The 72,089-nt window shown below is 32.7% G+C and overlaps 1 protein-coding gene and 1 pseudogene across 1 annotated transcript; both read left to right on the top strand.

Moving 5' to 3' along the window:
- Positions 1–45,206: 45,206 nt before the first annotated feature.
- Positions 45,207–47,278, top strand: LOC120171774 (annotated as a pseudogene).
- Positions 47,279–50,019: 2,741 nt separating this feature from the next.
- Positions 50,020–50,769, top strand: LOC120171922. The gene has a single exon (XM_039179528.1). It carries the CDS (start codon positions 50,020–50,022, stop codon positions 50,767–50,769), a length of 750 nt encoding a protein of 249 aa, XP_039035459.1.
- Positions 50,770–72,089: the final 21,320 nt, after the last annotated feature.

The following is a 72,089-nucleotide window of genomic DNA, read 5'->3' as shown; positions in this document are numbered from 1 at the left end:
AGTTCTGTATTACTGAGCTTTCCCGAAGCTCACTCTATTACTCACCATTGCAGGTTAAAAGAATTGTACCAGTACAACTATCGTCATCAGTATGGGAGTTCTTCTGGCGTTGCTTGCAGAGTATGGTACATGTGATTAGGGGACATGTAATTGTATTTTGTTTTATATATTAGTTTGAAAATTTGTTTTATTTCTGCATACTGGGAAATTGTTTTATAAGTTACAAGTTTTAATAAAAGTTTTAAAATTGTCTCTATTTTTATAGTGGGTCACTCTGGTGGCCCTAATGTGACACCTCAGATCGGATCGGGTTATCCGTATCGGTCTAGGGGTTACATTTAGTGGTATCAGAGCTATGATTTGAGTCAAACTTTTTCAAGATAGACTGACCGGTCGAATGTCAAAATATGTCTGATCAGTACATGCCCCTAGACTGTAATCATACCTCTCTGAGCCGGAACTCCAGGGCTGAGTCCCTATCTGTAACGAGTAAACCAAAGTTTCTATCCGTTAACGCTATACTTGTACAAAAAGGAATACCAGTAACATCTGTCTAAATGTTGTGAAGTACCTTACGAGCCATGTGAGAGTTATTTATCTCTGGGTAAACAAAATTATGACTCGACTCCGGAAATGAAATTAGGATATGCGACTGCTTTATGAGCCTATTCTCATGACCAAGACTGAATTGATTCTTCAAGGAAATTTTTGTTCGGATTCTATTATTGAAATGAGGAAAAGTTTTGATAAGAATATATGATTAATTAAGGATTAGTAAAGGATTTGTATTTCTATAGGAGCTACATGAAAGATATGAAAGAACAGATGGAAGTTTAATTTCTGCATTTCTGTGACATGAATGAATTTCGAGGATGAAATTCTCTTAAGGAGGGGAGAATTGTAACCCCCCAATTTAGGGGCTAAATTTTAGAAATTTTAAAGTATTGGATTTAATTGGTAATTTGGAAGAAAATTGAGGATTAAATTATAAGATTTCAAAGTTGGCATACTGTTTTAAGAAATACAGGAAATTCAATGACTAAACTCATGATTTGACCATTTTCTTTAGGAGATAATATAACCCCCCATTTTCCCGAGTATTTCTGCAGAAAAATGTTCATATTTCCTCTCTCGGTCAACAACTTTCAACTCCGATCTACTCGTCGTCCGACCTCCGATTGATGAACCGAGACCACCATCGTGTTCGTTGTCGACCGAGGAACAAAAACCCTCAAACCTTTCGTCGTCATTCGTCGTTAATTTCATTCGGAAGTATCGTCGGTAATAACTCGATTTCAGTTGGTTTTTCGTCGATTCACGACGATCCGGTCATTCGTTTACGACACCTCATGCACCATCGTGTTCTTTGCATCATTCCGAGTCCACTGGTGTTCTCCATTTCTCCGTCGTCATCGGCGTGTGGAGGGGTGAGACCGTTAAAGTTTCCGACGTTTCGGAATCGAGCTCTCTGTCATTCAAAATTGTGAATCGGGCTTTGTAAGTGCCTCAAATTCGCTTAAAATAATTTTTAGGAATTTTTATGGGAATTTATTGACACCGTAGCACTGTTGACGCACCGCACGTGCCACCCCCTGAGAGTGGGCATCGTCTGGGTGATAATTTTTTAATTAATTTCTGTTTGGGTGCTATTTGTATAAAACTCGGGTGTTAGTTTAGTAAATATTTGTAGAATATGGCGAATTTGGTATTATGTTAGGGTGATATTTGTGTAAAATGGTCGACCGTTGACCGTTGGCCGGTGTTTACCACAGTTGGCCAAAACTTTGACCTGGCATTAAACGACCTTTGACTTCGACCGAATATACCTATCCTGACGTTTCTCGACGTTCCAAATCTGATTCCGCAGTCCGTTTTTCGAAATTAGAACCCGAAGGCCTCGAAATTTCCAGTCAAACCCGTTGACTTTGATTTTGACCAAAAATTCCAAATTTTCGAAAAGTCATATTTTATGCTTTCGACATTATGAATCCGAAACTGAAGTCCGTTTCGCCAAATTCGAACCCGGTAAGCTATTTTTCATTGATTTATCATATGATTCGATCCGTTTTTCATAATTAAGCTTCGTTTTTGATGTAATTTCTGTTGATATGGATCCGAGGAAATATTGGAAGATGATTTCAAGATCGAGGATGTTCAAATGGAATTTAATGGTCGATCAGTATTGCACAGAATTTGAGGTAATACTTTACTACCTCTTTATGCTTTATGGAACATATGAATATTGGTAAATGCATGAATAAGATAATGTTGGTCTCATTTGGGTAGTTAATGAATTTCTATACTCAATCTGAATACAGTAGAAATTTTGTAACTGATTTTGGTTCAGAGAACTTTTATAAGAAATTGAGGGATTGATAGAATTAAATTACAAGTTACGTGCTTAGTGATAAAGAAATCAACCTAAATCTGTAACTTATATTTTATTTCATCAAAGGTTAAATGTTAAACGTACTTGGATGAAAAATTATGAGAATACTCCGGTAGGGTAAAATTACAAAAATACCCTTATGTTATAAAAAGACAAGATTTGAATATAGAAGTTGAATAAGAGGGTTTTACAGACATATTGATCTGATAAAAATATTGATGTGCATAAGAATTGTTAGTTTTACTTGGTCATTATGGATAACCGATTTTTAATCCTATTAGGGTTTCTGAAGGATACTAGAAGTCTGTTAAGGGAATCATTTCAAGATCAGAGAGTGATCAAGAAAGTAATTAATCATAGGATCTATACATTATATTATTTTCGTTAAGACCTTATATCGAAATTATCTGGTTAAGAAATTATGAAAATGCCCTTGAGAGGTAAAATAGTCCGAGTTGACCCTGATTGAGAAAGTACTTTGAGGATTTGTACTTAACTTGATTAAGTACGAATTTGATTGTTAAGATCCTAACTTAGTGCTAAAAATTCTTGATATTCCGTTGGTAAAAATCTGAGAAGGCACTTGACCCGAAAACATCCGAGTTACGAGTTAATACCTGTAGAACAATTTATCGGGGTGCTCTTTTATCCGAATTGTTCGAAGGGACTAAAATAGATGATAAATTGGAATTAAATAATAAGACAGGATGGAAGGAAATGATTGAAATACATCAAATCTGTAGAATGACCAGAATACCACTGTAATAGAAATGACCTAAGAATACCACCAAGCTCAGGAATGATTAGATATCCTCGAGCTCTGAAATTAATGAAATAAAACTGAACACCAAAATTACCAAAATAACCTTTTGGCCTAAACTAAGTAAATGTCTTGGATTAATTAAGGAATCCAAATAAGCATAGGTATTGGACTACCTTTAAAAGTAATGGAACACAATTTGAGTGAGTAGATCAACCCTTAAGCGATGTCAATACCTGAATGGCATAGATATTACTGGAATACGTGTTTGTCTTCTCAAGTTTGGTTTGATGATAAATTTTGGAAGTATTCAGCTCAGCTCAACCCTAGATCACATTCAGTACTAAGAATTGGACGTTTGTTCGACAAATCAACCACGAAGACCAAATTGAACGGAACGGAAGTACAACATGTATCTGAAATTCAGTAACATTTGAATTACTCTGGAAAATCCTGAAGTAACTAGAACGAACTTGAATGCTAAATGAACTAAGTAACCTCAAGGACTAAGGATCAAGTAAGTGATTTGGATGAGTCTGGAAACGTTAATGAACAGACATGATGTAATGTTCTTATGGGTCATGAACTACAAATCAAACACGCTAGCATTTCATGATATTGTGAAATCGTGAAAATGAAATAAAGACATTGAAAGATCTATTCAGCGATGATTTCGAAGATGATCTCTGGACAAGAATTTTCGGTATTAAAGAATAAATACCCTGGAAGGGTAATGGATTGAACAGTAGATGCGTATCAGTTATGGGAGCTGTTCAGCTCGAGTTGTTCGATATTCCGATAGATGGACACAAATCGTAAATGTTCTGAATCTTCGTTTCTTCCTTATCAGCTCAAGTTATATTCTGTTCCGTTAGTTATTGAACTATTCCTCTAGTGATTCTAAATTCTGACATTCTATCGGTAAACTAAAGATCCTTGTTTCTCTGCACAATAAGATTATCCAGTATCTCTGAATAATATCTAATAAATATTCTGATCCTCTAGTAAGTTCCACATGTACTACATGACGGTTTTATATGTTTCAAATGAATTTAATGAAAGTATTGATTTATTGGTTTATGAACCATGGCACATGGTATCTGATCTCCGATTACGATTCTCGTCGAAAAGTATGAATTGTACATGATTTATGGAATAATGGAATTTATTGGTTTATGAATTATGGTTACCTGAAATGTGTTATCTGGTTTCCTGTTTTCACTAGAAAATATGAATTGTTCCTGATTTATGGAATCATGGAATTTAGTAGGTGTGCAGGTGGGTGTAAGGTTCTGTGGAACCTACACATTATGGAGTGTTGGTTGGAGGGAATAATATGATTTTTGATAAACCTTTTATGGAAGTGTGTTGTTGGAGGAAGTTATCGTTATTGCAGGCTCCTCTACTTTGTGCTCGGGGTAAGTCCTTACTTGGTGTGTAGGTGGGTGTATGGTTCTGGGGAACCTACACATTATGGAGAGTTTGGTTGGAGGGATTAATATGGTTTTTGAATAAAAAATATATTCTTAAACTACTACTGTTTAAAAAGAAAATATTTGTATCTCTTCACTGGTTTTATGGGAACACACTAGATTACATATTCTGATCTCCTGAGCCTAGACATCTGAAATATTTCCATCTTAACTGAAAACTCATTATCCGTTACTATCTAAAAAACCAGTAGAATCTCTGATCTGCATGAAAATTCATAGATGTTCGGAACCAATAAGAAAATTTATGTTTATCTGTATCTGGACTTTCTTCAGCATCACCTGGTAGTTCTGTATTACTGAGCTTTCCGAAACTCACTCTATTACTCACCATTGCAGGTTAAAAGAATTGTACCAGTACAACTATCGTCATCAGTATGAGAGTTCTTCTAGCGTTGCTTGCAGAGTATGGTACATGTGATTAGGGGGTATGTAATTGTATTTTGTTTTATATATTAGTATGAAAATCTATTTTATTTCTGCATACTGAGAAATTATTTTATAAGTTACATGTTTTAATAAAAGTTTTAAAATTTTCGCTATTTTTACAGTGGGTCGCTCCGGTGGCCCTAATGTGACACCTCAGATCATATCCGGTCATCCGTATCAGTGTGGGGGGTTACACCTTTGGACACTAATCGATTTTGGATCACCACTTCGTTGAATTATAAACAGTTTTGACTCAAATCATTTTCAGTCAATTTTATAGATAGGATAAGTTTGTTACATCCCTATTTACGACTTGAAACTCGATTAAAATACAAATAATTTAAAGTGGATCGGCTATCGCACAATCTGATTGATACAAATCTCTTTTGTCGCACAACCCAATTATCGCTTCTACTGAACTTATTCAAGTGGTAGGTCTTCGCAAATTAATCATCTTAAAATTATGACATTTTTATGTCCTAAAATTTTTGTAAAATTTTAGTTAATTTTTATTAATAAATTTTAATTTAATAAAATTAGATTATAATTTATTAATTTAATTAGTCAAATTGAATATCATTAGATAAAGATTTAAAATTATTAATAATACTTTAAATTATTAAATTATTGTTCTCTATATTCAATTTAAATGAATATCATTACTTAAATTAAGTGATTTTCTGTAATCTATTTCTTAACTATAACTTAACATTGTGTTTATCGTTTATTATTATTATATTTTCAAGCCATAAGGAACTAACAAGGGGATTGTTTCAAACTACTATGATATGAGCTAAAATAATATAGGATAAACTACTCATTTAGTATGTAAGTTATCAGTTTCGGTCCATTTTAGTACCTAAACTTTCAAAATTTTCAAAATAATACGTAGGGTTTAGTTTTTATTTCATTTTAGTACCCATCGTTAAACGCTTACCACATTTAGTACCTAAAAATATCAATTTCCTCTGTTTTAGTACCTAAACTTATTTTTTTTCAAAACATAACGTTAAATTTTGAATGGGATACTAAAATGAAACAAAACTAATGTTTCTAACGGTGGAGCATTTAAATGAAACAAAAACTACAATTAAGGTATTATTTTGAAAATATTAGAAGTTTAGGTACTAAAATGAACCTCTAATACTCCAAAAACTTTCTTAGTGACCAAAATGAATAAATTAAAAGTTTGGTGACCAAAGTACAAACTTGGAAGAAGTTTAGGGACTAAATGGTAATTTTTTTGAAAATATGTATTCTAGTCTTGTAAATGAATAGTTGACCCCCTATAATGATGTTTTCATGTTACCCATATTTTCCATATGGAATTTGTGTTAAAGGCTATAAAACGTTAAAGTTCGGTAAAGATTCGAATAATTCGATAGAATTGAATATTTGAGATATTTTGGTAGATTTTAAGAAAAGGCTAATAATTTAATTTCCATAACTTAAAATGCTAATATTTAATATGGACCGTTGGATTTAAGTCGATTTATAGATGAAAAATGACAAGATTGTAATTTTTGAAATTTTCAAGGGAAAGTTTGGAATTACTAACTTTTTGGATTAATTATATTCTTTGGATGAATATTTTATCATGTGGCATGATGATGATCATAGGATTTTAAGGGTAAACTGATCATTTTGCAATAAAATGAATTTCTAATTCATTTTTACATAAAAGATGACAAATGGCCTAAATTAAAAGATTATAATTTTAAAGATTTTTCACATCTTTTCTTATCTTTTCAATAAGCGATTTGGTTAGGAATTTTGATGAAAGCATAAAATAAAAATTTGACCTACAAGAAATTATCCTTCTTTTGCTACGATTACTTCATGTTTTCATGCTTAAAACGCTATGTTATTGATTAGCGTGGATGAACGAGATGTTAGGATTTGATGTTTTAAGGATTGATTATGATGTAGTAAATGTTGTTGAATCATGTCCATGCTTGAAAGACGATGAAAAACATTAGAAATTGTTTATAAAGAATTCAAACATTTAGGGTTCTCAAGAACTTGTTATTTTGATTTTGTTTTTGATATTAGAATAATTTATAATGATTAGAAATGTTGTTTGAAAGAATAATTAACGCTTGAATCAAGTTTGAGATCATGTCTAAGGTGCTACATCATATTCGTCCATGGTGAATAAAATAGGGAAAAATTATTCAATATTGTTTAAGGGTTTAACATGATGAATTGATGATTATACAAGATTTTGAATGTTGTTTGGATCAAATTGAAAGTATGAAAAGGGTAAGGAACTAATTTGGCATATGTAGAAATGATATGTTTGATGAGGAAATTGAATAGAAATCGACTTAGAATGCTTAAATGAGTTGATGGAAGATCGAATCTAAGGTTAAATGTCAAGGGAGGATTTTTTACAATTATAGAAATATTGGGTTGAATTTTGAAAGGATTAATTTTGATGATAAATTGTGAAATTTGGAATTTGTTATGTGAATTATCCTTTGATATGGATATTGAGAGATTTAAGGTTATATATAAAGTGTTATTGGACTTTTGAAGTGTTTAAGGATGAATTGGATCACATGGAATGAATTTAGTATCAAATAACCATCAAAAGAATTTTAGAAAATTCTTTCTTATGATGTGCATTATTATATACATGATATAAGGAAGGCTTGCGATGAGCCAACCTTAATTGTTTTGCAAAGAAAATTGATTTGAATTATATTATGACATTTTCATAATATTTTGTTAAATTGAATTTGAATGATTTCAGGTATGAACTACCCAATGCACTAATATATGATATTTTGATATATCTATATCTATGGATATCTTTGATAAATGAATGATATGTACTCTCGATGAAATGCTTATTGTATGTACATTGAGAGTCTTTGGTACTTTTGTGCTATTGAGAATGCAATGCAAAAATATGGTGTGATTTTGGCACTATGGTGTTTTTATTATTGGTACATCGTTATGTGTTTATGGTATATGTACACCTGTCTAGAACTAAAAGTGCAATTTGTGCATACTCATTTGACTCACATACCTTACATTCTCCTTTATTTACATTGAGTTGTGACTTAAATGAAGTTGAAAAGTTGATGTTTGACTGATTTGATTGAAAGTAAATCTTTCATTACATTAATTTGACATTAAATGTTTTATATCCAAACTATTGATTTTCATGTTATTCTTATATGGAAGTGACTTCGATATATGTGAGTTTATATTATGAAATATTATTATATGATATTTATGTGGTATTCTTTATATATTAATATGCTTTACTTTAATTAGTGGAAAATGCATCACTAACTGTATACTTAGTGTGTGATGAATTTCACTCGTAGGTAAAAGATATAAAGTGGAGTAGGAAGTATTTTTGGCATCTACCAGCGAGGACCACATCTCCATTATCATTAATGACATCTTATTGATGTATTCTATTTTTCTAGTTTACATGTATATATGTGTTAATGATGTTTTAGTATGATTATGTTTAAACGGATTTGTAATAGTTTATATTTTGGGTTTAAAGAATAGTGCATAGTTATAATAGTTATAAAAATATATTGCAAGTTAATATTTTGGTAAAACTAGTTTAAACTGATATTAAGATGAATTTTAGTTTAAGCAGTTTTAAGTAATTTTGTTTCTTATATGATATAGTTATAAACAAGTAGGTTACTTCTTGAAAATGGATTAGATTTGAATATTAGAAAAATTGGTTTTGGTTATACATGATTAAAGTGTTTAAGGTTTATTATTTTGGAATGAATGATTTTAAAGTAACAAAAATTTTATTGACCTTTTATAAGAAATATTTTATAAAGTTCATGTGACGTTTTGGAATTGTATTCCGTGATGGATACATCAAGGGGGTGTTACATTTATTGGTATTAGAGCTACAATTTTAGTCAATTCTAGGCTTAAACTGAATATATTTTGAATTGGGAAATGTATATATACCACTAGGATGTCATAATTATTGATATGATGTTACTCTTTACTAACGTTGGTTGGTGTTGCGTATGTATTAGATGTATAAGACTGAAGGTTCTCGTCGAGCATCCAAGTAGGACGTCTAGGAAGAGACTTATAGTGGAAGTAACAAGGTCAATATCAATCCTCCTATTCAGTCTGACCATGGTGGTATGAAAACACAACAGGGAGTGCTAGTGCAAGATAAATGAACATTTTTCACACTTTAGATGCAATTCTTACGAGATTCAGTCACTTGTTGCTCCAACTCCTTGAGTATCGATAGAAAAATAATTAAAATGTTTAGGAGCTCTTTAATTGAATGGAGATTTTGATAAGGGTATAGTCATTGTTGACCTCTGGCTTAACGATGTTAAGATTATGTTGGATAGATTTCATTGTAGCGACGTTGAGAAATTGGATTGAGTTATGTTGTCACTCAGAGGATATACTCGAGTATGATGGACTAATGTCGTTATGCATGTTCCTCATAAGAATGTAAATTGGAACAAGTTTATTGAAGATCAATTCATATGAGAAATTAAACAAGAGTTCCTCGATCTAAAGCAAGGTATTCAAACTATGTATGAGTACAAATGGGAATTCAACAAGTTGAACCGCTTTGTAGTATAGCTGATTTTGAATGAGAAGACTAATTGTGAATGGTTTATCGAGGGAATACCGAAGAAAATTCTATTGGCTTTGAATTAGCATTCTTTTCAAAAAGCCCTTAAATAGAACAAAAGAAATAGAGTCAGTGTAGTCTAAAATAATAACAGAGCAAAAGATGCAATCATCCAAAAGATCTGGATCATATGCAACCTCATATCAATTTAAGTGAGGTAGAGGTTCTCATTATCAAAACAAATCAGAATTTGTTGTGTCTTCCTGTAAAGGAGTGAATACTAGGAAATCTAAACAATCTCAGACAATTATTGTTAGTGCAGGTAGATCATCTCAAATTCAACTTCGACATGTGAGGTTTACTATAAAAATCACCCAATGGTGTTTCGAGCTGTCATGGGAGCTTATTCCCAATGTGGACATACTGGTAATTCCATTCAAGATTGTCCAATGATTTGAGGGGAAAGGCCAATAAAAACTGAGAGATCCATTATTGTGCCACAAAGAGGCCGAGGTAGAGCCAAATCAAAGGAAACATCATAAACTACTTTTTAGCGTGAGTTTTGAGCTCCAGCAAAGGTGTACAACATTCAAATTGATGAATATCACGATGATCTAGGGATCATGGCAGGTACATTTGATTCAATAAACATGTTTTTATGTTGATTGATCATGGTTCTAATCATTTATATATAAGCACTAAGTTATTCTAAGATAGAGGAATTTCATTAAAACCAATCTCAAGTGACATAGTAGCAACTAATCCTCTAGGCCATACTACGAGGGTATAAAACCCTAAACTTTAATGAGCCTAGATGTTACACTAGGTTGTCAAGGCAACCCCTTGTTTTCTAAGCCCGTTCATTTTCTTTTCGAAACATAAAATATGGTATCAAAATAGATACACATGGTAATTATAAAAACACTTTTATAAATTTGAGCTTTATGACACATAATTGAAAAATAAAATAGTACAAACTCAGAGCTATAATCATAGCTTCGTGACACAATATGCACATCTTCGCATTATTTTTTAGAATCTTCGAGATAAAGCTATATACAAAGTTGTCAAAGTGTGAGTTTTGGTTTTCTGAATTTGTTTTTCTTGGCCTTATGGTTTCTACAGAGGGGATTACAGTATATCCCAAGAAAGCACAAGCTATTGTTGAATGGAAAACTCTGAAGAATGTTTATGAGATAAGAAGTTTCTTAGGACTAGTTAGTTATTAGCAGAGTTTCGTAAAAAATATCTTGATGATTGCCTCTCTACTTACTAAATTATTAACAAAATATGTTCCATTTGTTTAGATTGATAAGTGCCAAGAAATGTTTGAGGCACAAAAGAAAATATTGATAGAAGTCTATGTTCTAGTACTAGTACAGGAATAGATTATGTAGTCTAGAGTGATACGTCCCATAATGGCTTGGGATGTGTACTAATCTAAGAAGGAAAAGTTATGGCATATGCTTCAACGTACTCAAAATGCATGAAAAGAATTACCTAAATCATGATCTATAGTTGGAAGTAGTAGTATTTGCTTTGAATATACGACGTCATTATTTGTATGGTGAGTGATGACATATTTACACTAATTTTAAGAGTTTAAAATATCTATTGACTCAAAAAGAGAGGAATCTAAGGCAGAGAATGTGGATAGAACTTCTCAAAGATTATGATGTTGTTATTGATTACCACTTAGGAAAGGATAATCTGGTAGCTAATACACTAAGTCGAAAGACATTATATGCTTTAAGAGCCTTGAATGCGCCACTGTCAATAAAAGAGGATGATACACTAATTATAGAATTGAATTAGAAGCCTACTCTGTTTGATCCAATTAAAGATATTCAAAAGAATGATGAAAAAGTTTTACAAGGATAAGTCAAATTGAATAGGAGATACTAAAGACCTAGAAGTTAAGTTTGATAGATGTTTATTTTATCAAGGAATAATTTATATATCGAATGATGAGGAATTAAAGAGAGAGCTTCTTACAAATGAACATTGTAGAACATTGACAATGCATCTAGGAGGGAACAAGACGTACCAAGTTCTAAAGAGTCAATAGTGGTTTCCAAGAATGAAGAGATTCATAAATGAGTTTGTTTCTAAATGTTTAAGATGTCAACAAGTTAAAGCAAAACATCACATGTCTTGAAGACTCTTGCAACCAATTTCCATTCCTTAGTGGAAATGGTAAAGAGTTATAATAGATTTTGGTAATACCCTAAAATATTGGTTAGTTACCAAAATGAATAAATTGAAAGTTTGATGACCAAAGTATATATTTAGGAAATATTTAAGGACAAAAATGGTAATTTTTAGAAAACATATTTTATCCCATTAATGAATAGTTTATCCCCAAGAGTGTTGGATTTTTTACCCGAAATTTTTGTGCGAAATTTTTGTTAAATGCTACAAAACATTACATTTCAAGAAAAATTCCGGATAATTGAATATAATCAAATATTTGGGATATTTTATTAGATGATAAGGCAAGGGTAATAATGTCATTTACATGCATTAAAATTATAATATTTCATAAGAACCATTGGATTTATGTTAACTTTCCATGTTAAATCGATGTCATTGGATAAAAATAGCAAGATTGTAATTTTGGGATTTTTCAAAGGCAAAGTTAGTAACTACTTACTGTTTGGATTAATTATAGCCCTTGGATGAAGATTTGGAAATGTGACACATTTTTTAACATTGGATTTTAAGGGTAAAATGGTCATTCAATATTAAAATGAATTTTATATTCATTCTATTATTATATATGAAAAATGGCTAGCACAAAAAGAAAAAAAATTAAGGATTCTCTCCGAAAGTTATTGTTGTTGTGGGGTATTTAGAACCTTAAGGTAAGTTTTAATAAGCTTTTAAGTTGGATTTAAGGATTAGACGTGAAATCTAGTTTTGTTCTCTATTAAATTCTCTACACTTTGCTACCATTATTTCATGGTTTTGGTTTGTATCAACTATGGAATTTAAATTATGAAATATTAGGGTTTATGGATTAAATTGATTTAAGGCGTTATTTTGAAGGATTAATTGTTTATATAGATTTTCCATGCTTGAATAAAGATAAATTTCATGGATAAGTTGATATACAAGGTTAGGCCATGAAGAAGAAAATTAGGAAAAATTATTCAAGCTTTTTTATGTTTATCAGGGAGGATTAAATGTTGTACAAGCTTTAGAAAGTTATTTATATTTGTACGCATGGTTGGAATGGATTCTAACATATGCATTTGATTTTAGTTGTTTTGTAATTGATGCGTGTGAACCATCCAAGTTCAATTAGGATGAAGTGAATAATAAAGCAAATGAAGAAAGCTCTTATAAAGCTTTTGAGATGACTACATTCTAGTTGATGTTTAAGTATCGAGGTGAGTGAATATTTTGGTGTATTTATGTTAAATGTAAACATTGGCTTGAAATGAGCCAATGATTGAGCTACTATGGTAATAAGTGACTCTTGAATATTATGTGACTTTGAGATTCATGCATTTAGATTAAACTCGTATTGTAAGACTAAAACAATTAGTGGATAAGTAAAGATGCAAAATAATAAAATTTTCCTAGACTTTATGATCTTGATAATAGATTCAGAAAATCACCATAAATTATATAAAAATTGATGAGAAAGTAGCTGCTATACTCTTGTACTAGACTTTATGATCTTGATAATAGATTCAGAAAATCACCATAAATTATATAAAAATTGATGAGAAAGTAGCTGCTATACTCTTGTATTTATGTGTCAATCAAGTTTTGTTTAAAAACGAAGACTAATTTTGAGTTGTATACTACAATATATGAATTTTTTATTCAATGATAGGTTAGAAAAAAGGGTAGCAGATTCTATGCTCAACACTGATTTTGTATGTTGGATTAGAAAATTTACCATAAATTGTACAAGTTGAACTCGAAAGAGTTTTTTATAAGGTTAGTTTTGTATTCTAATATAATTTCTACCGAAACAAATGAAATATAATTCCAGTGTATAGAATTCTACTGAAAAAGCTGCTAGAATAGAGGAAAAAGTGATAAATCATGCATTTTATGTTAACTTTGTGTTATATGTCATTTTAAATGTTGGAAATGAGACATATATATTATATTGGCATGATAATTATGATATTTATCATATGATGGATATGTTATTTACATGTAAAAAAGGTAAGTGATTAATGATATTTTCATGATATATTCATGTTACGTGAAAATGAAGTATTTAGGGTATGAACTGCCCATTGTGCTATTATATGAAATGTTCAATATATCATTATCTTTGATAACTGAAGAACAAGTGACAATTAATGGAAATGCTCATTGTATATACATTGAGTTTCTTTGGTATAATTGGCATGCCATGAAGTGGAATATTGGTACGTAGCACAAATGTTTTGATGGTGATTTCATACTCTCAAAAGACATTATATGGAACATATGTGTTAATGGTGCTATAGTATTCATATTCTGGTACACTGATATGTATATGTTGATAGTATCTTTGTCCGTTCTACGTGGTACTAAAAGTGTAAATTGTGTATACTCGTATGTGACTCGTATATTGTGCATTTTCATTTATACACATTGGGCAATGACATAAATAAATTTTGAAAAGTACAGAATATGATAGATAAGTGAGAAAGTTAAACTTTCCATTTATAAGTGATTTAGCATAAAATGTTGTATATATGATTTGATGATTTTAGGTATATTTGAATTGGAAATGACTTTGGCATAATTTCATTTTATATCATTGATATGTTTTGCTTTGTAATATTGATTATGTCTTACTAAGTGTATACTTAGCGTATGATAATTTTCATGTTTGGCAAGGAGTAAAAGATCGAAGTAAGGAGTGCATGCCATCTTATCTATCGAGAAGTAAGTATATAGTATCATTAATGTCATCCATCTAATTTATTTTATTTTTCTAGTTTCCATACATATTTTATAAGTATTTGGTAAAACTTTTGCTCACACATAGTTTGGAATAAGTAATAAGAATTTTTTAGGCAGTTACATTGGTTACACTTTATAGTTATAAACTGCTACATTACTTCTTGAAAATGGACTTAGTTTGAATGCCATAATTTATTCAGTTCTCGAACTAAAATGAGTGTGTTTTGAGTCAGTAAATATATACATGCCACTAGGATGTCAAGAATACTGATACGGTGCTTGTATGATCTGATGTTTCTCCTTACAATTTCAAATTAGTTGTATTTCTTTTAGATTTAGTGTGAGGGTATATTGGGTTGGTAGGTAATTCCTATTAAATATCCAAAGGATCGTGTTTTGGTATGCTTGATGTGATTATCTTTTGAAAAGTTTGAAGTAATTTTCAGTATGATTTGGTTATCTACCTAAGATGCCATTGTAAATTATCACTTAAAGCGATTAATTTTGAAATAACTTTGAGGTTCAAAATTTTTTTGTAGTAGGTTAGATGTCAAATCATTTGTCTAGTGTGATATCGACAATAACTACTAATAACTTATGATACAAGGATGTTAAGCTTATGTAACTTATGTAATGGATATTCATGCCTCAAAAGGGTAAAGTTGGAAAGTATTCCAACTCTTTGTTAGTATCCAGATGTGTTTCTGAATGAATTACTTATATTACGAACAAATAGAGAAGTAACATTTGGAATCGAAATTTTACCTAGTAATGCATCAATATCTATGGTTTCGTATAGAATGAATCCTATTGAACTCATTTAGTTAAAAGAACAGTTACAATAATTGTTAGACCGAGGTTCATAAGAACAAGTGTATAATCTTGGCGAACCCTAATATTATTTGTGAAAAAGAATGATGTACCATTTGTTTGGACTGAAAAAGTATCAAGAAAGTTTCGAAATATTGAAGAAGATATTGATAAAACTCTTGTGTTATTACAACTTGAATCGTGAAAAGATTATAAAATTTGTTGTAATGCATTCCGTAATGGTTTAGAATATATATTAATGCAATAAGGAAAATTTGTGGCATATGTTTCAAGGTAACTTAAAACTCATGAGAGAAATTATTCGACTCATATATGGAGTTGGTAGTAAGTGTGTTGCCTTGAAAATATGGCGTTAGTAATGATATAGTGAATGATGCTATATTTATGCTGATCATAAAAGTTGGAAATATTTGTTAACTCAAAAGGAGCTTAATCTGAGGCAGAGAAATACTTTTCAAAGATTATAATGTTGTTATCGATTACCATTCAATGAAAGCTAATTTTTTCTGACACACAAATTTGGAAGTCATTCTCTCATTAAGAGCCTTTAATATGCAATTATCTATACGAAAGGATGGTGCATTGGTTGTTGAATCAAGTTGAAACCTACATTGTTAGATCAAATAAAAAATCTTCAGTTAAAAGATGAAAAGTGGGTTTTCAAGTGTAGCACTAGTTTAGAAAATAGAAAACTAAAGATTATGAAGTTAAGATTGATGGGTGCTTATTTTATCAACAGAGTGTTTTATACTAGATAATGATAAATTGAAGCGAGAGCTTCATAAAGTGGCGCATTGTAGTCCTTTGACTATGCATATGGGAAGAAATAAGATGCATCAAGACTTAAAAGAGTTCATAATCGTGGGCTTGCATGAACAAAGCTATGATTGAATTTGTTTCTAAGAGTTTGACCTGCAACCCGGTCAAAGAAAAAAATCAGGTGCCTTCATGATTCTTACAACTGATTTCTATTCCTCGGTGGAACTGGGAAAAAATTACAATGGATTTTGTATCGGGCTTACCATTTACACCAAGAAAAAAGGATTTAATTTTGGGAATTGTAGACAAATTGACTATGTCAGCACACTTTATTCAATTTCATGTTTTAATAGTATCGATTATGTGTGATAGAGATCCGAGGATTACTTCAAGATTTTAAAGGTATTTTTATAAAGCTTTGGAAACTCGGTTTAATTTTACTGCTGCTTTTTATCCTTAAATGGATGGACAGCCTGAGTTAACCATTCAAAATTTTGAAGTTATGCTTAGAGCATGTATGATTGATTTCAAAGGGTTCATGGGAATGTATTAGCCTTTAATTGAGTTCACTTATTACAATAATTATCCAGTATTAAGATGGCTTCTTATGAAACACTATATGGAAGGAAGTGTCGAATTCCTTGAAATTGGTTTGGGCTTAAGGATCGTGATATTATTGGTTGTGACAATATCAAAGACGTCAAAGATAAAGTGAAAGTTATTACAGATAATATTTAACGTGTTGTTGATCGATAAAAGTCTTATTTAGCTATAAAGAGGAGATGTATTGAATATCAACTCGATGAAAAAGTATTCCTTAAAGTATCATATGTGCTACACTTTGGACAAAGAGGCAAAACTGAGTCTGATATTTCTTGATTCTTATGACATTGTGAAAAGAGTTGGTCTTGTAGAATACAAACTAGATTTACCTCTGAAGAAGGATAAGTTTCAAAATGTTTTTCATGTGTTGATAATTAGAAGGTATTGTTTTGATTCTTCTCACATCATCACTCCAGAAGAAATTGAAATACAATTGAATCTGATTTACGAAAAGGAACCGATAAAGATTCTAACTTCTAGAATCAAAGATTCGTGAAATAAGGCAATCTATTTGAATCAAGCATGTACAAAAGTTTGAGGATGAATTTTTTAAGGGGAAATAATTGTAATATCCCAAAATTTTGGTTAGTTACCAAAATCAATAAAATGAAAGTTTGGTGACAAAATAATAAATTTGGGAAATGTTAGGGACTAAAATGGTAGTTTTCTTAGAAAGGTATTTTATCTCGTAAATTAATAGTTTATCCCAAAGAGTTATAATTTTTACCTTATATTTTTGTACTAAATTTATGTGAAATGCTACAAAGTGTTACAGCTAAAAAAATTTATAATCGGATGTAATCAAATAATTGGGATATTTTATTAGAAGATAAAGAAGGGGTAATAATGTCATTTACATGCCTTAGAATGATAACATTCAATATGGACCATTGGATTTAAGTTGATTTTCTATGTTAAATCTAAGTCGTTGGATGAAAATGACAAGATTGTAAATTTGAGATTTTTCAACAGCAAAGTTAGGTAACTACTATCTACTTGGATTAATTATAGCCCATAAATGTAGATTTTGACACGTGGCACATTTCTAAGCATTGGATTTTAAGGTTAAAATAGTCATTTGGTGTTAAAATCAATATTAAAATCAATATTAAATTCATTTGGTTATTATATATGACAAATGGTTAGAATTAAATGGGAACAAATTAAAAATTCTCTCCCAAATTTGTTGATTCTGTGGGGGTATTTAGAACCTTAAGGTGTGTTTTAATTTCAAATTTTAAGCCTTTTAAGTTGAATTTGCGAATTAGAGTTGAAATCTATTTTTTTCTCTATTAAATTCTATACACTTTAGTGCCATTATTTCATTATTTCGGTTGGTATGAGCTATGGAATTTGAAGAAAAAATATCATAGTTAATGGATTTGAAACCCTCTAGACCCAGCATATACGTTTCGACCAAGTCTAGTGGATTACCTTAAAGATTCTTAAAACTTTTTTCAAAAATGTTATTTGATAATTTAAAATCATATACAAATGACATTTATAAAAGTATAATAATTAACGATAAAACCCAACTCATATATATAAAACTAAAAGCGACCAGGAAAAATAAAACATGTTATAATTTCGGAGCACAGTAAATCAAATATCAATAGCAAAAACTGTAAACATCATAAAAAGATAAGTACTTCAAAAATAAGGCATATGTCACTATAATTAAAAACAGTCCAAAAAATAAAACATTTCAATAAAAATATATGTACTAAATGTGTCAATCCTCCAAGTGTCTGATACGGAGTGCCTATCCAAGAGTATCTGAAGGGGGTAAAATAGTTTGAAAAGGGAGCTAGAGGCTCAGTGTGTCCAATAGTGAAAAAATAAAAACATACAATAATGCTTTTAAAATCAGTGCAGATCACAATTATTAAAACATCAGTAGAGTTTTTAGTTTAAAAACTCAAAATCGTCCTCCAACTGAACGCCATATGTAGTTCCCCAGAACTACATAACATAAGGGAGTATCACGAGGCCTAAGAGCCTACCCAAGAAAATTCTCGGGGCCACGGAGGCTTACTTAAGAAAAATCTCAAGGTCGTAGAGCCTACCCAAGGGTCGCCTTAGGTCTACAAGGAATTACCAGTCGGTGCTGAATCTATCCAAGGAATTACGAATAGCTACTGAACCTACCTGAGTCTTAATACCATATCCCAAAGTGCCCCGAATAAAACATTTTTCATATAGTAACCAGTATTAGCAGTAAATCAGAGTTTATACAGATAATTGGATCAGTAACACAATAACCAGAAATCATATCAAGAAATCATGCTTTACATTTCAGTAAATCAGAAATCAGGCTTCAAATCAGGTAAATTATACTGTAGTCAAATCAGTTCAACCATTATATTTCAAATTAGAGAAAACAATCACGTGTACATGTGATTTCAAATAGATATTTAAAACAATTATTTTGCATACAAGGAACACGCCTCACATAAATGGATCAGTTCGAAAGATCTATCGAGCACCGGCTTCACTAGGCTCTTCGACTAAACAAGAACTTAAGCCATATCAGAATAGGTTATATACAAAATAATATTCTAAACAGAATAACTAGCAAGGTTACAGAAGTATACGGGTATTTACGGTCCCTCGCAGACGAGCGGATTGGGAGGAACCGGGTCGAGCACGATCAGGAGATCCTCAAGTACCTTTAACATATAATAACGTTAATTAGTCCTTGACCCTTTAATTAAATTAAATGAATTACAACACTTAAATAAATATGTATTTTCAAGTTTATGGGCAATTCAAAGGCTTTCGGGTTTGAATTTGGAAAAACGGACTTCGAAATCAGACTCAGTACGTCGAAAAACATAAAATATAACTTTTCAAAAAATTTGACTTTTTGGTCAAAGTCAACGGTCAGTCAACGTTGGACCGAGTCAATGGGTCGGGACACGGGTCGGGTCTGGGTACAGGTCAGGTCAGACAACCCATTACACGCTGACCGCCACTCGATGAACCTTCCCCACGCGCAAGGGAGACGTGTGGGCCGCTTGCGGAGGCTTAGGAGGTCAGCAAAATTCCACAAAAATTTCTGCAACTATTTTAAGGGATTTTGAAGAACTTACCAAAATTGGTTCACAACTTTGAACAGTGAAGAATTCAATTTCGAAACGTCGAAAACTTGATATTTCTCACCCCTTCACACTCCGATGAAAATGGAGAAAAGAAGGACCCCGGTGGACTCGAAATGATGCTAGGAACACGATGGTGAGGGAGGTGTCAAAAACGAAGCAAGGATCGAGGAGGGATCTACGATTTTCACAACGATGGAGTTTAAAAACTTTGAAACTTTGCGTCAAAATTTATGGCGTTAGGCAGCGTTTCACGATGAGAGTTTTGAGGGGTTTTGTTCACTGGTCAATGACAAACCAAACTGGAGTGGTGGCGCGAGCTGGAACGGTCGGACGGCGATGATTTTGGCCATGGAAGAAGAGTCGGAGGGGGAGATAATTTGGGGTTAGAAATTTGCTTTGTTTCTGGTTTGAAACCAGAAACTAACTTTAAACATATTTAGTTTTTCTCTGCCGACACAAAATGGGCAAATTTAGTCTAGGTCCCTGAATTTTCTTTAATTTCTAAAACAGTTTACAAGTTCTGTAAATATTTAATTTAGCTCTCAAATTTCACCAAATTGATTAAATTTTCATTTTTTTTCATTTTTCCATGTTATGACAATTCTCCCCCTCTAAAAGAAATTTCGTCCTCGAAATTTGCCTTGTAGTAAACAGATGTGGAAACAGAGTCTTTATCGATTCTTCTGTTTCCCAGGTGGCTTCTATAGGACTGCGTTTACTCCATTGAACCTTTACAATCGGAATATACTTATTCATCAGTACTCTCTCATCTCGATCCCAGATATAAATTGGTTTCTCATTATAGGATAGATATGGCCTCAACTAAACATTCTCTAACTGAATTATGTGACTCGAGTCTGGATGGTAGAGTCTCAACATAAAAACGTGAAAAACATCATGAATTTAATTGAGTTGGGGAGGAAGCTCTAACTGATATGCAACTCGTACTACTTCCTTTAGGATATGATATGGTCCAATAAATCTTGGACTCAATTCACCTTTGCGCCCAAATCTCAGCACTTTCTTCCATGGAGACACCTTCAAAAAAACTTTATCTCCAACCTCAACTCAATGTATTTTTCCTGATCAGAATAAGACTTATGCCTGTCAAATGCCTCCTTCAAGCAGTCACGGATCAATCTGAGTGTGTCCTCAGTTCCGTGCACTAACTTATGTCCCAAAGTCTGTTTATCATTTAATTCAGTCCAACAAATCAGGGTACGACACTTAAGCTGATACAGTACTTCGTACGGTACCATATGAATGCTGGTCTAATTGATGTTATTGTAAATAAACTCAGCCAAAGGCAAAAAGTTCTCCCAGCTACCACGAAAATCAATCCTGCAATATATCCTCCAGAATTTGAATCAGTCTCTCTGATTGACATCAGTCTGCGGTTGGAAAGCTGTACTAAAATTCAATCTCATGCCAAGAGCCTCATGCAGTGATTTCCATAATCTCGAAGTAAATCTCGGATCTCGATCGAAAATAATAGATAATGGGACACCATGAAATTTAACGATCTCTGAGATATACAATTTAACCATTTTATCCACGGAATAATTTACTCGTACGAGAATGAAGTGAACTTACTTTGTAAGTGTGTCAATAATCACCCATACTCAATCTCATTTCTATTCGAGAATCTTGATAGGTTATGATAAACCCGACGGATGCTGGTGCTCTGCCTTAACTTACTGACAAGTCAAACACCTAGCCACAAAATTAGAGATGTCATACTTATACCAATCAAATGATACATCTCTCTCAAATTTTGGTACATTTTATCTCCACAGGGGTGAATAGTATATGGACTACTGTGAGCCTCATTGAGTATAGGCCATCTCAACTCTGCATCATCAGGCACACAATACCACCCTTGAAGCATAAAACTCCATCCTGATCACTTAGAAGACAAGGTTAATTACTCTATTAACAATAACAGAAGATCTTGATAGAATCGGAGTGAAAACAGGGTCTTGATACCTTAATTAAAAGTCTGAGGGTCTTTTGATATGAAACTCGAGTATAGAAAGGGCGTTGTTAGAAATTCATAGCACGAAATAGGAATAACAATAAATATACCTATCAAAGTCTCGGGCTCAACTCGATCACTGGAACGTCAGGTAGCATAAACAAGGGTAGGTTGTCGAGCCTCAGAAGCAGATGGTCCTCTACTCTGTGATTGGGCTCTATTGTCAACCCTAGAAACATATCTGGAAGTCCTACCCTGAATATGACTCCTAGTTAGAGTCTGAACAGAGGCCTGAGAATGCATAGGAGTCTGAGCAGGTGTCTGATCGACAGGAGCTGGATATGGATAATTCCTCAAGAAGTGCTTACTAGAGCCACAATGAAAACAGGTACCCATATTCTTACTACACTCTCCACTATGTCGATTTCCACAAAACTCGTAACTCGATTTTAGAGTGAAATATGAAAAATCCTCTCAACTAGCTATATTAGGTGGAGGAGACGCAAGCCTCGAACCAGAATAAATCATCTGATGAGAAACAATATGAGTTCTTTAATCAGAGTGTGCGGAAGGTGCAGACTGACCATAAGGCCTCCTATATCGATTTTGATCTACCCTATCACTATCAGGTGTAGAAGCCTCGACTTCCTCCACGTATTTTGCTCTCTAAACAACAATATTGAATACCTCATCCTGATGAGTAACTACCTGACGATGCAACTCGAATCGAAGTCCTATATTAGGTGGAGACGCAAGCCTCGAACCAGAAATAAATCATCTGATGAAACATGAGTTCTTTAATCAGAGTGTGCGGAAGGTGCAGACTGACCATAAGGCCTCCTATATCGATTTTGATCTACCCTATCACTATCAGGTGTAGAAGCCTCGACTTCCTCCACGTATTTTGCTCTCTAAACAACAATATTGAATACCTCATCCTGATGATTAACTACCTGACGATGCAACTCGAATCGAAGTCCCTAAGCAAACTTCTGGCACATATCTCTCTCGGTAGGTACTAGACTGAATCCATACTTTAGCAATTTTAAGAACTCGATCTCGTACTCAGAAACAGTCATATCTCCCTGAATCTGGTCCTGAAACTGCTATCATCTCTAAGCTAGATAACATTCTCCTAGAAAATAGCTCCTAAAGTACTCTCTGATGAAATCCTAGGTCAAACGATCGGTCAAAACACTGCTGACCACATACTCCCACCAGGTATGGGCATTCCCGTCCAATGCATAAATTACTCCTAAATAACATCGATGCGTATCTAAACCTAGCTGATCCATGCGTCGATCTGTATCACTGAGCTAATCCTCAGCCTCAGTCGGGGCTCCACCTGTAAGGTCACTAAAAGTCCTAACTCCATTAACAATCAAAGTCTAAGAAATAGGAACCTCAGATACAACGCCAGCAACTCTGACTGCTCCCTAAATCAATTTAGGAACTATCTACCAAGATTCTCATCTAATACAACTCTAGTAGAACGGTCACTCCTCTAATCAGAGTAATCAAGCTAATACCAGAGGCAGGAGGAAGATCCGTCGGTGTCGTAGGAGCAAGATCATCTATCGGAGGTAGGGGATCTATACTTATCTTATTTACGTGGTCTGCAAATCTTATCGCTCGACCTCATCCACGGTTATATCGATGACCACGTCTAGCATTCATCTTGGTGGTTCTCGAGTTGACTACAGAAGATAAAGCCTACGGTTAGATTGGCTCAAAGAGTCCCAAACATAATTAAAGTCGTAAAAACTTTGTGACATGACCATAATGACTTGTTTTATAAAACATTTCAAAACTGTATTTTCAGTTTGGACCCACAGTCTGAGGTTTTAATAAAAACTAAAAGCTCTGATACCACTTAAATGTAACCCCTATACCCAGCCTATGCATTTCGACTAAGTCTAGCGGATTACCTTAAAGACTCTTAAAAACTTTTTCCAACAACGTTATTCGATAATTTAAAATCATATGAAAATGACATTTATAAATATAATAATTAACGATAAAACCTAACTCAAATATATAAAACTAAAAGCGACCAGGTAAAATAAAACATATAATAATTCTTGAGCACATAAAATCAAATATCAGTAGCAAAAACAGTAAACATCATTAAAAGATAAGTACTTCAAAAATAAGGCATTTGTCACTATAATTAAAAACACTCTGGAAAATAGAATAATACAATAAAAATATATGTACTAAATGTGCCAATCCTCCAAGTTCCTGATACGGAGTGCCTATCCAAGAGTATCTGAAAGGGGATAAAATAGTTTGAAAAGTGAGGTAGAAGATCAGTGTGTCTAACAGTGCAAAAAAAACATACAGTTATGCTTTCAAAATCAGTGCAGATCACAATTATTAAAACATCAGTAGAGTTTTTAATATAAAAACTTAGAATTGTTCTCCAACCGAAAGCAACAGGGACTGAACTTGCTAGAGTCTTCATACCATATCCCAGAGTGCCCCTACTAAAACATTTTTCAGACAGTAACTAGTAGTAGTAGTAAATCAGAGTTCAAACAGATAATCGGTTCAGTGACACAGTAACCATAAATCATAAGTCAGGAAATCATGCTTTACATTTCAGTAGATCATAAATCAGGAATCAAATCAGGTAAATTATACAATAGTCAAATAATCTTAATCATTGTATTTTAAATAAGAGAAAATAATCATGTGCACATGATATTTCAAATAGTTATGTTGCACAGAAGGAGCACAACTCGCACAAATGGATCACTCCGAAATATCTATGGAGCACCGGCTTCACTAGGCTCTTTGACTGAACGGGAACCTAAGTCATATCAGAACATGTTATATACAGAAAAATATATTCTAAACTGAATATCTAAAAGGTTTATAGAACTATACGGGTATATAGGGTCTCTCGCGGACGAGTGGATCGGGAGGAACTGAGTCGAGCATTGAAACAGTCAGGAGAACCCCGAGTACCTTTAACATACGATAACATTAATTAGTCCTTGACTCTTCAATTAGATTAATTGAATTAAAACACTTAAATAAATATAAAGTTTTTGGGTTTATGGGTCAATTCGGAGGCTTTCAGATTTGAATTTGGAAAAACGGACTTCGAAATCAGACTCAGGACGTCGAAAAACATAAAATATGACTTTTTGAAAATTTTAACTTTTTTGTCAAAGTCACCGGTCAACGGTAAACGTTGGACCGAGTCAGCGGGTCGAGTCCGAGCGCGGGTTAATTCAGACAACCAATTACAAGTTGTCCACTACTCGATGAACCATGCCCACGAACAGGGGAGGCGCGTGCGATAACCTATAAGGTCAAAAAAATTCCATACTAATTTCTACAGTTATTTTAAGGGATTTTGAAACACTTACCAAACTTGATTCACAACTTTGAACGGCGGAGAGCTCGATTTCGAAACGTTGGAAACTTGATATTCCTCACCCCTTGACACTCCGGCGATAACGGAGACAAGGACACCGGTGGACTCGAAACGATACAAGGAACATGATGGTGTGGGAGGTGTCGAAAATAGAGAAATGATCGACGATTTTCACGGTGGTAGGGTTTAAAAACTTTGAAACTTTGTGTTGAATTTTACAACGTTAGGCAGCGTTTCACAATGAGAGGTTTGAGGGATTTTGTTCGTCGATCGACGACGAACCAAATGGGAGTGGTGGCGCGAGCTGGAACGGCCGGACGACGATGAATTTGGCCATGGAAGAAGGGTCGGGGGGGAGATAATTTGCGGTTGAGAATATGCTTTGTTTCTGGTTTGTAACCAAAAAATAACTTTTAACATATTTATTTTTTATATACCGACACAAAATGGGCAAATTTAGGCTTAGGTCCCTGAATTTCCTTCAAATTCTAAAATGGCTTACAAGTTCTAGAAACTTTTAATTTGGCCCTCAAATTTAACCAAATTGATTAAATTTTCATTTTTTTTCATTTTTTTCCAGGTTGTGACAGGGTTAAATTGAATTAAGGCTTGTTTTTTAAGGTTAGTTTATGTAGTTTTCCCATGCTTGAATCAATATAAATTTTATGGATAAGTTGAAATGCAAGGTTAGGCCATGAAGAAGAAAATTAGGAACAATTATTAAAGCTTTGTTTTATATTTATAATGGAGGATTAAATGTTGTACAAGCTTTAGATTGTTGTTTGAAGTAAGAAATCAGGTGTTAACACTCCATGATATATTTGATTAAATTAAAGTGATCACATTATTTGCCATCATCTAAGCTTCATTTTGATGGTAAAATTATTAAATTTTGAATTGAAATGTAAAAACCTCTAATTTGATCCTTGAAACCCTAAGAGAAAGAAAATGTGGTTTTAGTGAAATTTTGGTATTCAAGGTTAGTTTAAAGTGTATGAAGTTTAATTAGTTTTAATCTAGCATAGAAAGAATTTTTAGAGAATTCTTTATATTTTTACGCACAATTGGAATGGAATCTAACATACGTCTTTGATTTTAGTTGTTGTGTAATTAATGCATGTGAACCATCCAAGTTCAATTGGGGTGATGGAAATAATAAAGGAATAGAAGAGAGCTTTTATACAACTTTTGGCAACACTATATTCTGGTTGATGTTTAAAGTGTCGAGGTGAGTGCATATTTATATTGTATTTATGTTAAATTGAAACATCGGTTACGATGAGCGAGTGATTGAGTTACTATGGTAACGACTCCTAAACATTATGTGACTTTGTGATTCATGAATTTATATTAAACATTTTTTAGAAGATTAAAATAATTAGTAGATAAGCTAAAGATGCAAAATAATGAAATCTGCCTAGACTTTTTTATCTTGACAATAGATTCCCAAAATCACCATAAATTCTATAAAAATGATTAGAAAGTAATTATTACAATATTCTATTTGTGTGTCAATATAGTTTTTTTAAAACAAACTAAGATTGATTTCTAAGTGTATACTAGAAGATATGAATTTGTTTATCGATGATAGGTTGAAAAATATGGCAATAGATTCTGCTCGAAATAGATTTTATTAGTTGATTAGAAAATTCAACATAAATTGTACAAGTTGAACTATAAATAGTCCTTTATATGTGTAGTTTTATATTCAAAATCTAGTTTCCATTGGAATAACCATAATAGAATCTAGTTTGTAGATTAATACAAAATAATAATTCTTTAAGGGTAGTACAAGATGTTAGAATAGAGAACAAGTGATTAATCATGCATTTTATGTTACCTTTGTGTTTTATGTCATTTTAAATGTTTAAAATTAGCCAAATCTATTATATTGGCATTATAATTATGATATCTATCGTATTATGGATATGTTGTTTACATGTCAAAAAGGTAAGTGATTAATGATATTTTTATGATATATTCTTGTTATGTGGAACTCAAATATTTAGGATATGAACTACCCATTGTTCTATTATATGAAATGTTCAATATATTGTTATCTTTGATAATTGACGAACAAGTGATAATTAATGGAAATGTCCATTATATGTACATTGAGTGCATTGGTGGCATGCCATGAGGTGGAGTATTGGTATGTAGTACGTATGTGTTGATGGTGTTTCGTATTCTCATGATACATTATGTGGCACATATGTGTTGATGTGCTATAGTATTCCTGTTCTAGTACACTGATATGTATGTGTTGATGGTGTCTTTGTATGTTCTATGTGACACTAAAAGTGCAAGTTGTATATACTCATATGTGACTCGCATAACGTTCATTCTTATTTATATACATTGGGCTATGACATAAACAAATTTGAAAAGTGCAGATTATGACAAATAAGTGAGAAAGCTAAAATTGTCATTTATAAATGATTTACCATAAAATGCTTTATATATATAACTTGATGATTTTGGGTATCTTTAAGTTGGAAATGAATTTGGTATAAGTTCATTTTATATGTTCCTCTAATACAATATGATATGTTTTGTATTTCCATTGTATAATTTAATTTATATCATCGATATGTTTTGCTTTGTATTATTAATCATGCTTTACTAAGTGTATACTTATCATGTGAAGATTTTCACACGTAGGTAGTGAGCAAAAGATTGAAGTAAGGAGTGCATCACATCTTATCAACGGGAGAAGCAAGTCTATAAATCTATAATGATGTACATCTAATTTTTTTATTTCTCTCATTGGCATGTATATGTTATAAGTATTTTGTATAAACTTTGCTCAAAAATAGTTTAGAATAAATTATAAGTAGTTTATAGGCATTTATATTAGTTTCACTTTGTAGTTATAAACTGCTAGGTTATTGCCAAAAAAATGGACTTAGTTTGAATTTTGTATAACTAAAAATGTTTTTTATACGATTAAATGAATTATTGTTTATTTTTTAGCAATCATAATTTTAAAGAAACTAATTTTGACTAGTTTTCAAAATGGTAAATTTTGATACGTTCATGTGACATCTCTGACTTGTCTTCAGTGATGACTATGAGAAAGGGATGTTACATATTTCGTGACAGACCTACTATTGACACCCAACAAAAAGGATTCAATTTGGGTGATTGTGGATAGACTAACCAAATCAGTACACTTAATTCCAGTTCAAACTGATTATTTTATGGATAAGTATGTTGGGTTGTACATTGAAGATATTGTTTGACTTCATGGAGTACATGTATCAATAGTATCATAGAGAGATATGAGGTTCACGTCAATATTTTGGAAATATTTGCATAAAGCCTTGGGAACTCGACTGAATTTTAGTAATACTTTTCATACTCAAAGGGACAGACAATCAGAGCAGACTATTTATATTTTATAATTCAAAGATTCGCAGGAGAAGTATTTACCTTTGGCTGAGTTTTCTATTTATTAAGCAAATATCAAGATGGCTCCTTATGAACCACTATATAGACGAAAGTGTTGAACTCCTTTGAATTGGTATGAGCTTAAGGGTCATGCTATTGTGGGCCTTGACTTAATCAAAGAAGTTGAAGATTAGGTAAAGATTATTAAAAGTTAATCTTAAGATTGTTAATGATTGAGAAAAGATATTGAATATCAAGTTGGTAATAAGGTATTTCTCAAGGTATCACCATGGAAAAAAGGTGTTATGATTTGTACAAAGAGTGAAACTAAGTCTGAGATTTATTTGTCCTTATGAGATTGTTAAAAGAGTTAGTCTGGTGGCCTATCAATTAGCTTTGCCTCTAGAAATGGATAAAATTCATAATGCATTTCATGTATCAATGCTTAAAATATATTGATAAAGTCCTTTTCATGTTATCACTATAGATGAAATTGAAATTCATCCATATATGACTTATGAAGAAGAACCAATAAATATTATAGCATATGGAGTCAAAGAACTACAGAACAATATAATCCACTAGTCAAAGTAATTTGCAGGAATCATAAAGTCGAGGAAGCTACATGGGAAATGAAAAAACTGATGAGAGAGAAATATTCTCATCTTTTTGAATCAGTTATGTATAAAAATTTGAGGAAGAAATTTTCTTAAGGTGGAGAATTGTAATGCCCCAAAATTTTGCTCAATTACCAAAATGAATAAATTAAAAGTTTGGTGACCAAAGTATAAACTTGGGAAAAGTTTAGATACTAAATGGAAATTATTGAAAAATAGGTATTTTAATCCCATAAATGAATTGTTTACCCCTAGAGTGACATTTTCATGTTACCCATATTTATTTAACGAAATTAGTATTAAAGACTATAAAGCCTTAAAGTTCGGGAAATATTCGAATAATCAGATCGAAACGAATATTGAGATACTTTGCTAGATGATAAGGTATGGTTAATGTTTCATTTTGATGCCTTACAATGATAAGATTTAATATGGACCATTGGATTTAAGTTGATCATTTCATGTTAAATATAAGTTGTGGAATGGAAAATGGCAAGATTGTCATTTTTTTATTTTTTAAGGGCAACCTTGGTATCTAGTAACTTATTGTATTAATTATAGCCTTTGGATGAGGAACTTGTCTCATGGCATGATGATGACCATATGAATTTAACGATAATGTAGTGATTTTGTAATAAAATGAATTTTTTTTTCATTTTAACATAAAAGATAACAAATGGCCCAAATTAAAGGATTATAATGTTCAAAATTTTGCTAATATTTTATTCTCTTTGTCGTGAACTCCATAATGTAAGGGAAAAATATTTCCTTTTTGATTTTTCAAGTCGTTTGGTTAGTAATTTTGATGAAATCATGAAATACAAAATTGATCTACAATAAATTATCTTGATTCCATTAGTTCATGTTTTTCATTCTTAAAACCTTAAGTGTTTGATTAGGGTGGATGAAGGGGATGTTAGGATTGATGTTTTAAGTCTTGATTATGATGTTGTAAATGTTGTTGAATCATTTCATAGCTTAAAATATTATAAAAATCCACTAGAAATTATTTAAGAAGATTTTGACCATTTAGGGTTTTTATAAACTTGGAAGTTTGATTTGGTTTTTATATTAGAATTATTTATAATACTTAGAAATGATATTTGGAAGAAGGGTTCATTCTTGAATCAAGTTGAAGATCATGTCTAACATGCTACATGATATCCGAGAATGGTGAATAATTTAGGGAAAATTATTCAACATTGTTTTAGGGTTTGGCATGATGAACTGATGATTATAAAAGCTTTATAATGTTGTTTGTGTCAATATGGAAGTATGGAAAGGTTAATGGCCTAATTTGTCATGTGTAGAAATGATAGGTTTAATGAAGAAATTGTTTACAATTTGATGTAGAATGCTTAAATGAGTTGATAGAATATTGAATCTAAGGTTAAATAACAATAGACCACTTTGATAATTAAGGAAATATTAGGATAAATTTTGAAAGTACTCATTTTGATGATAAATTGTAAAATTAGAATTTGTTATATGAATTATACTTTGATTTGGATATTGAGAAATTTTAAGTTATGATATGAAGTGTTATTGGACTTTTGAAGTGTTTAAGGATGGATTAGATCATATGAAATATACTTAGTATCAAATAAGCATAAAAAGAATTTTAGAATTTTTTTTCTTATTATGCACCTAATGGTAAGATACTAACATGTGATTTTCATTGTATGTATGCTGTAAATGATGTATGTGTAGACCCTGAGTTAAACTGAGATCGAAGTAATGGCAAAGCTAAGGAGAAAGTTAAGGAGTGAAGCTTATATTACTTTTTAAGGTTTTATAGTGAAGTATACAAAGTGAGTGCATTCTTATCTATACTATTATACATGATATAAGGAAGGATTGCGATGAGCCAACCTTGAATATTTTGGAAAGGATATTGATTTAAATTATTATGATATTTTCATAATATTTTTTAAATGGAATTTGAATGATTTCGGTATGAATTTTCCATTGTACTAATATATGATATTTTGATATATCTATATTGATGGATATATTTGATAAATGAAGGATATTTGATCCCAATGAAAATGCCCATTGTATGTACATTAAGAGTCTTTGGTATAATTGGCATATCATAGAGGTGGAGTATTAGTAGTTGCATTATGTACAAAGTATAATGTGATTTTTGTACTATTGTGCTCCTGAGAATACAATACATAAAACAATGTGATTTTGGTATTATGATATTCTTGATTATTGGTACATTGATATTGTGTTTACGGTGTCTATACGTATGTCTTCCACTAAATATAATACTCATTTCCCATACACGTTTTTGTACACAAAGACATGTGTCACATGACTTTCAAAACATTTACGTATTTGTAAACCATTAAAATTTTGTTTCTATAAATAAAACATTTTAATATAATAATCATAAAACGTTCATTAATTTTTAGTATGTAAAATATTCTTAAAGATCTAACATGTTAAATATTGCAATCTTCATAAATCCCATACGTTCCAGAGCATCATCATATTTCTATTACATGCCATATAATAATATTAAAAGTAGACATATTTGTCATACAATTACTGATGAGGCAATCTATGATTGATGGTATCCGCTGCACTCTTTACTCCGCTAGTTTGCTATTACCTACGCGTGAAACCAACACACATTAAGTATTTACATGATGAGGCATAATAATACATTTTATGTGAAATCAAAACATGAGTAAATCATAAAATATCAAAATACAAATTAAATCGTATAAATCATAATAATACATAAAATTGGCTTGGTAAACCAAGATTCTTTCACAAAACCTACGAAACAATATTTAGTATGCCCAACATACTTATCAATCAGTATTTTTCCAAATTATCCTTTTATTTGCCCAATGTATGTTGAATGAGAATGCAAGGTACATGAGTTGAAGTGCCAAAATGGAAATTCACAAAAACATTATGAATTCCATGGATGCACACATAGTGTCAAAATGGTAATTCACAAACTTATTATGAATACCATGGGTGCACACATAGTGTCGAAAGTACACATAATACTGATACAAAAATGCAACATATGAATTGAATGAAAATCGATTAATAACCTTCATACACAAATGTATGTCATAATGGTAATTCACAAACTCATTATGAATACCATGGTTGCACACCTAGTACCGAAAGTACAAAGTGTATTGATACGAAAATGCAACATAAGCATTAAACAAAATCGATTGATAACCTTCATATACAAAGTATGTCGAAATGCACTTATGACTCTCAATGCACATACAATGGGCCTTTCAAGTCATCCTCATCTCATATAAGTACATAATAATGCACTCACCTGGTATGCCTCACTATTATTCCTTAATGATGTCCGACTATTTTGCTACTTTATCATTGTCTTTCTGTTTGTTTGACTCGGGAGCTTGATTATGATCTACACAAGCATCCATAATCACTCATACAATAAAAATGTTAGTATACTGTCTAACATTTATACAAAATAATAATACTCAAAAGTATTATTATTTTTTAATTCTATTAAAATTCATCCTAACATAAAATTTTAGACTAAATAGTATCGGTACCTCTCCTACGGTATCGATACTTCTCTTCTATGGTATCGATACCGAATTCAGTATCGATACCATTTTTGCATTATGGAATCCATTTTTCCATTACAGTATCAATACCTTCCTCTTGGTATCGATACCTCTATATCAGGATCGATACTTCTTGCATCGGTATCGATATTGTTCATCATGTTCATCCTTTTTCATCAAATTTAACCTTATAGTATAGATATTGTTCTTCCTGTACTGATACACGTACCCAAATTTTACGTAATTCACTTCGATTTTTACCTAAATTTCACTTAAATCTCTTACTCTTACTCCAACCATACCATCAAACTCATCACCACTTAACCCAAGTAACTTACATCCGTAAATCTCTATATAACATTTAAACTCTCCAAAGAACACTTAAAACTAAAAATACACACAAATTTCAAGCATATTTTTAATCACTTATAAGGCTCCAAATCTCTTTTTTATTTCTTTGATAAGTCAAAAATTCCTTGAAACTCCAATAACTGACCATATTTCATCAAGTCACTTAAAACCCCATTTTATTAAATCTCAAATAAATCACTATTATCTTAATTATAATCATCCTTTAACTTTAATTAAGCCTCTATATGACTTAAGGTTTCAAAACCTACCCAAAAATGAAAGGAAAAACCAACTTGAAGAAGCCTTACCTTTGCTATGGGAAGTACGGGGACAAGAAGAAGAAGAGTAGAGAATCACTTTCCAGACTTAGCCTTTTTCCATTATATGACACTTAATAAATATCACTTAAGAATGAATATTAAATTCATTTCTTTTTAAAAGACCATAATGTCGCTCCATTTTTCCCTTCTTAATAATAAGTCTTAAACACAATTTCCTAAATCAATCCATGTACTTTTCAATTTATTCAAATTAACCCACCAAAAATTTAAATCCTTTCACTCTAATCATTAACTTGATGTGTGGGGTATTACAATTCTCCCCCTTAAGAAAAAATTGTCCTCGAATTTTAAGATGTAATTGATGTGAAGATGTGTGGAAACTGCTTCCTCATGTCCTCTGCTCATTCCCAAGTAGCTTCCTTGATTTTATGATATTGCCAAAACACTTTAACTAGAGGAATCTTCTTATTATGCAGTTCTTTGTTTTCTTAAGCTAATATACGCATTGGTTCTTTTTCGTAAGTCAAATATGGTCGAATCTCTATTTCCTCTGGTGTAATAATATGCGATGGATCTAATAGGTACTTCATGAGCATCGACGCAAGATAAACATTATGGATCTTTTCCATATCGGGAGGCAAAGCTAACTGATAAGTTATTGGTCCGACCATTTTTAAAATTTCATAAGGTCCAATAAATGTCGAACTCATCTTTCCTTTACGCCCAAACCACAATACTTTCTTCAAAGGTGATACTTTCATAAATACCTTATCCCCCACTTGATATTCAATCTATTTTCTCTTCAGATCAACATAAGACTTTTTTCGATTGGAAGCTGTCTTAAGATTATCATGGATAACTTTCACTTGATCTTCCATATCTTTTATTAAATCAGGGCCAACTAGATCTCGATCTTTTATCTCAAACCAATTTAATGGTGTTTGGTACTTTCTCCCATACAATGCTTTATACGGGGACATCATAACACTCGATTAGTACCTGTTATTATAAGTAAATTAGTCTAAAGGAAAATATCTTTCCCAAAAACCTTTGAATTCAATCACACATGCTCTTAGCATATCCTCCAATATCTAGATAGTTCACTCTGACTACCCCTCAGCCTGCGGAAGAAAAGTTGTACTAAAATTCAATCGAGTGCCCAATGCCTCGTGCAAAGAATTACAAAATCTTAAAGTAAACCTTGGATCTAGATCAGACACTATCGATATATGCACTCCATACAGCTAAACTATCTCTTTTATGTACAGCTCTGCATATTTATCCATTGAGTAATCTATACAAATTGGAATAAAGTGAGCTGTCTTGGTCAATCTGTCCATATTTACCTATATTAAGTCCTTTTTATTGGGTGTCAAAGGTAGCCCCGAAACAAAATCCATTGTAATTTGTTCCTACTTCCACTCAAGAATGGATACCGGTTGCAGCAATCCAAAAGATGCTTGATGTTCAGCTTTCACTTGCTAACGTGTCAGATATTTTATAACAAACTCTGATATAGCCCTTTTAATACCATGCCACTAATAACAACTCTTTATATCCTGATACATCTTATTTTCGCCTGGGTGCATAGTCAAAGGACTATAATGTGCCTCGGAGAGAATATTTTTTCCACAGTTCTTCATTATTTGGAATGCAAAGTCTTCCAAGATAATATAAACATTCATCAGTCCTAGTTTCGAAGTCTTTGGTCTCTCCTTTTTCTACTTGTGCAATTCTTACCAAACATTTTTCATCTTTTCCTTGCAACTCTTTTATCCGATCTAACAACATCGGCTTTAACATAAGCTCAACAATCAAGGCACCATCTTCTTTTAATGATATACATGCATCCAAAGCTCGTAAAGCTACAAAAGCCTTTCGGGTAAATGCATCAGCTACCACATTAGCCTTACCGAGAGGATAACCGATGATCACATTATAATCTTTTAAAAGCTCAATCCATCTTATCTGCCATAAGTTCAGTTCTTTTTGAGTTAGCAAGTACTTTAGACTTTTGTGATATGTATAAATATGACACCGCTCACCATAATATAATGACACCAAATCTTGAAAGTAAACACGACTGCTGCTAATTCTAAGTCATGTGTCGGGTAATTTCTCTCGTGAGTCTTCAGTTGTCTTGAGGCATAGGACACAACTTTCCCTTCTTGCATAAGCACACATCTCAATCCATTATGAGATGCATCACAAAAACTACATAGTCTTTACCCGACTCAGGTTGTACAAGCACTGGTGCCTCTGTTACAATCCTCTTTACCATTTCCAAACTTTCTTGGTATTTTTCCATCAAAACAAAAGGCACATCTTTCCTTAACAATTTAGTTAGCGGTGAAGCTAACATTGAAAATTTCTTCACGAACCTTCGATAATAACCAGCAAGCCCCAAGAAACTCTAAACTTCAAAAAAAGTCTTTGGGGTTTTCAATCCACTATAGCTTGAATCTTTTTTGGATCTACTCTTTTGCCTTCTACAGAGACTATATGGCCAAGGAAATCAATCTCTGCTAACTAGAATTCACATTTGGACAGTTTTCCATACAACTTATTCTCTCGAAGATTTTGAAGAACAACACAAAGATGAGCATCATGCTCCTTTCTTGACTTTGAATACACCAAAATATCATCGATAAACACCACCACAAATTGGTCTAGGTAAAGTTGAAAAACTCGGTTCATCAAATCCATAAATGCTACATGAGCATTAGTCAAACCGAATGGCATCACCACAAATTCGTAATGTCATACCGAGTAAGAAAAGTTGTCTTTGAAATATCCTCCTCTTGAATCTTTAATTGGTGATATCCTGATCGAAGATCTATCTAAAAGAACACTGGTTCACCTTTCATTTGATCGAACATATCATCAATCCTCGGAAGATGATACTTATTCTTTATTGTTACCTTATTTAACTGTCAATAATCTATGCATAATCGCATAGACCCATCATTCTTTTTCACAAAAAACACAGGTGCTCCCAAAGGTAAAACATTGGGTCTGATAAATCCTTATCGAGCATCTCCTACAAGTGGGCCTTTAATTCTCTAACTCAGTTGGAGCCATTCGATATGGAGCCATAGAAACATGTTTAGTACCTTGGTAAACATCAATATTAAATTCCACCTCACGGTCGGGAGGTAAACCCGATAATTATTCTAAAAAAACATCTGAAAACTCCCGAACTGTTGGAATATCATCTAATCTCACTTCTGATATTCGAGTGTCTATCATGTTAGCCATAAAATCTATACATCCTTTCAACATCATTTTCTTTGCAATCATTGTTGATATTACATTGAAAGGTTATTTCTCTTTTTTACTGATTACTATGATTTATGAGCCTTCCACATCCTTAAAAAATAATCGCTTCTTGAGACAATCAACCCATCCATGATGTGGAGACAACCAATTCCTACCCAAAATAATTTCAAACTCATCGAAAGGCAATTCCATCAAGTTTGCCGAGAACACAACCCCTTGAATCTTTATCATGCATTTTCTACATACCCGAGTTACCCATGCACTATGACCCATAGGGTTTACCACTATCATCTCACTAAAGATTGGTTCTAAAAGAATTTCTATAGCTCTAATCAACTCTGTACTAATATAAGAGTGTGTAGATCTAGGGTCAACCAAGACAAACACATGTTCATCAAAAAGATGGAATGTACCTGTTAAAATCTCCAGGTCATCCAGATCCTTATTAGTCTTAATATTATAAATTCTAGCTACACTCGAGTCTCTAGTCGTAGGATTGACTTAGATTTTCCTCTGAATCTACCTCTTCCTCCATTTATATTAGATGTTGTTACTAATCTCTCAGTTTGCACTGATTTCTCCCCAGATTTATTAGGGAAATTTCGAGTATAGTTATCAGTTTCACCACACTGGAAACAAGTTCCACTGAGCAATCTATATACTCAACGATGAAATTTGCCACAAGTGTGACATGGAGTAGTTCTTTATCCATATGCTCTACATGAGCCAGCAACAAAATACTGTGATTGCTTATTCTTATACGAAGCTACAGCAGAACCATCTATATTATTGTATCGAGAACTCCAACCCTTGACTCTCTTAGTATGATAGGAAGTTGAAGATGTTCCAACTCATTTTCCCATATGCATACCCTGCTCCACTGCTAGAGTCTCCTCTTGAGCTCTTTCAATGGCCTTTGCTCGGTTTATAACTTCTTGCAGGCTAGGCAAGTTTAAAGCCAACATCATCTCTTTCAACTTAGGCCTCAGTCCCTTAATGAACCAATCATGTCGAGTTTTGTCATTGGGAACTACTTCAATAGAAAAATGAATCATCTTGTTATACACAGCCTCGTACTCATGTATTGCTCGATCACAATGTTTCAAATTAAGAAACTTTAGCAGCATCACCACCTAAACTGCTCACCGACGTACTTGTTCTTAAATTCATCCTGAAAGAACTGCCAAGTCACTTGCTCTGGTGGTGCATACATCGTAGTACTTGTCCACCACACTTGAGTTCATCCTTGAAGTAAAGATACAGCTCTGCCCAGCTTTTCAAAATCTGAGCAGTGAAGACTTTCCATCATCACCTTAATGTCATTTAGCCATAAATCAGCATCTATAGGACCTTCATCCTATTCTCCCCAGAACTCAAGAGCTCACAAACTTTTCAGCTCTTTTGGGATCAATATCAGTGGTGCTGTAGGAGTAGGGGGAGGTGGACAAGGTCAAAATCAAGTCAATATTGCGTCTAGAGCCTACATAAAAGCTACAAACTATGGCAGTGACATACCCTGATGTACTGGTGTACTAGCGTTTTCAGACTAGATCGGATGCTCACTATTAGCTTCATTGCTCTTGCTACCCAACCCTTCTCTAACTTCTTGTTCAGTCGCTCTCCGCGAATTTGTAGATTCCGACATCTAATAGAACATACATAATGATAACAACTCAATTTAGTAAGGAGTGGCATCAATCATATTCTAACGACACCATATCAGTAACCTTGACATCTTAATGGCATGTAAACCCTTTTTTAAAAGTAAAATATTCTAGATTTAGGCCGAGAATTGGCTAAATCTCTGGCTCTAATACCAATAAATGTAACACCCATTTCCCATATATGTTTTCATACACAAGTCACAAGTGTCATATGACTTTAAAACATTTTCGTATTTATAACCAATAAAATTTTTGTTTCTATAAATAAAACATTTTAATATAATAATCATAAAACATTCATTACTTTTTAGTATATAAAATATTCTTAAAGTTCTAACATGTTAAATATTACAATCTTCAAAAATCCCATACGTTCCAGAGCATCATCATAATTCTATTACATGCCATATAATAATATCAAAAGAAGACATATTTGTCATATAGTTACTGATGAGGTAACCTTTAATTGATGGTATCTGCTGCACTCCTTACTCTGCTTGTTTTCTATTACCTACCCATGAAACCAACACATGATAAGTATTTACTTAATGAAGCATAATAATACAATTTATGTGAAATCAAAACATGAGTATATCAAAAAATATCAAAATACGAATTGAATCGTATAAATCATAATAATACATAAAATTGGCTTCGTAAACCAAGATTCTTTCACATAACCTGCGAAATAACATTTAGTATGCCCAGCATACCTATCAGTCATTATTTTCCAAATTATCCTTTTATTTTCCCAATGTATGTTGAATGAAAATGCAATGTACATGAGTTGCACCTAAGTGCCAAAATGGAAATTCACAAACTCATTACGAATTCCATGGATGCATACATAGTGTCGAAATGGTAATTTATAAACTTATTATGAATACCATGGGTGCATACATAGTGCTGAAAGTATACAATATTGATACGAAAATGCAAAATATGCATTAAAACAAAATTGATCGATAACCTTCATACACAAATGTATGTTGAAATGGTAATTCTCAAACTCATTATGAATACCATCGTTGCACACCTAGTATCGAAAGCAAAAATAATACTGATACAAAAAATGGAACATATGAATTAAACAAAATCGATTGATAACCTTCGTATACAAAGTATGTCGAAATGCACATATGACTCTTAATGCACATACAATGGCCCTTTCAAGTCAAATTCACAGATTAAACATTTATTTCTAAAACATCAATAGATGTTAAAACAATATAAAAGTTCATCCATTCATTTTAGAATAGTCCATACTCTAAAATTATTCATAAAATCATTTCTATAAACATTATGAAAATATATCAAAATACTTTAAAATATACTTTTATCAAAACATTCGAGGTTTAATTATCGCAAGTCATCCTTGTCTCATGTAAGTACATAATAATGCACTCACCTGGTATGCCTCACTATTATGCCTTAATGATGTCTGACTATTATGCTACTTTATTCTTGCCTTTCTGTTTCCTTGACTCATGAGCTTGATTACGATCTACACAAGCATCCATAATCACACATACAATACAAATATTAGTATAATGTTTAACATTTATACAAAATAATAATACTCAAAAGTACTATTATTTTCGAATTCTATTAAAATTCTTCCTAACTTAAAATTTCAGACTGAATAGTATCAGTACCTTTCCTACAGTATCGATACTTCTCTTCTATGGTATCGATACTCACTTTAGTATCGATGCTGTTTTTGCATTCTGGAATCCATTTTTCCATTATAGTATTAATTCCTTCCTCTTGGTATCGATACATCCACATCAATATCGATACTTTTTGCATCACTATCGATAGTGTTCATCGTATTCATCCTCTTTCCTCAAATTTAACCCTATATTATCGGTATTATTCTTCCAATATCGATACCCTTACCCAGATTTTACGTATTTCACTTCGATTTTTACCCAAATTTCACCTAAATCTCTTAATCTTATCTCCAACCATACCATCAAACTCATGACCACTTAACTCAACTAACTTACATCTATAAATCTCCTTATAACATCCAAACTCTCCAAAGAACACTTAAAACTAAAATTCACACCCAAATTTCAAACATGTTTTTAATCACTTTTAAAGCTCCAAATCTCTTATTTATTTCTTTGACAAGTAAAAAATGCCTTTAAACTTCAATAACTGACCATATTTCATCAAATCACTTAAAAACTCATTTTATTAAATCTCTAATAAATTACTAATCTCTTAGTTTTAATCATCCTTGAACTTTACTTAAGCCTCTATATCATTTAAGGTTTCAAAACCAACCCAAAAACGAAAGGAAAAACCAACTTGAAGAAACCTTACCTTTGCTATGGGAAGTACGGGGACGAGAAGAAGAAGAAGAAGAAGAGTAGAGAACTACTTTCCAGACTTAACCTTTTTCCATTATACAACAGTTAATAAATATCACTTAAGAATGAATATTAAATTCATTTCTTTCTAAAAGACCATAATGCCCGTGCATTATTTCCTTCTTAATAATAAGTCTTAAACACAATTTCCTAAATAAATCCATGTACTTTTCAATTTATTCAAATTAACCCACCAAAAATTTAAATCCTTCCACTATAATCATTGACCCGATATTTGGGGTATAATACTAAACGTGTAATTTGTGTGTACTCGTCTAACTCACATACCTTACATTCTTAATTATTTACATTGGACTATGATTTGAATGAAATTGAAAAGTGTATGTTTAACTGATTTGATTGAAAGAAAATTTTCATCGAATACATTGATTTGACATTAAATATTTTACATATGAATTGTTGATTTTTATGTTATTCTTATAAGGAAATGACTTTGATATGAGTCAGATTTATATTATCACATATTATTATATGATATTTTCTATATTGTGAAAAATGTGATATTTTATATATATTGATATTATTTACTTTAATTTATGGAAAATGTCTTACTAAGTGATTTTTCACGTGTAGGAAAAAGGTATCTAGTGGAGTAGGGAGTATTTTGGCATCTACCATCAAGGACCACATCTTTGGTATTAGTAATGACATCTTACCTATATATTTTGATTTTCTAGTTGACATATGTGTGTGTGTTAATGGTGTCTTAGTACGACCATGTTTTAAACGGATTTGTAAAAGTTTATTCGTTGGTTTTAATGAATAGTACATAGTTATAATAGTTATAAAAATGGATTGCAGGTTCATATTTTGGTAAACTAGTTTAAATTGACATTAATATGAATTTTAGTTTAAGCATTTTTGTTTATTATAAGATATAGTTATAAACTGATAGGTTGATGCTTGAAAATGGATTACATTTGAATTTAGAAAAATTGGATTTGGTTTTACGCGATTCAAGAGTTCAAGGTTTATTATTTTGGAAATGAATGGTTTTAAAATAACAAAGTTTTATTGATCTCTGATAAGAAATGTTTTATAAAGTTCATGTGACATTTCTTACTCGTATTCGGTGATGGATCCATCAATGGGGTGTTATAGGACAAAAAATAATAATTTAGATACTAAACGCATAATTTACTTAATAATATATAATTAAATTTAGTTTTTTATTAATCAATTATATCTCAAAGTTTAAGTCATGACCAAAATTAATGAGAGAAGAAAATAGTTGCAAATTATATGTATTGACAAAGTAGCAGATGAATCCAAAACTTTAACTAATATAAACACACTGAAGCAATTGAATGAATATAGACAGAGAATTCAGTTCGTATGGAAATCGAACACCGACAATCGTGACATAAAACCTAACGAATTCAACCAAAAAACCTTGAATCAAATTTTCATTTAATTAATTAAACAAAATTGAAATCCTGATCGATTAACCAATAGAAGGAAACATAATTACTTCTAAATATTTAGTCGTGAATCCTATAATTTTGAATCCCATAATTAGTCCTCAATCGGTGATATTCTCAATTGAAAATTTCGTGATATTTTAAAATGATATAAATTATTAGATCCTAAATAATCAATTAGAAATCCCCAATGAAAGTTACAAAATGCATATGAGCAATCATTTCTATTACCAAATCAATAAAAAATTATAAAAGATAAATTTAATATCAGTGATTAAACATCACGAGGTTTTGATATCATTTTATAAAACCAAATCATAATATATATGAAAATTTAATCATGATCTAATCGTATCAAATCAACAAAAATAAAATATTAGATAGAGAAGCGTACATGAACTAATTTATAGGTTCAAATTTGAGTATTTCATTAGTTGTCAACTCCCAAGAAAATAGATTTTCTCTTACCGTAAAACCTCACTCGTGGGATAATAATAATACAAGTTAATCTATTTTTTGAGGGTCACTACCTCTTTATATAAACTAAATATTAGGTCAGTCTTTAGAGTATTTATAATTCTACTTTCATCAAATTATAAATAGAACTTATGATATCTACACTTTAATTTCGTAACACTTTAATACCTATGACACATAACATAATTTATAACATCTAAATTTGAATTGGTTCCAAACTCGAATGATCTAGGCGTTACACGAAACTACTGAGGTGGCTAACCATTTTTTGTAAATAAATATACATTCCCATCAAACATCCATAAAAGCTATACTTCAAAGTAAAAACAATAGAGTTTACAAAATGGGGAGCTCCCAAGAATTCATGCCAAAATACATTGAGTTTATCAAAAAAGATAACTCAAACATATATAAGATCTATAAAACACGTGCCCACTATAATACTCGATGTGTAATATGATAGCTCAACCGAATTTGAAATCCTCAATTTAGTGATAAGCTCCTCTAACTAGCACATAAATACCAACGAATGGAACAATCACTACAAGAAATTTCTACTATTCTGAAAAATTTAATTTTGTCACTATTAGTAGCTTTTCGGTGACAAAATAAATAATCGTCGCATTAGATTAAAAAAAGATATACAATTATGACAAAAGCTAAAACCGTCATAATAATTTGTCACAATTACAAACATGTGTAACATATGATGACAAAATAAATTTTATTACGAATTTTTGTCACAAATGTTTCCCTCCATTTTTTTGACACCAAATTAAAGGCATATAGTGACAAATTTTGTAACTAAAAGTTTTCGTAACTATGACATCAAAATTGTCACAACAAATAATGAGATTTAGATTTGTTGTGAAAAATTTTGTTTGTGATTATATATTTTAATTATAGTGACAAAATGTATAGTCATAAATGATTATCTACTATTTTGTGTACAAAAACAAAATCATAAAGTGACATGATTTGTAACTATAAGCTATAATTATTGTTACACAAAAAGTTGTCACAACAAATAATGAGATTCAAATTTTTAGTAAAAAATAGTGTTTGTCATTATATGTTTTAATTATAGTGACAAAATATATTATCAGTAAGATTTCACTCCATATATTTTGCCCCAAAAAAGTCATATATTGACAAATTTTGAAACTATAAGTATTAATAATTATTACAAAAAAACATTGTCACAAAAAATAATGATATTCACGTTTTTATGACAAATTATATTTGTAGATATAAATTTTAGCTATAGTGATAGCATATATTGTCATAACTATTTTTCTCCACTTTTTTGTTTCAAAAGTTATATTGACAATTTTTATAATTATAATTTATAGAAAAAATTATCACATCAATTTGGTCATAATTTTAATGAAATTAAAATAAACTTAACCCTTAAATCAAATAGTGTCATGTATAATGGCCCAAAATTGAACTTTTTATTTTAATTTTAAAAGTTGTGACGTATTCTATATTTATAACAAAACAAAATTTATAACAAAATTTTTGTTTCTAAAAAATTGAATAACTCAAGCAATAATTTATGATATTAAATTTAAAGCAAACTAAATTTATCGTCCTTTTGATATAGTTTACCATTTATTTTAAATAATTTATCTTTAAATTTTTAACTAATTTATAATTATACGTTGAGTTCTTTAAATTTTAAATTTTTATAAATTAAATTACTGACACTAGTCGTTAGCAGCGCTCATCTCTGTTCGTAGAACTCAAATATTCTTACATTTTTTTAATTAGGCATATATACATATATTATTTAATATTCTTAGTGTAACTAGATAACTAAATAGTACAATTTTAATGCTTAACTTGTAAATGTATAATATATTATTAAAATTATAAATATAAATTAGTGAATATATGTAATTAAAAATGTAATCATGTATGAGAAAAATAGATATTTAATTATATATAAAATATTTAATATTAAACTATATCAGTAAATATTAATATCTAATTACATTACCAACTTAAATTTTACATTAAACATAAATATATATAAAAAAAAATGTTATACTTACCATTTCGTTTTCTGTGTGGATTGAGCTGTTCACAAACGTATTAATTTTATATTTTCTCGCTTTTCGATCAGACGTTGTTTAGTCATTAATGATTTTGATAGGATTTACTTACATGGTAAGTCATAAATTCTTTTAATTCCATACTTGATTAATTTGAAAATTATTTTTATTTTCTTATTATTTTTATTTTCAATTGATGTATTTAAGGAGTTTGTTTACTTATTTTATTTTGATTTGATAATTAACGAGTTGAACTTGATTTCGAGTAAACCGGGTCATAAACCAAATCGGGTTATAAATGGAAGAAATTTTGAACCGATAAAAGGCCCAACAAAACAACCCAATCCAATATCAGATTAAAGACCAAAGAAAACCTACCCATGGAGGTGGTTTTGGTTATTTGGATTAGGCAGAACCGACCCGAACCCGAACACTACAAGTAGGGCGACAGAGACTGTGTCTAGGAATCATAACCGTCAGAAAATAATCACAAGATCAGCCAACGGAGAACTTTGAAGAAACGGAAAAAATGTCGTTGCTAAAGGGAGAGCCATTGGTCGCAAAACTAGCTGCTTTAGCCAAGTACGTCGTGCTTCCCGGATCTATGGTTGCTGCCATTGTTTACTCTCCTCCCAACTATGATTCTTCGAAGAAGGACAATTCCCCCAAATAAAAAATTTTCCCTTTTGTTTCCCTTGGTTTGTATTTTTCCCTTTTCTTTAAAATTGATCATGTTTTCGGTTATGGTTTTGCTTTTGTATACATAGTTGCTTAATTACTCCCTGGCTTCTAATTGTTGTCTGAAAATGGATCTGATTGTGATTTGATGGCAGTTGTATCGCTCTGCTTAGTTGATTACTCCATGATTTCGTTGATTTAAAGGAGAGCCATTGGTCGCAAAACTAGCTGCTTTAGCCAAGTACGTCGTGCTTCCCGGATCTATGGTTGCTGCCATTGTTTACTCTCCTCCCAACTATGATTTCGAAGAAGACAATTCCCCAAATAAAAATTTTCCCTTTGTTTCCCCTGTTTTGTATTTTTCCCTTTTCTTTAAAATTGATCATGTTTCGGTTATGGTTTTGCTTTTGTATACATAGTTGCTTATTACTCCCTGCTTCTAATTTGTCTGAAAATGGATCTGATTGTGATTTGATGGCAGTTGTATCGCTCTGCTTAGTTGATTACTCCATGATTTCGTTGATTGGATTGAATTTCCCCCATCTTTATTATTCTTGGTTTATTATAGAAGTAATCCATCTCGTTCAAAGTCTAATATGCTCATGGCAGCAGAATTTTATTTTAGACCATAATTTTATGTTAAGTACGAACTTATAAATTTTAGAAAGATGAAAATAGATTAACAATAAAAATTAAAAATTAAATACTTTAAACTATATAAGAAATTGAAATTGGTAGGGATAATCACCGGATGTGCTCTATGTACAATAACAAATGTATCCTGAGAACAAATCCTGATTTATTCTTTATGTTTTATCAACTGGGATTTTTCTGTTTCACACTGCAATTCTAATGGTTCCCTCCACCAATAGTTGGGTTGTTAACAGGCCATTGCTTTTATTTCTCTGATTGTTGTTGGTTCTAGCCGAATTTTTCGTCTCATGTAGAACTGTAAAGTTATTTCAGTGAGTTTTGAATTGCATCAAGGCTAGTTGTTTTAATTACACCAAGGCGAATTGTCGACACATTAATTTTTGCTCATTCTATGACTGTCTAGAGTTATGCTCTTTAAGTGTTGAGGGAAACATGCTGCTAATTGGATATACTCTTGGATGCTGGCTGACTATTACATGATTTTCTCGATGCAGGTATTTTTATACTCGGCCTTGCCCCATGTGGTGAGGAAGTCGCAAGCTCACGGTGTTCTTGCACGCGGCTTACAATAAGCCGCCAAGGCAATCGAAAAGCACAATGCACAGCTTTGCATTATAACCGATGATTGTGACCAACCAGATTATGTTAAGCTGGTCAAAGCGCTTTGTGCCGATCACAATGTTAAATTGCTACATGCCCTGAGTTCTAAAACTCTCGGAGAGTGGGCCGGTGTAAGTGAGATTTCATTTCTCGTTTACGTTCAAATTATTTTGAGCGGAAAATCGAAAGTAACTACCATTGTTGTGAATGTTGATTATGCTTCATCTTTGCATACAGTTATGTAAGATAGACTCCGAGGGGAAGGCACAGAAGGTTGCTGTTTGCTCCTGCGTAGTTGTGAAGGTATGCATATATACATCGAAGTACAATCTAGTTTTCTTAAAAATGTATTTGTTTCTTCGATTTAGATTGATTCAGATAATGTACAATGTATGTTCTTCCGTTAAGAGTTTGGGGATTTTATTGTTCTTTTTCCTGTAGGATTACGGTGAACAACACGGGGCAGTTGAAGTTGTTTAGCAACACAAGGATTAAGTGATCATAGGACAATTTCTTTGGTAAAATCGTAGTTATTTTTCTGGATCATCTATGATTTTTGGTAGTAAACAACGGATTAATATGCCTGAGATTTTTCTATTTTTGAAGTCGTTGCAATGCTGAACTGCTTAGTGTTTCATATGCATGCAACTATGATGCCACTGCCTTTATTTATTTATATTTCTCGATATAGTAAAACGTTCGATTGAACTTGCCATTATAAAAAAATTGGGTTTGAAATTCGATCTCGTTTTTAAAACTTGAGTTTGATTTTATTCGATCCAAGTAAGGTTGATAAATATTTATTGGATTTGTGAATTATTTTAGTAAACATGATTATTTAGTTTCTATTTTGGGCACTAAATTATTATTTTCACGGGTAAATTACGTGTTTAGTACCTAAACTAAATATTTTCGATAGTAACTAAATAAATTTGAAACTAAATAGAGGTTCTTTTTGTAACAATAACATAGTAAATTTAGCCATAAGAAAAATTTATGCCAAATTTATTTTGTCAATATTTTGTAAAATTAAAAAATTCTGAAAATTTTATTTAATCAAAATAATAATTTATAACAAATATTAATTTATCATCATAAAATTTTGTGATAAGTAATATTCTTTCACAATAACAAATTGTAACAAAATGATTTAGTCAGAATAACACGTTAAATTTAGTTTTCGTCCTAATATTTTGTCAAAATAAAAAATTGTGACATTTATTTAATCAAAATAACAATTTATAACAAATATTATTTTCTCATTATAAAAAATTGTGACAAATAATATTCTTTCACAATAACAAATTATAACAAAATTATTAAGTTATAGTAAAAGTTATAAAAAATATTTAGTGACGAAATAAAAGTAGTGAGAAAATAAATTTTGTTGTAATATGTCTTTTTGTCACAAAAACATTTTTTTTTGTTTGATATTATAATTTAACTTAATTGTGACGAAATTTACTTTTTTATGACAGAGTTTCGGATGAGGAGGTTCTGAGAAGATCATGGAGAGACAAGGTAATAAGCCTGTCCATTCTACTGGAAAATGCTAACATCTCGATGGAAGTTGAAATCGAGGATTCGGACGAAGAGGAAGAAGGCCAAGGGGATGATATTCCGACGATCAAGATCCCCCAATAATTAAAAGAAAAACTTAGGAAGCCATGAAGAAAGGCGCTTATTATCAAGATTTTGGGTAAAACGGTGGCATGCAAAACCATCGTTAGCAGAGTGACAAATTTATGGAAATTGGAAGGTGAGCTTGAATGCATCGATCTTGGCCATGGGTTTTATGCTATTAATTTTCAGAATATGGTTGATAGAACGAAGGTTCTTATGGAAGGCCCATGGAAGATATTAGATCACTATATCACAGTCTAACGACGACGTCCTAACTTTGTGGCATCAAATGCAAGTATTCCCTCTACAGCGGTCTAGATTCATATCCCTGGTCTCCCAATTGATTACTTTGAGGAAAGTTCTCTATGCAATATGAAAAGTTTGGTTGGAAAGCCTCTGAAAATTGATTTTCATACAGCCTGGTCAACAAGAGGGCGTTTTGCTAGAATATGTGTGGAAATTGATTTAAATACTCCTTTTCTGTCAAAAGTGTGCATAGGAAACAAGGTGTATAACATTGAATATGAGGGATTGCACGCTATCTGCTTCAACTGTGGTGTTGTAGCTCATAGAGCAACTGATTGTCTGGAAAATCATAATGAGCCTCCTGTTGCTAGGAAAGTCAATAGCAAATCACAGAATAAAGTTCAACAAGAAAGGCAAGAAGAAGTGAGAATAAAGGAAATTCAACAGGAAGAAGAGGAAGAGGGTAAAGATAGATGTGGACCCTGGATGCTGGTCCAAAGAAGACAACGTGGATCAAAATTTAATCCTAAGAATCAAAGAAGAAGAAACAAAGAACCAAGTAGAAACAACATATTTGCAAATCTGGAGAAACATAGCGATGAAGATTTGGACAAGGGAAAGGAAGAAAATAACCAAAGTCAAGAAAGAAACGATAACAGTAATGTCCCTGGAGGATTAACAAAAAATATGAAGTCCTCACAACGTGAAGATTGTAATAATAGAAATAGAATGAGCAACTTGGCAGGAAACTCAAGTGAAGAAAATGTTAAGGCAACAAACGGAAAATCCCAGACTCCTAATTCAAATGGGAAAAAAGACGATCAAGGAAAGATCCAAGAGAGCAAGTTTGGATGGGAAGGTAACCAAATTGCTGAATTGGAGCAAATTATAGAAAATGAGGAGATTACCGGTAAACAGGGACAGAACCTAATGGACATAGAAAATGCTCCGAATAAAGTAGATAGCCAAAATGCGTTGGAAATGGAAGCTGAACCAGTCGACCAGGAGCAAACTGATATGTTAAATGAGCATACGACCATTGAGGCAAACAATAACAATAAAAAATTCTAAATGAAGCTTATCTCTTAGAATTGTCGAGGAGTAGGGAATAACGATTTTGTTAGAAATTGTAAGGAATTGATTCGGGATGAAAACCCTTCCATCATTTGTCTTCTGGAAACTAAGGCTAAGGCAGGAGTTGGTTCTGTGCTATAGAAAAAGATGAAATTCAATACTCATTTTTAGGTTCCGGCTCAAGGCCTCCGGGGAGGGCTAATTCTCTTGTGGAACACAAATCAACATGATATTATAATTCGTCATCATACTGATCAAACTATTAATGCTGAAATCCAAGAAAATGATAAGAGGTGGTTGCTCTCCACTTTCTATGTTCAACCTCATTCGAACAAAAAAGACGAGTTTTGGGAGAACTTTTGTAATTATTCTTTGAATATAAAATCAACCGTGGATGGTGGTGGGAGATTTCAATGATTTTGCTACGATTGATGAACGTGTGGATAACAACTCTGATTGCATGGAACGCATCTTAAAGTTTCGGGAATGTTGGAGTATGTGTAATCTGATGGATGCTGGGTATGTGGGCATTAAGTTTACTTGGACTAGACACATACATGGGAGAGTTACGCTTCAGGAAAGGCTCGATCGTTTGCTTCAGAATGTGGATATGGTGGATCTCTTTCTAAATCTCAGAGTGATTACGCTGAATAGAGTATATTCGGACCACAATCTGATCCTTGTTAACACTGACTTGGGAATTCCAGTTGACAGAGAAAAACGCCCATTTAGATTTGAAGCAGCGTGGCTTACTCATGAAGAATTCAAGGCTGTCTTTAGTTTAGCATGGGATAAGAAGAAGGATTCTCTTGTCAATGCGGTGGAAGAAACAAAGAATGCCATTATTGAATGGAAGGAAAATAGGTTTGGCAACATTTTTAAACGTAAGAAAACGTTGATGAAACGTATTCAAGGTATTCAAAGACCCTCAAAGTATTTATATTCAGCTTATCTTCAAGAGTTGGAAAAGGCCCTCGAAGCTGAATACCAACTGGTGTTAAATCAAGAGGAAATTCTTTGGTTTCAAAAAGCAAGGCTGGACTGGATGTTGAAAGGTGAAAGAAATACTAAGTTTTTCCACCTTACAACAATGGTGAGGCGAAGATATAATAAAACAGTGGGCTTATACATAGGAAATGATTAGATTACTGATAAGCAAAACTCTTTGCAATCACGTATACATGTACTATAAGGAGTTGTTTGCTGGAAAAGAGTATGAACAACTCTCAACTGATTATGACAGATTCATTCCCAAATTAAGCGAAGACCATAAGACCGAATTAAGCAGAAATGCCTCTATGCATGAAGTTAGAGAAGCCTTATTCTCCATGAATGAATTAAAAGCTCCGGGACTCGATGGCATTCAACCTATTTTTTATAAACAAAACTGGAACACCGTTAAGGATACTATATGTGACTTTGTTAATACGTCTTTAGAGCTTGAAAGGATGGATGTTAAAATTTTGAAGACTTTTTTGGTGCTTATTCCGAAGAAGACTGCTGCGGACAACATTACTCAGTTTTGCCCTATAAGTTTATTGAATACGTCCTATATATTTTTTTCCAAGATCATTGTTCATCGTATGTGTCCTTTACTGCAAAGGCTAATCAGCCCATATCAGAATAGCTTTCTTAAAGGAAGAAGTACGGCGGATAATATTCTGATTGTTTAGGAAGCAGTTCGTTCCATGATGAATTTAAAAGGTAGAAAAGGTGTTGTTATAGCAAAGATAGATCTTCAGAAGGCATACAATAATGTCAGCTGGGAATTTCTTAAGAGAACTTTACAGGACTTTAATTTTTCTGATAAACTTATAAAGATCATCATTGTTCCGCTTTCACCATATCTTTTTATTCTAATCATGGAAAGACTTTCTCATATAATTTTGGAGAGGGAAGAAAGGGATTTAAGGAAATCCTTTAAGTGGTCAAGAGGAGGAGTTAAACTAAGTCATTTGTTTTTTTTGCTGACGATCTTTTATTGTTTGCAGAAGCTAAAGCTGATCAAATGAATAATATTTGAAGTTGTATACATGATTTCAGCTGAGTAGCTGGGGTTGAGGTGAACTTACAAAAATCAAAAGTTTTTATCTCCCCAAATATTAACTCAAATATGGTTAGAGACTTAAGTGACTTGTTAGGTATTTCCCTTACGGATGATTTGGGAACCTATTTGGGAGTTCCAATAATCCATAAGAGGGTAAACGCAGGAACTTATGCTCCTCTTATAGACAAAGTCATGAGGAAATTAGCGGGATGGAAAGGACGATTATTATCCATGGCTGGTAGAAGAACTCTTATCCAAGCAGTGTCAAATGCTATCCCAATCCATACAATGCAAACAGCGATGCTTCCAGTGGCTGTCAGTAAAAAGCTGGACAGTTTAAGTGCTAATTTCCTGTGGGGAGGAGACACTAAGTATGCGCATAATCATTTAGTTAGCTGGGAAAAAGTCTATCGATCAAAGAAGATGGGAGGACTTGGCCTACGTAAAACTAGAGACATGAACTATGCTCTAATGGCTAAGAATAGCTGGAAATTACTTACTAAACAAGATAATCGTTGGTGCAAAGTTTTCACAGGAAAATATCTTAAAGATAGAGAATTCCTAGAGATAGGAACAAGAGCAAATTGTTCTTCCACCTGGAGGGGTCTTCTAAGCTTGAGAAAATTACTTAAAAAAGGTTGTAAGTGGCAAATCAGGTCGGGCACACAAGTTAAATTCTGGCCAGACTAGTGGGTCGGAAAAGAACCGTTGAAGAATATATACCCTCTCATGGATAATCCTAGTAGAAATGAAGAGGTTGCTAGATACATAGATGAGGATAGATCATGGGATATCCAAGGAATTCAACATTTAATTTTTGAAGAAACTAGGAAGGAGATTCTAAAATCTCGATACCAATTCTGTCCGATCATCAGGGAGAGGGATAAGATTATTTGGGGTTTTTCTAAAGACGGGATGTTCACGTTCAACTCAGCTTGGCTTTCTTACCTGGACAAGCTTAATACAAATGAAATCAGAAACAAGAAAAGCATGACACATGATTCAAATTGTAAAGAATGTCAAAACGAAGTAAAATCTATAAACCATATCCTTCGAGGATGTCCCATAGCAAGAAGGGTCTGGGATGAGCTAAAAGCAATGCAACATGACAACCAATTCGAATCGATGGAATTTAAAAAATGGCTGAAAAGAAGCTGTCTCTCAAAGAAAGTCGGGATTGATGGATTAGAATGGGGTCCTTTATTCTTAGTAGCCATTTGAGGATTATGGAATAATAGAAACGAAAGAGTATTCAAAGAAGGGAGAGTTGAACCGTTTAAAGTGATAAATTATACAAAGCAATTCACCAATGATTTAGAAAAAGCCTGACCAGCCTCTCAGAGAAGGATGGCAAATGATCCATATTGGGTTAAATGGGAAAAACCGGCTGAGGGTAAATGGATTCTTAATACTGATGGTGTTTTTAAAGCTAATACAGGCTTACCTGCTGCAGGTGGCCTGCATCGGGATAGCAATGGCGACTGGAACTGTGGATTCATGATGCAATTGGGAAACGTGAGTAGCTAGGCTGCTGAAATCTGGGTAGCTCATCAGGGTCTAATGTTAGCAAAAAATCTGGGATTAAGAAATGTGATCCTTGAGATGGATGCGAAATGGGTGGTATATTGTTTGAAAGGTGAAAAGATGGAAGAAATATCAGATAACGAGCTAGTAAAAGACTGCATAAATATGTTAAAGGAAGGTTGGGTTGTAGAAGTCCGCCACATCTGGCGTAAAGGAGACAAAATCACCGATAAGCTGGCAAATCACGCATTGTTTCAAGAAGAAGAAATCTCTATTTTGTAGGGGCCTCTAGATGAACTCCTTGAGCTGTTGGAAGCTGACAAGAATGGCACAGGAAAGTTGAGACAATAGTCTGTTATATTACCTCTTTATGTACCAAAAAAATAAGTTAGTTATGACAAAATGTACTCGTGATGAAATAGCTAATTGATTGTGACAAATATTTTATTGTGATAAGTTAATTATAGTAACGAAATTTCATTGTTACAATTAATACTATACAATGGTAACGAACACAATTTTGTCACAATATATTTTACATGACAAGGTTGTTCTAACAAACATGAAAACAAATAAAATTGATTAGAATAAATATATCGTGACAAATTTATTACTTTTAATGGTAAATAATTTTGTTAAAACAATAAAAATTTCTTGTAGTGAATATCTAAATGTTGCGCTCACATGATCAGTGTCACGAAAATAACTCTAATATACTACATACAATCACCAAATAAGTAAGAAAAGACGTATAGACTTGAAACAATAAAATGCGTATAGAATACAATCACATCAGAGCATCGTGGAGTAGTTTGGGGTTATATAACATCACAACAACATTGGGTAGAATCTAAAGTGCTTTACCAATGTACTAAAGTGCCTTAGCACTAAACAAAAGTGCCTTAGAAATGAATTAGAGTATATCCAGTTATTTTTCATATATTTGAGATTATCGTCATATATACAAGTAATTTGGGTGCCCTTATTGTTTCTCGAGTGTCAAATAAATACATAAGTCTTATGGCATCTTATTTTATAATATTCTTATGCTTATCACACATTTAATCAATGTTTTCACTTTCACACTTATTAAGAGGTGTTAACAACCCTAAACCTAGTCTCCAACCCTTAAACTAAAATGAAGCTTCTTGCCTATTTCAGTCTGATGGTATTGATATTAAGCCCTATATTATCGATATTATTTTCACATTCAATGTTTTGGGAAAACCTATAGTATCAATACCCCAATGTGGAGTATCGATATTAAATTTGCATTTGATGTTTGGACAGTTAAACCTAGTGCTGATACTCCTATTTATAATATCAGTATTTATTCCTTTAGGATCAATACAACCCTGAGTACCAATATCAAATTTTGCTAATAGAATTTGCAACATAGCGATGGTACTAACACCATACCTTGAGTATCTATACCCTAAGAATAATATCGATACTATATGAACTGAGTATCGATACTACCCAGTCAAAAACCCCTTTTGTTGTCTATATGAAGATAATATCTATATGTTTATTCAGTATAAATACTCAAATCGAGAAATACCATATTTCATGAAAATGTCACTCCAATTTAACTCCTAAGTCACTCTAAGACCATCAAACATTATTTAAAGCTTATGAGAGTCATATATAATCATAAATAGGTTAAATTCATTCATTCATAACATAAAATACATTCAAAGTGATGTCAAAAAAATGCAATTACATATTCCTTGAACTCAAACAAAGATAACAAACACACAGAATGAATTACAAGTGGTACAGAAGAGCTAGAAATGTGTTACGTTATTCCTAAGTTGCTAGAAATCACCTTAAGCTTACCCGAGGACAAGGTTCTCCTTAATTTGCTTTTGGAGCCTTCTCTCACTTCTTTAACTCATCACAAACCAAGAAATGAGTTTCTAATTCATCTAAGAACTTAGAAGAAGCTTAAAAGCACGATTTACTGGCTCTATAAATGGGATAAAGAACTCGAGAGTCCTAAAACCCAATACCCCAAAACCCTCTATTTCACCATGGCCACCATGACCAAACCTTGAGATGGTAGACTTGAATGGAACCTCTAAGGGAGGATATTATCGTCCGTACCTTCCCATATTTGAACTAGGAATGTTGAAGAGAAAAGTTACTGCCTTTTCCCAAGCTACTAAGGAGGAATAAGAGAGAAATGAGATGAAGGAGACAAGAATGGGTTGAAAATATATAAGAAGAATAATCAGATTTTCCCCCTTATTTCCCATGGTGACATCACATAAATTGAATGAAAACCAACTTTGTAAGAACAACAAGGGTTAATTAATTCCTTAGTGACCTTCAAACTTAATTAAAAATTCTTTTTTTTATAAAAAAGCAATTGGGCTCAATCAAAACTCATACTCAACCCTACTATTTATAAAAACCTACTAATTTTATTTATAGCATGTACGAGTAAAACCAAAACAACTAACCTGAAACTCAGGGTGTTACAACTCTCTCATCCTAAGAAAAAAATTCATTCTCATAATTTACCTAAATAGAAAAAGTGTGGATATTGTAGTTTCATAACCGCATCATGCTCCCAAGTCAACTTCTCGGTGCATTGATTCCTCCAAATAACCATTACATGCAAAATTCTCTTATTCCTTAGTTGTTTGACCTCTCATGCCATAATCCTTAACAGTTCCTATTCATACAACATATCATGACTCACCACATTATAATTCATTAGAATGATGTAGGATGAATTAGAACAATACCTTAAAAGTACGGAGACATGGAATATATTATGGACATGATCCATCTCTAGCGAAAAAGCTAACTCATAAGAAATGGGTTCAACTCTCTCAAGTACCTCATACAATCATATAAAGTACATAAATAACTTCTCTCTATATCCGAAGCAAAGTACCTTCTTCCAAGGTGACACCTTGAGGAACACTCTCTCGCCTACCTCGAACTCCATGTCCTTACTCTTCAAGTTCACATAAGATCTTTCTCTGTCAAACGTCTCCCCCAACGACCATAAATTAATCAAACTTTCTCTTTTATTTTTTGAATCAATATAGGCCTTACCATTCTTCTATAGTTAAGCTCTATCTAACCCAAGGTAATTCTAAACTTTCTTCTATACAAAACTTCGCAAGTAGCCTTATGAATGTTTAATTGGTAATTGTTGGTGTAGGCAAACTCAACCATCCAAAAATGATCATCCAAACTACCCATAAAATTGGTTATGTAACAACAAAATATATCCTTCAACATTTGAATCGTTCATTTAGATTTACCATCGTCTTTGGATGAAATGTGGTGCTGAAGTGAAAACATATGCCTACGGGATCATGAAGCACTTTCTAACGAAAATCTCTTTTTAAAATAATCGACGTAGGCACTTCATAGTGTCTCACAATCTCTCAGATGTGAAACTAAGCTAACCTCTCTAAGGTTAAATCCATCCAAACCATAAGGAAATGAGTCAACTTGGTCAAATGATCAACTATTACTCATACATTGTCATGTCTCTATCATGTCATCGATAAGTCAACCATAAAATCCATAGTTTCTTGATCCTATTTCCACTATGGAATCTAAATATGCTGAAGGAATGCTGAGCTCACAAGCTCAATGCCACACAAGTAACTCTAATATACTACATGAAATCACCACATGAGTAAAAAATTATGTATAGTAATAAAATGAATCAAGCATACAATCGCATCAAAGCATTGTGATGGAGTTCATGGTTACATAGCTTCGCGACAAAGCCGACTAGAATCTAAAGTGCCTTAGTACTAAACTAAAGTTCGTAACACCGAACTAAAGTACCTTACAACTGAACAAAAGGTCCTTTTTATTTAATTGGAATATATTTAAATATTTCTCATATAATTTAGTTTCTCGTTGTACATACAAGTAATTTAGGTGTCTTTATCATTTCCCAAGTTCTAAACAAATTCATAAGTCTTATGAGATATCAATTCATGATGTTTTATGTTTATCACACATTTAATCAATTTTTTCGCTTGCACACTTTATTGAGAGGTGTTAGTGACCCTGAACCTCTTCCTAAACCATAAAATAAGAAGAAGCTTCTTGCCTACTTTAGTTAGATGTACCTATACTGGTTTTTAAGTGTTGATACTAACATGTGGTATCGATACCATTTTTACATTCGATGTTTTGGGGAAAACATATAGTACTGATACCACCACGCGAAGTATTAGTATTACCCTATTGAGGTATCAATATTATCATTGAGTATCGGTATCAAATTTGTATTCAATATTTATAAAATTAAACCCAATATCGATACCCTTATTTAGAGTATTGATACTTGTTCTTTGTAATACCGATACTGCCTTGAGTACCCATACAAAATTCGACTACTCGAATTCGTAACATAGTGATAGGACTGATGCCCTACCTTAAGTATCAATATCTTAAGAATAATATGATACTCTATGAACAGAGTATCGATACTACCAGCCGATAACCTCTTGTTTTGGCTATCTTAAGAACAATATTAATACTATTCATCCAATATTTATACTCAAACCTATAAATGCTTTGTTTCACACGAAAATGTCACCCCAACACAACCCTTAAGCCACACTAAGGATATCAAACATCATTTAAAGCTTATAAGAGTAATATAGGATCATAAATAGGAGATTTCCATGAATTAATAACATAAAAAACATTCAAAGATGTGTCCAACCAAAAATGCACTTACATGCTCTATGAACTCATACAAACATTTAAAACGTATACAACGATCTACAAGCGATATGAAAGATTTAAAAGTGTGTTACCTTACTTTTAAGCTATTGGAAATCATTTTAAGCTTACCCAAAAACAAGCTTCTCCTTACCCTTGCTTTTGGAGCTTTTTCCTTATTCTTCAACTAACCACGAGTTACTAACTCATCTAATAACTTAGAATAATCGATAAAAAAAAACTTAGAAGAAAGAAATGCATGATTTCCTAACTCTATAAATGAATTGTAATCACTCAAGAGTCTTAAAACCCAAAAGCTCTCTAAACCCCCCCACCATGGTCAAACCTTGAGAAGGTTTGCTTGCATGGAAGCTATATGGGAGGAGATTATCATTCTTATCTTCACAAATCTAGACTAGGAATATTGAACAAAAAATTTACCACCTTTTCCCAAGCTACCAAGGATGAATGAGAGAGATATGATATGAAGAAGAACACAATAATGGGTTGAAAATAAGAAGAGTAATCAGATTTCCCCCTTATTTCCCCCGATAAGATCATCAAAATCAAATGGAATTCAACCTTGTAAGAACAAGAATGGTTAATTACTTTATTTTTATAACCAATTCGACTTAATACGGGTCCAAAATTAACCCAACTCTTAACGAAAGCCTACTAATTTTATTAACAATATATAGATGTCAACTTAAAGCTACTAACCGAGAAGTCGAGGCATTATGTAATTGGTCACTTATTTTTGTGTCATGCTTTATAATGAAATTATAGGTTATATATATGTGCCCACAATTATATATTTTAATTAACAATGTTTTCCTTTTTCAGTAAAGTGGATTTGATTAGATACCAATTGAATTGTAGATTACAGTAGTTTTAATACACTTAGGCTCATCAAAATATAACCAAACAAATTAAGATTCAACAAAGCCCATTAAGGGAGAGAGTGAGTAGTTAAACCAGTCTCAAATATATGCTAATAAACCATGTGCTTCTACATTATACACTCATCAACCCATGATTTAGCTCTGTCCACCATGTGCATTGCAACAACTTCAACCTTCTACTCGTCTAGTATAACATAAAGAATTTTTTTTTGCAACCAACCCCTAGGATTATTACATCAAATGATGGAAATTCCACTTTCAACCTACGAACCGTGGAACCTGAGTTCAATAACCCCTAATTTCTTCCTAATAACTTATAGGGTTTAAATTTCAGCTTTAAAAAAATAAGCTTCAAGATGGTAGACAGATTAAGAGATCAATGACTTTTCTCTAAGACAAGGTCTTTTGCATGTGTGTGCGTAATTGTATCCTATTCTACCTTCGTATTCTTTCAACCTTTAAGCACAACTTGTACTCCCATTTATTTTAAATATTTTTAACTGTTTCGAGGGGAGTCAGCCTATTAGAACTACCAACCCTCACTCTAGATGAATTAAAAAAAAATTCTATCACCGAGATTGTATGTAGAGTCATCCCGTGACTACTTTCATTCATTTATATGCTATACTGCCATTTATTCAAGAAGGGTTTCCAGGCACTGCTATAGCAAAGAGGAGTGTCCCTCTATAGTTACGCCTAAGAATTTGTTCACTTTTTATCAGTACAAGGGAGTTGAATTCAAATTATTCAAGTTATCATTTATCAATGAAGTTCATTAGTACCAATCATACTAAAACAGGCAAGAGTTCTTTCATAAAAATGTACTAATATTCTTAAGCGAAGAAGGCATAAAATTGTGTATAAAATTCAACGTAAATAACCATAACCTAAAGTTGGTTCTACCAATCTCAATAGTCATTTATATTCAGTGAATCATATCCATGAAAAAGATTTCATCATTGGGTATCACTAATTTATTCCAAAAAACTATCCTAAAGTCAAAAAAATGATATAGAATGTTTCTTGAAAACCACAAATACAAATGCTTAACTATAAACACTACCTCCCCCTAAATCGAGGGATGTAGTGTCCTCAATCCATGAAAACTTAACTTAAACAAAATAAACTACATGCAATGCAAATACAAGATGAGATACCTCACTTTGATGGAAGTGTTATCTTTTTGGTCCTATGCTTCACACGCTTCTTGCAAATGAATGCAATGGGCTACTTAGTTTCAGATTGTGGTGGTGTTGGGTTGTCATTTGCTGACTCATCATTCCCCTTAGTGGGGGACATCCATATTCTGCTTGCAGTGCATTTCAAGCGACGCTTTGCACTTGGTGTGGTATCCTGTGGTGCTACAGGTGTAGGATTAGTGTTTGAATTGACAGTTTCATCCTTGTCACTCTCCACAGTGATAGGTTCTTACTCTGGCCCTTGTGGTGTTGGATTGTGCATGTGAGAATTTCCCTTGTCTATCTATGGCAGAAGTTGATTTGTAGATACTTCAGTAGTGGCACTGTGTTGCATTGTTTCCTTTTGAGGAGTTGGAACTTCGCTTGGTGGTGGATGTACTCTCATATGTGCAAGCAAATATTATATGAATAGAGGGAAATCAACAAGAACTTGAGGTAGAATCTATCAAAAACAATTTTTCAATATTGTATCCCATTCATTTACATAAGTGAAGAAAGTTCTCAGGTTGTGCTTGATTTCATTCGACTCTCCCCTCATGTTTTGGCTCTCACTTTAAGTGTTTGTGTTGGGAATCTTGATTTAATCCCTTTAGGCTTGAGATATTCTTAGGGGTCAATCCCATATTCTATATTAGAAGCTCATTAATGTTATCTTTACACACATCCTTATACCTATAATATGCAGTAATGAGATTAGGAAGAACCAAAGGACTTGATTTTCTTATTAAACAACTGTATATTTCATAATGATGATCTTGCCAACATCAATGGGTTTGCCATCATAATGGAATGCAACAAGATCATTCGTTGTTCAGAAAAAGTTATGTGGTGAGAGGTTGGCATTAGACGTTTCTTCAATAAGTGGTTCTATAGCTTAGTATTGGGCTTTAACCATGTCCTCTCAACTGTCATCTTGTTTGTGACTGGGGAAATATCCCATGTTGTTCCACTAAAGCATAGCTCTTTCAAGATTTCCTTGTAGGTCTGGGTGGTTGCTTTATCTAGGAACGAGGTAGATCAACAACATGCTTCAAGCCATAAATTTTGTTGATTGTTGCAGTGGTGAACTTGATATTTTTATTGTTTATAAAAAAATAGACTGTGTGGGGTTGGTTAAGTGAGCATAGAACTCCCTGACGAACGAAGAATAAATTTTCCTAGGGTGCGTAAGAAATCTTTTCCATTTTTTCTTGTTAATGACATCCTTGACTTCATATTGAATCATTCTTCATCCACAAAAGTAAATATCAATTCTTCTTCAGGGGGAAACTTCATCTCCTTAAGTTTTCTAAATCAAAGCTGAGCCGCATCATCAACATACTTTTTGATCAGTATGTTTTGGTAAGCGGAGTAACTGCTTGTTGCTCCTATGATGTTCTAGTTTATGGCATTATGGACGATAGTCACAAAGAAAGTTGAATATGGATTTAGGGTTTATGATAAAAAAGAAAGAGCAAAAAGTAAAAGCTTTCGTGAGAAGAGAGATGCAAAGAATATGAAGTTGAAGGTGAAGAGTGTTATGAGAGGAAAACTAAAAAAATGAGTGTTAATTAATGGGTGTGGCGTTTGCATGTTTTTGGGGAAGAGGAGAGATGTAACGGGAGTTAATAAAAAGTAAGAAAATAAAGAGAAATAAGGAATAAGGTAATAACTACATGGAATTTTAGGAATAATAAAGAACACAAATATATTCATTTTAGCCTTCACGCCACCCCAAAAAGATATGAAAAAGTGGGGGTACTTTTGAATTTTTTTATTTAGGGCAAAGACAAAATTGTAAGCCCAAATTTAGAAGGTTCTCTTCCCTTATACAAATATACCACCTACAACAAAAACAAAAGCCTCACACGAAACACTAAAAAAAGAAATAAGATAAGTTAAATGAAAAAAAGATAGACCATAAATATAATTTATTTATGTACTCAAACGAACTGAATAAAATTTACCGCGGAAAAAAGTAAAACACAAAATAAAATAAAAGAAATAGGTAAATGAAATCAAAGTCTCTCACATCTTTGAGGAACAAAGTGGATTTGTTTCGCAAGATAGGTGAACCATTTTTTGTCTTCAATCGTTGACCATTGACCTTGAATATTGTGCCATCATCGAATTTTTTTTATGTCAGTAACTCTATGAGAGTAGACTTTGTGAACTTGAAATGGGCCTGACCATCATGACTTAAGCTTCCCACGAAATAACTTTAGTCTTGAGTTGTATAGTAGCAAATGTTTTTTATCGTGAAATTATTGAGGCAAAAGATGCTTATCATCCCACTTATTTTTTTTTCTTTGTACAACCTTGCATTTTCATAGGCTTGAGCTTGAAACTCCTCTTTCTCATTCAACTCAAATAGTCATCTTTCTCTAGGTTGTTTGGCATCCATATTTATATTTTTAATGACCCAATATGCCTTGTGTTCAAGTTTTACCGAGATATGACAAGCCTTTCCAAAAACTAATTTGAACGGAGGCATTCCAAGGGGCGTTTTGAAGGTTGTTCACAGTGCCTCATCTAGATTTGGGAACCAATCCTTACTATTTGGGTTCACCACCTTCTCCGATATTTTTTTATCTCGCAATTGGAGATTTTAGCTTGACCATTGGTCTAAGGGTGATATGTTGTAGCAATCTTATGCCTCACATTGTTTCATTGCAATACATTGGCAATAAACTTGTTATCGAAGTGGGTTCCTTCATCACTTATGACGGCTCTAGGGATCTAAATCTTGTAAAAATATTATTGTGAAGAAATATTAAGACTATATTTCAGTCTTTCCTAGGACTAGCTATGGCATATACCCACTTGGACACATAATTCAACATAAGTAGGATATACAAATCACCAAAGGAATAAGGCAAGGGTCCTATGAAATCTAGCCCCCAAACATCCAAAACCTCTAATTTCAAGTTATTTTTCAAAGGCATTTCGTGTCTTCAAGAGATATTCCCTGTCCGTTAGCATTTATCTCAGTCCTTGTAAAAGTCTTGTGCATCTTTAAAAAACATGTGCCAATGGAATCCTAATTAAATGACCTTTGTTGCCGTCCTTGTACCTCCAAAATGGCCTCCACACGATGTTGTGTGACAATGAAACAAGATATCTGATTGCTCTTCTTTGGGGACACATATCTGAATCATTCGATCATCGCATTGTTTGAACAAGCAGGTCTCATCCCAATAGTAGAAGTCCACATCATACTTAAATTTCTTATTACCCTGACTATTTGATGTATGAGGAAAAATTCCACTAACAAGAAAATTTACAATATAACCATACCACGAAATTGTTACGACAAATAATATTTTCTTGTATGGGAATTATTTTTTGATTTATAAAGTTTTTTCTCATACATCCTCATCCTTTAACCTATACAGGTGGTCAGGTACCTGATTTTCATTTTATTTCCTATCCTTCACCTCTAAATCAAACTCTTGCAAAAGAAGTATCCAACTAATAAGTCTAGGTTTTGCATCCTTATTAGTCACTAGGTATTTAATGGTCGAGTGATCAGTATAAACAACATGCTTAGGACCTATTGAATATGACCTAAACTTATAAAAGGAAAATACTAGGACAAGCAACTCTATTTAGTGGTTGTATAATTGAGTTGTGCATAATTTAAAGTAAGGTTAGAGTAATAAAAAACATGAAATTTTTCACCTCTTCATAGGCCAAGGTCTGCTCCCACTTCATAATCACTTACATCACACATTAGCTCGAAGGGTGCAGTCAAGTCAGGGGAAACCACGATGGGTGATGTAATAAGTCTCACCTTGAGTTCCTTAAATGAACTATAGAAACTGTTATAAAAAATGAATAGTTGGTTTTGTTGTATTAGAATGCACAGGGGCTTGGATATCTATGAGAAGTGTTTTATGAATCATCTATAAAAATCCCCATGTTTCAAAAATATTTGAATACCTTTCACAGTGGTGGGAGGATGTAGCTTTTCAATCACTTCATCATTCACCTTATCCACCTCTATCCATTGCTTAGAGATTTTATGGCCAAAAACCATCCCTCGATCACCATGAAATGATATTTCTCCCAATTGAGTTCAAAGTCAGCTTCTTCTCACCTTTTTTGCATTTTTTTTATAGATTTCCCAAGTATAAATCGTTGTCATCTCCATAGAGAGAGAAGTCATCCATGAAAACATCTAAAAACTCCTCCACTATGTCTGAGAATATTACAAGCATATATCATTTAAAAATGGTAGTGGTATTGTAAAACCCAAAGGTTACTCTTCGAAATGCATAAGTTCCATAAGGGAAATCGAAGGTTGCATTCTCTAGGTCTTTGGGCGCTATGTAATTTTTATTGTACCCTAAATATACATCGAGGAAATAATAGAAGGACTTGCCCACCAATCGATCTAACATTTGGTCGATGAATGGGAGACGAAAATGGTCCTTCTTTGTGGCCTTGTTAAGATTACAATAATCCATAGATATCCTCCAACCCATAACGGTCCTCATAGGAAAGAGTTCATTATCCTTGTTTCTCACTATGGTTGTGTCTCTTTTCTCGGGTATGCATTGTACCAGGCTGACCCACAAACTATTTAAAATAGGGTATATCACTCCAACATCGAGCCACTTGATTATCTCTTTCATGATAACTTTCTTCATGAATGGATTCAACCTCCTTCGTGGATCAAAAGAATTATTGTGGAATTATTCAAGTGGAATCTTATTCATGCAAATAATAGGGCTTATGCCCTTCAAATTAGCAATAGTCCAATTTAAAGCTTTATTAAGAAGTGATAAAACTTTTATCAAGCTATTTTCTTTCTTAGGGTTAAGGTAGCAAAGATTATCATGGGTAACGTCTCATTACTACTTAATTATGAATACTTAAGGTGAGACAATAAAGGCTTTAATTCTATGATAGGAGCATGCTCAAGGGATGGTTTCATATGAGTAAATTCTACAAAATCTAGGGGTTCAATATGCGTACCTAGTCTAGCTATGAGTAAGCTAGACTACTGTACCTCCCCAAGGGAATTCCTTGAGCTCCTTGTTCACATTTTCATTGAACCTTCCATAATACTCAATTTGTAGGAATTTGTTGTAGCAATTTTTTTGCTTATTCTACCACCATATAATCCCTGTCAAGAACAACTTGGCATTCCTCATAGTCATCAATAAACTTGAGTGGATCGAACACATTAATAGTAACACAATGATCATCTAGTCTCCTTGTGAACTCGCCCTTTTCACAATCTATTAAAATTATTTTGGTTACTAGGAATGTTCGACCCAAAATAATAGGTGTGTTATCATCAGTTTCGCGATCAAGAATGAGAAAATCTACTGGGAAAACAAATTTATCTACCTTCACCACTACATCTTCTTTATTTCTCTTGGTCGAACATAATATCAATAAACTAATTCTAAGATGAAAGTGGTTGGTCTAGCACTCCCTATGCACAACTTCAAGAATATGGACTTGGGAATTATATTTAGAATAGAGTTGCATTCACAAAAAGCTCTTCCCACATAGCTATCACCTATAGTGAATGGAATGATGAAGGTGCAAGATCTTTTTGCTTCGACGGTAACTTGTTTATGGCAGAGAATACTCTTTTGATGTAGCAACAATCTCAAGCCTTTCAACATTCCTTTTTTTTGTAACAATGTCTTTAAGAAACTTTGCTTAGATGGCCATTTGTTCAATGGCCTAAAAAAGTGGAATATTGAGATATAGTTGGTCGAGAACATCAAAAAATTTCTTAAAATGCAGATCCTCATTTTTCTTCTTTCATATTTGAGGGAAGTGTGGTGGGTATCTGACTTATTCTTCTATTAGTGGGGGTTGATGTTTTGATATAGAATCTTTTTGTGTTTCCTTTGCATAATTACTTGTCGAGCCCCGATTTGTATCATTCTGAAATGGATCATTTTCTTACAACATAGTTTCACCTTGAATGATCATGGGGCTAGAATCTTCTAGTGTCTTCCACCAAACTTATCTCCTTGATTAATTTATGTGGCACTCCTTAATGTTAGTGAACTACATTTGTTTTTACCTTGGGCCTTAGTGACTTGAGTTACTTGGTAAACTTCCCTGAGGACGTACATGTAATGCTTGCGTAATCTGACCCACTAGGGTTTTGAAAGCCCTCAATGATGCACCTTGGATTTGTAGTAAAGCTCTATGGTTCTTTATAGATATCGCATGGTATTACATTAGAGCTCTTGTATTAGCCATAAATTCATGTAAAGTCACATCCAAAGAATTTGAAGCTAACGAAGATGTTGCATCCTTGTTGGCATTTTGCTACGACATATTTTGCTGAAAACCTAGTGGGTCACTTAGATTCTGTTGTTGATCTAAGCTACTCACATTGTTAGTTCATTAGTTCCGCTGTGATAAGTAAAAATGTTGACACCATCCTGGGTTGTAGGTGTTTGAGTAGGGGTTTTTATTGCCTCAATTTTAAGTTCCCCATATAGTTGGTAAACTCATGGTTATTGGGACACCATTTTAGATGGTGGTTACCTTAAAAAATATAAGAAGTAATGGTTTCCTTGACTTCCTCCACTTTATTTGGGCATTGTAAATTCTTCAACATATTTTTAATGGTCGAGAAATGGGTAAAAACCAAGTCTTTGAAATCGAACTCATATGTCCCCTCAATTTTCCTTCCTGTTCCAAGCCTCAATTAAGGGAATTGATAGTCATTATTTACAATTTGATAAAGAATATCAAATGACTCATCTGGTGACTTATCTAGTAGAGTGCCATTTGGTGAAGCATCCAACATCATCCTTGTTGGGGCATTGACTCCATTATAGAGCATAACCACTCATGTCCAATCATGAAATCCATGGTTGGTGCATTTGCGAAGTAATCTCTTGTATCTATCCCAATATTCCTACATGGATTCTTCATCTGCTTGGTGATATGAAGCAATGTTGTTTCATATTTGGATGTTCATGTCAGGGGGACTATAACGTAGAAAAAAAAAAGGTTACACAAATATGCCCATGAATCCATTGAAATAGATAGAACTCCATTCAACCATGCTCTAGATTGATCACACAAAGAGTAAGTAAATAGTTTAAGCTTAAACACATCCTCGTGCACTCATTGTTACCTAAACGAGTCACATTTTTCCAAGAATGCTCGAATGTGTTGTCTAGCATCTTCATGTGGTGCACCACCAAATTGACCAATAGGTTTCAACATATTGAACATCATCGGTTTAAGCTCGAAGTGGATTGCCTGAATTTTTAGAGCTATAATTTTAGGATTGAGGTCATCTAAGATGAGAGCTAGATTATCTATAATAACTCGTGGATGAGTAACGACTCTTGCATTAGGATTTGCTATAGGATCATGATTTTCCTAATCCTCAACTTACTTGCCTCCTCGGTTAAGGACTCTATACATGGCTCTTTGAATACGTATTTTCAATGAAGATGTTACTTGATTTTAGGTATCAAATGAAATAATGCTTCCTTAAATATTTTATGGGTCATATAACAACACGATACATACAAATAAAAAAAAATAACTAGTAAATATGCACAAAAATAAAAAGTGAAACAGTTCCAAAACTAATGTTAGTATCACTAATTGTCGATCCTTCGTAATAATGTAAAAAACTTGTTGTGTGTGTCAGTGTACTAAATTTGATATGTAAAATGTGCAAGTATACACGCCGAACGAGTAATAAAGTGATGATTGAGTATCGTCTCCACTAGGATTGGATGGAAATTCAATTAGAGTGGAGTACCTAGAACATAAACAAATGAATATAAAATGGTATGAACAATTGTCGAAAATGCTATGGAAAAATTGAGATATATGAAATGCTATAGCAAAAAGTAAAATAAGAAATGCTCTGTTAAAATTGTTTTATGAGAAATAGTGCACAAGATAAGACAATGATCTAACCTCACAGGTGTGAAACTCTCAACAAGTCTAAACGATTGGGCTTATCTAAGAATCATATGTCTTACTTCTAGTGACTGTTAAAGATTTACAATTAATTCTATGCTCGATAGAGTTTTCTAAGTTGTTTTTAAGCTATCTCTAGTAAGAAACTTGATATTGAAGATGCTATGGCAATACCTCTCAATGTGAAAAATAACAAAATAATATCGATTAAGCTGTACTCTTTTTAGTCGTTGAAACTGTATCCTTATCTCAAAAGCTGAGTTAGATTTTCGCTATCCTGCTCCACTCCATTGTTCACATATATCTAATTTTAACTCTTTCGATATTAAGCATCAAACATAGATAAAGGCTAACTCTCAAAAGCTCTTACAAATCTAAGCGATAAAACATCTAACAATACATGCATATAAACCAGAAATGCTATAACATTCATCAAAACAAAAACATAGTCATCCACAATAAACCCAAGCCAACTTAACTTAGTTCATGGCTGGGTGAATAACATCCAATATCATTCGTTAAATGCAACCCATTTCAAAGTAAAAAAGGAAGAACGAGCAAGCAACAAACGTGAAAGAAGAATCCCACACTGAGAGCTGTCGTAGACTGCTGTAAACCACTTCAAGTATTGTTGGTTCTCTTAAAGGCTAACAAGATTTATCGCTTTGAAGCTTTAGCAATGAAGGTCACCACGATGAAGATGAGAGGAATGAAAAGTGGCCGCCTCTAAATTTTATCTTTCTTATCCTACACTTTTTATCCTCTTATAAATATGGTGTCATTTTCTTTATATAATATGGGATTCCTAGGGTTTTGTGCCCTAATTCTTAAGGGAATATACCATTCACGTGTGGGGAATAGTTGGTAAGGTGTCACATATAGGCTGTTGTCAGTAAATATCTTCGTCGTTTCTCTTCTAGTGCACATAGAAATGATATCCCTTTTGCTGCAGTATAATCGTCCTCTCCAGGCAGTTCATCTTGAGTCACCTACACATCATCACACCGAAACAAACCCTTATCGAGCAACACAAATTTCACAAATACTTGAAATAAGAAAAACAAAGTCCACTATATGCAAATGAATGACTTATGTAACTAGATACAACTAAATGGGCTTAAGAACACACAATAACCTTAGCAAAAAGGCATGTAATAAACCATATAATATTAATTACCAAGAATAGAAAGATTCATGAGAGATGTTCATGCTTACCATTGGGAAGAGCCACACATATTGAAGCAATGCAATGATCAAATTTTGAAAAGACGTGTCCCTGAATATAAGTAGCAAATCATTTCATCATTTCCATAGTGCACCTTATGAAGGTCATTTAGAAGGAATGTGAACTACAACAAATGTTATACAATGTGGCTACTAGTGGCCATCGTTTTTTAAAGATGTCAATGATTTTATCAAGTAATGTGACCGTTGCCACACATAGGTAGCATTTCTCATCGCAATGAAATGCTAATGCAACATATTTTAAAGAATGAACTCTTAGATGTACAAGGGATAGATTTCATGAGACTATATCCTTCTTCATGTTGAAACCTTTTTTATTTTGGTTTTTGTTGATAATGTCTCAAAATGGGTGGAAGCTATGGCATTGCCTACCAGCAATGCCAAAGCTGTGTTAAGGTTTCTACAAAATAAAATTTTCACTAGTTTTTGAACACCCGAGCATTAATCAATGATTAAGTACTTTATTTAATTGGTACACAAGTTGCTCAAGTATTAAATCGATATGAGATAAAAAATTAATATTGCTACAGCATATCATCTACAGACTAACGACCAAGCTGAAGTTCCTTATCGTGAGATAAAGCAAATTCTTGAAAAGGTTGTCAACCCTTCTTAAAAATATTAGTCTCTACATATAGAGGATGCATTATGGCTTATAGGATATCTTACAAAACTCCACTAGGCATGTCTCCATATTGCCTAGTGTATATGGAAAATCTTGTCATTTGCCCGTAGAGGTGGAACATAAGGCTATGTGGGTTTTGAAGAAACTAAATTTTTATTTGGATATTGTTCGCGAAAAATAGATGTTTGACATAAATAAGTTATAAGAGCTAAGGAATAACGCTTATGAGAGAGCACAAATTTACAAAGACATGAGTAAAAAATGACATTAAAAACATATTCTTCCAAGGTAATTCAAAGCTGGGTAGCATGTCTTCTTATTCAACTCTCGCCTAATCCTATTTCCTGTAAAGCTAAATCTCGATGGTTATTGAAGTTTTTCCTCATGGTGTTGTGTTGATAAATAACTTGGCTGATGAAAGCACATTTAAAGTTAACGGACAACGTTTGAAGCCTTATTACCAATAATAAATCATACACATTTCTTCCATCACACTAAGTGAACCTCCCAACCTTCAATTTTTTATAACATTCAATAAGTCATCTTTTACATTACTTTGATATTAGTTTATTGCATTCATTTTAATTTTGGTTGTTTCCTGTATAGGTCTCTACTGTATCTAGGCATACATATTCTCTATTTTTCTTGGGTGAATGCTACTTAGCAATTAGTTCAAGTTTAGCTATCAAATTTTGTATGCATTTCTAATAGCATAAGTCAACTGAATGAGTTAAAATTTGGGCGTTCAAAATTTATGAGCTGTAAACCACTTTCTTCTTCATTATATCATCACCATCTATATCTCCCAATAAACACTTTTCATTAAAAAAATATTATTATCCACTCATTACATTTGAATTTTCAATTAAAACTTTTATTCTTCCCACATGAAAAATGTACGCACTTTTAACCCTCATTTTTTTTATCTTCAGTCATTCTTTTTTCCAAATCCACAAAGCCTCTTTTTTATATTTTCTCTTCATTTTGTTCATTCCTCCAACAAGTACCAAGGCACCAAAGAAGAAAATTGATGCCAAAAGATTCTATCGACCACCAATAATTTCACCGAGATAGCCTCCAATGCAGCCGTTGCCCATTTCAAACGACGGTCTACAGAGGTTATGGAGCCTAATAAGTAACACTGTTATAACGATGAATTTTCCAACCCAGAGTTTTGCTATGAACAAGGGTTTAACCTATCTTAAATGAAAAACTTGCAGTCGTTCGACTATATCATTTATACTATTGTTACGCTCTATTGGAAGAAATTTTGTGAGCATCCTGGGGATATCACTCAAGAACTAGTTTGGGAGTTTTATAGAAATCTTACTAAGGATAAGAAACCACTAGTTTTTGTTCGTGAAAATATTATCCACTGGTGGGCAAAGTCGATTAATATGATGTTGGGTATCAATTATGTTGCTGTGAACTTACAATATTTTGTGGATAATTTGATAAGTGCTGAGTTAGAACAAGTCAACACTAATTTCTGCTTACCATGAAAAATGTGGGATAAATTGACAACATGAGTGTATACAATGAAATGTTAAGTCTTAACAGACCAACACGTGTATGGTACACTTTTTTCCACACCCGTTTAATATCTATTATGCATTATTATTCAATTACTAAGGATAGAGTTTTGTTGCTACACTCTATATCAACTGGAAGACATATTAATGTTGAAAAACTCATATTGGTTGAACTTTTCGCTTATGCCCAGAAAACATCGGCATATCTAGTTTTCCCTTCACTAATTGCTTCAGTGTTCTAACAAGTAGAAGTGCCTCATTTATCTTTCTATCAGGTATATGTAAACCAGAGTCCTATTACGCATGTACCTATCAAAAGAACATTACTAAATGAAGGACCAGACTTGAAACATTCTGAGGAAGAGACATTTTGTTGAGTTAATCGATTGACGGAATCGGCCAAGAGGGGGGTGAATTGGCAATAAAAATTTTTGGAGGAAGCTTTTGCAGAAAATTGAAAGAAATTGCACAGCGATTTAGAGTGGTTCGACTTTCTCAACCAAAGTCTACGTCCACTACCTTAGCTATCCACACTAAGGATTTTCCATAAATTCACTAATTTGTCTTTCTTTTGAGGACAAAGAGTAACCTTACAAACCCTCAAGAATTATACACCAAATTCTTGAGAACACTCTCTCCCAAAGAGAACAATACAAATTTGCAAACTTACAAGGAAATCCTCACATGGTAGATTGTTTGCACAATTCTAGAACAAAGAAAAGAACACTCAATAATGAATACAATTGAGCACAATAAGTGTTCTTGAAAGCAA

Source organism: Hibiscus syriacus, unplaced genomic scaffold (genome assembly GCF_006381635.1).
Source record: "Hibiscus syriacus cultivar Baekdansim isolate YM2019G1 unplaced genomic scaffold, ASM638163v2 tig00111837_pilon, whole genome shotgun sequence".
NCBI lineage: Eukaryota > Viridiplantae > Streptophyta > Magnoliopsida > Malvales > Malvaceae > Hibiscus > Hibiscus syriacus.
The sequence above is the reverse complement of the archived record's forward strand: the minus strand, read 5'-3'. Positions and strand labels throughout refer to the sequence as shown.

Coding starts and splice junctions, on each gene's coding strand:
- LOC120171922 (XM_039179528.1), top strand. CDS start 50,020: ATGGTGGTGGGAGATTTCAATGATTTTGCTACGATTGATGAACGTGTG.